General features: G+C 42.5%; 1 long non-coding RNA gene across 2 annotated transcripts; it reads right to left on the bottom strand.

The window, feature by feature from the left end:
- Window positions 1–37,905: 37,905 nt before the first annotated feature.
- On the bottom strand, window positions 37,906–56,673 carry LOC147575479 (uncharacterized). Of its 2 annotated transcripts, none has more exons than XR_015242422.1 (4): window positions 56,327–56,673; window positions 44,305–44,381; window positions 39,713–39,884; window positions 37,906–39,428 (listed from the first exon to the last, which is right to left on the bottom strand). It is a non-coding gene; the product is annotated as an uncharacterized LOC147575479 (long non-coding RNA). The 2 variants fall into 2 exon arrangements; XR_015242421.1 differs by having other exon boundaries at window positions 39,806–39,884.
- Between the last annotated feature and the right edge of the window lie 15,416 nt (window positions 56,674–72,089).

Raw genomic sequence — 72,089 nt, 5'->3', positions numbered from 1 at the left:
TGAATTCTACCAATACTTCTTAAACACTTCCAAAAAATAGAAGAGGAGGGAACTTTTCAGAACTCATTTTATGAGGCCAGCATTAATTACCCTAATACAAGGATACCACAAAAACTGGAAATACAGGTCAATATCCCTGAAGAAAATAGTTGTAAAAATCCTCAAGAAATATTAGCAAACTGAATTCAACAATACATTGAAAGGATCTTACACCCTGGATTTGTTCCAGGGATGCAAGTATGGTTCAACATCCACAAATCATTCTATGTGATACGACACATTAATGAAATTAAAGAATAAAATTCACATTATCATCTCAATAGATGCAGAAAAAGCATTTGACAAAATTCAGCATCCATTTGTGCTAAAAAAAATCTCAAGAAAGCAGGTATAGAGGGAACATACTTCAATATAATGAAGGCCTCACATGACAAGCCCACAGCTAACATCATACTCAAAAGTGAAAAGCTAAAAGCTTTTCCTCAAAGATCAGGAACAAGACAAGGATGTCCATTCTCACCACTTTTATTCAACATAGTATTGAATAGTCTATGTCTTTAACATAGACTAACATAAGTTTAACGTGGTAAGTCTTAGGAAACCATCAAAATCCTTGAGGAGAAAGCAGGCAAAAACCTCTTTGATCTTGGCCGCAGCAACTTCTTACTCAACACGTCTCTGGAGGCAAGGGAAACAAGAGCAAAAATGAACTACTGGGACCTCATCAAAATAAAAAGCTTCTGCACAATGAAGGAAACAATCAGCAAAACTAAAAGGCAACTGATGGAATGGGAGAAGATATTTGCAAATGACGTATCAGATAAAGGGTTAGTACCCAAAATCTATAAAGGACTTATCAAACTCAACATCCAAAAAACAATCCAGTGAAGAAATGGGAAAAAGACATGAATAGACACTTCCCCAAAGAAGACATCCAGATGGCCAACCGACACATGAAAAAATGCTCAACATCACTCATCATCAGGGAAATACAAATCAAAACCACAATGAGATACCACCTTACACCTGTCAGAATGGCTAACATTAACAACTCAGACAACAACAGATATTGGCGATGATGTGGAGAAAGAGGATCTCTTTTGCATTGCTGGTGGGAATGCAAACTGGTGCAGCCACTCTGGAAAACAGAATGGAAGTTCCTCAAAAGGCTAAAAATAGAACTACCCTATGACCCATCAATTGCACTATTAGGCATTTATCCATGGGATACAGGTGTGCTGTTTCGAAGGGACACATGCACCCCCATGTTTATAGCGGCACTATGAACAATAGCCAAAGTATGGAAAGAGCCCAAATGTCCATCGATGGATGAATGGATAAAGAAGATGTGGTATATGCATACAATGGAGTATTACTCAGCAATCAAAAAGAATGAAATCTTGCCATTTGCAACTATGTGGATGGAACTGGAGGGTATTATGCTAAGTGCAATTAATCAGAGAAAAACAAAAACCATATGACTTCACTCATATAAGAACTTTAAGAGACAAAAGAGATGAACATAAGGGAAGGGAAACAAAAATAATATAAAAACAGGGAGGGGGACAAAACAGAAGAGACTCATAAATATGGAGAACAAACTGAGGGTTACTGGAGGGGTTGTGAGAGGGGGGATGGGATAAATGGATAAGGGGCACTAAGGAATCTACTCCTGAAATCGTTGTTGCACTATACGCTAACTAATTTGGATGTAAATTTTAAAAAATTAAAATTAAAATTGAAAAAACAAACAAACATAGTTAAGTTTTAGCCACAGCAACAAGGCAAGAAAAAGAAACAAAAGATATCCTAATTAAAAAGGAAGAAGTAAGGGGTGCCTGGGTGGCTCAGTTGGTAAGTGTTCAACTTCAGTTCAGGTCATGATCTCACAGTTCGTGTGTTTGAGTCCTGCATCGGGCTCTGTGCTGACAGCTCAGAGCCTGGAGCCTGCTTCAGATTCTGTGTCTCCCTCTCTCTCTGCCCCTCCCCCACTCACACTCTGTCTCTCTCAAAAGTAAATAAACATTAAAAAATTTTTTAAAAAAGGAAGAAGTAAAACTTTCACTATTTTCAAATGACATGATATTATATATAGAAAACCCAAAAGACTTCATCAGAAAATTGTTTGAACTAATAAACAAGTTTGGTAAAGTTTCAGTATATGAAATCAATACACAAAAATCTGTTGCATTTCTATACACTAATACAGAACTATAATAAAGATAAATTAAGAAAACAATCCCATTTATAATGATACCAAAAATAATAAACTATCTAGGAATAAATTTAACCAAGGTCGTGAAAGCCCTGTATATTAAAACTACAAGACATTCATGAAAGAAATCCAAGAAGACACACAAAAATGGAAAGATATTCCATGCTCATGAATTAGAAGACTTAATAATGTTAAAACTTCCATAGTATCCAAAGCAATATTCAGTTTCAATGCAATTCTTGTCAAAATTCCCATGGCATTTTTTACAGAAATAGAATGAAGAGTTCTAAAATTGGTATAAAACCATGAAAGACCCCAAAGAGCCAAAGCAATCATGAGAAAAAATAATAAAAAGAAAAAATAACAAAGCTGGAGTCAGCATACACTTTGATTTCAAACTATATCATAAAGCCATAATAATTAAAACAGTGAAGTGTTGTCATAACAACAGACATACAGATAAATGAAACAGAATAGGGAGTCCAGAAACACCCATGCATATATGGTCAATAAATCTACAACAAAGGAGCCAAGAATGTATAATAGGGAAAGAACATTCTCTTCAATAAATGGTCTTGGGGAAATTAGACAGCCACATACAAAAGAACAAAACTAGGACACTATCTTCTATCATACACAAAAATTACCTCAAAATGGATTTAAGACTTGAAACCATAAATTTCCTAGAAAAAAAAAACCATAGATGGTAAATTTTTGACATAGGTCTTGGCAATGAGTTTTTGAATCTGACCCCAAATACAACAAAAGCAAAAATAGGGGCACCTGGGTGGCTTGGTCAGTTGAGCGTCAACTTTTGTTTTCAGTTCAGGTCATCATCTTGTGGTTTGTGGGTTTGAACCCTGCATTGGGCTCCTCACTGACAGTGCTTGAGATTCTCTCTCTCTCTCTCTCTCTCTCTCTCTCTCTCTCTCCCCCCCTTCTCTTTCTGCCCTTCCCAATTCACTCTCTCTCTCTCTCTCAAATAAATAAATAAAACTTAAAAAAAAGCAAAAATAAACAAGTGGCATTGCATAAACTAAAAAATTTCTGTGCAACAAAGGAAACTAACAACAAAATGAAAAGGCAACCTATTGAATGAAAGAAAATATTTGCAAATCATTTATCTGATAAAGGGCTAATTTATTTTGGATAAAATAAAGAATTCCTGCAACTCAATAGTAAACAAATATCCTGATTTAAAAAAATGGGCAGAAGATCTGAATATTTTCCAAAGAAGCATGCAGATGGCCAACAGACACATGAAAAGATGTTCTACATCACAATCATCAGGTAAACGCAAATCAAAACCACAATGAGATATCACTTCACATCTGTCAGAATTGCTAATATCAAAAAGACTTGAAATAACAAGTATCGGTGAGGATGTGAAGAAGAGAGAAACTTTGTGTAGTGTTGGTGGGAAGGTAAATTGGGACTACCACTATGGAAAAAATTATGGTAGTTCCTCAAAAAATTAAAATTAGAACTACCATAGGAGCCAGCATTCCACTTCTAGGTATTTATCCAAAGAAAATGAAAACACTAATTCAAAAAGATATATGCACCATCATGTTCATTGCAGTATTATTTACAATAGCCATAATGTGGAAACAACCTAAGTGTCCATAGATAAAGAAATTGTGCTACAAATATATGCAATGAAATATTATTTGGCAATAAGAAAGAAGGAGATCTTGCTATTTGCCACAATGCAGTTGGACCTTGAGGACTTTATGCTAAGTGAAATAAATCAGACAGATAAAGACAAAAACTGCATAGTTTCTCTTATATGTGGAATATATATATATATATATATATATATATATATATATATATACCAAGTTCATAGATACAGAAAATTGGTGGTACCAGAAGCAGGGGTTGGGAGGTGGGAGAAATAAGTGAATTATCTATGGTTTTGGGGGGGAGTTGTAGTTGAAATAAATCAACTTTTACAAAAAGATAATAACAACAACTAGTCTCCGTTGGTTGCTCACAGTAGTCCAAGATGACAGGCACTATTGTTTCTGGATGAAAAACTAAGGCTTAGAGAGTCTGATGTGTTTTCCACATCACCAAGCATCACCCTATTCTCAGCAGACCTTGATTAGTAGTCTCATAAAATTTTTTAAAGATTTTGTTTTATTATTATTTTTTAAATGTTCATTCATTTCTGAGAGAGAGCACAAATTGCGGAGGGACAGAGAGAAAGAAAGGGAGACAGAGAATCTCAAGTGGGCTCTAGGTTTTGAGTTGTCATTGCAGAGCCCAATGAGGGGCTCAAATCCACAAACTGTGAGATCATGACCTGAGTTGAAGTCAGACACTTAACTGCCTGAGCCACCCAGATGCCCCTAAAGATTTTATTTGTAAGTAGTCTTTACACCCAATGTGGGGCTTGAACTTACAACCCCAAGATCAAGAGTTGCATGCTCTACCAACTGAGCCAGTCAGGTACCCTGGCAGTCCCACAAATTTAATTCCATTCTGATGCTATCTAGCTGAAGATCACATCAGATCTCACAGGCTAACTAAGTCCCACCTAGACTGCTCTCACTTCAAATGCCAGTCATAAGTTCAGATGGTCACCTGTGCTTCTGACCAACAAACTGTAAATCAGAGGCTCCCATGATTTCCTCCTTGGGTTGAATTAATTTGCTTAGAGAAACATTTATAGGCATACCTTGGAGATATTGCAGGTTAGGTTACAGACCATCACAATAAAGTGAGTATTGCAATAATGTCAGTCAAATGAATTTTTTGGTTTCACAGTGCATATAAAAGTTATGTTTATACTATGGTCTATTGAATGTGCAATAGCATTATGTCTTAAAATTTACATAAAAATACTTGATTGCCAAAGAATGCTAACCATCATCTGAGCTTTCAGTGAGTTGTAATCACTGATCACAGATCACCATAGCAAATATAATAATAATGAAAAATTTTGAAATATTCTAAGAAATACCAAAATGTGACAGAGTCATGAAATGAGCAAATGCTGTTGGAAAAAAGGTGCTGATAGACTTGCTTGACACAGGGTTGTCACAAACCTTCAATTTGTAAAAAAACCACAATATCTGTGAAGCACAATGAAGTGTGCCTGTACTTACTTACATTTGCCAGTTTATTATAAAGGGTGTGATAAAGGATGTGGGTGAATGGCCAGATGTAGAGGTACACAGGACAAGGTCTGAAAGTGTTCTGACTGCAGTCACTTCTGTCTCTGTGAAACTGGGGTGCATCACCTTCCAGGATGTTGACCAACCCAGAAGCTCATCAAATCTCATTAAGAGTTTTCAGAGAGCTGGGGGTGCCTGGGCAGCGCAGTGGTTAAGCATCTGACTTAGGCTTAAGTCGTGATATCATGGTTGTGAATTCAAGCCCCATATCCAACTCTGCACTGACAGTGTGGAGCCTGCTTGAGATTCTCTCTCCCTCTCTCTCTCTGCCCTTCCCCTGCTCTCTCTCTCTCAAAATAAATAAGTAAACTTAAAAAAAAAAAAAGAGTTTTCATAGAGCTAAATCTCCAGTCCACTTCCCCTCTCTCATCTTTCCAGAGGTTGGTGGCTGGAGCTGTAAGTTCCAACTGTCTAATCACTCTGTCCAGGTTCAGATCTGGCCTCTGTACTTACTAGCTGTGTAACTTTGGCCAAAGTACTTGACATCTCTGTGCCTCCATTTCTCATCTATAGAAAGGAAGGAATAAAGCATCTATCTCACAGTTTGGGGTAGTTTACATGAGACAATACATGAAAAGAGCTTAGAATGGCAGGCAGCACACAGCAAGCATTTAGCAAACATTATTTCATTATCATAATCACATAGAATATTCTTTATACATGTTAGTTAGGTGTATGGATGAAAGTGAGACCCTAGTGGGGGTCAGTTGTGGGGTGGGGAGTGAGTTTAGTATTTCGTTTGGGGCTAAGTGTGAACTACAAGTAGCCCAAACAGGGGAAGACAAGTAGCAGGAGTTTGGGTGTGTAGGTTAGGAGCTCAGGAAAGAGGCTGTGGCTGGAGGTTGAGTTCTGCTGAGTTATTGTGGGGGGGAAGTGGTATGAACTCTGGGAGTAATGTTAGGTGAGAAGAGAACACAAGATGGGGCAGAGTCTCTGGTTTCAGAGAGGATTCAGGAGAAGGTCCAGAAGCAGCTTTCCAGCAGCATGGGTGGGTTCTCCAGAAAGCAGGCTCAAAGTGGGGTTTGATGTGAAGGAGGAGAAGGAAGCAGAACTGGGAAAAGGCTGAGATGCCACAGAGTCTCACTGGAGCCTCAGCCAGTCCTGTGCAGTGTACTGTGGCTTTCCTGACCCTCAGAGTTGTCCTAGGCATGAGCACAAGACCAGGCCTTTATACTGCCAAGTGAGCAGGTCATTGGATGGGGCTGTGAGGAAGGATGACCAGGGCCAAGCCCAAAGTGGCCTCTGGGTGACTATGGCTGACAGCTGTCTTTTGGTGGCACTCCCGGGAGCCTTGGCCCCTGAAGGTGGATCTGGGTGGGCACACAGTGTCCTTTACATGCCGAACTAGGACTGGAGAGCTGGGCATTCTTAAAGAGGGGTCAAAGCAGAAGGGCCATGGATGGCAGTGAGGAGCACATAGACCTAGAGGCAAATAGCCATGGGATCCAGGGACCAAAAAGTCATCAGTAAGGCCCCAGAGGTGGGAGGAAATTTCTTCTTTTGGTAATGAGGTGAGGAGGGTGGAAGTGGACCCATAGCATAAAATTAAGGGGCCCAAGGAGACACTGACCAATGGGGTAACCATTGATGAGGAGGAAGATTTGTTGTGACTCAAACATAAGGCTAATCGGGGATTAGATTTTTGTCCCAAAACTTCATGCAGCCAGAAGATGCAGTGAGGTCTGCTCGCAATGGACAGTTTCATCTCTCTGGTTAGGTACTCTGGCCCCCTTGTCATATTGGTTTCATCCTTGTCACTTAGGAGTATGGTTTGCTGTGAGAGCTGGGCTGCTAAAAGTCAGATTCCAGGCCTAAAAAGCCTCCTGTTCATTTCCAGAGTCTTCCAAGGGCCGAGTGTCAGGCCCATCAGGCATCCAGGGAAAAAAAACACTTCTGCAGAAGGTACAGCACACGCTGCCATTACAGGAGTGACAGGGAGGGCCTTCAGCACTCAAATGGAGAGACAGATGTGAAGCTATTTTCTACTCTGAAGAGATCCAAAAAGTTTTCCCTCACAACTGAGGCCTGGAGGGTCCTTCAGAGCTCTGGTGTCATATCTGAAGTCTGACCATTTCTTACTGCCTCCACAGGCCTCAGTTTCCTCCTCTGTACCCGGGGGTTGATAATAATAGAGTTATCATCTCTCTACAGATGCTGGGTGGTTAGCTGAGATAATGGGAATAAAGCAATAGCCACAGTGTACCTGGACCCCAGAGCATCTGTACACATTTGCCATCATTGCTGCTGTGGTTTTAGGTGGCTCTGCTGGCATGCAGTTCAGCTGGAATTGATCAGCAAGCCTTCCCTTCCTTGGGCAGTGAGGGCTTCCAAGGGACTGGGAGGACCTGGGGGAGGTCAGTGGAACAAAAGGCTCAGGGGACAACCTGGCCTACATCCAAATGACAAATCACCTAGAGGGGTGGCCCTGGCCTGGGGTTCTGGGGGTAGCAGCTCACGCTGTCTTCTCGGGCTCAGGTGTGTTTGCTTACCACTGCAACATGAGGACCAGCTCTGGCCACATGCATTCCTTCACTGGCTGTGAGCCAACAGCTGGCCAGGGCCAGAATGTGTGCCCAGCTGTGTCTCCAGTGACAGTCAGTGCAGAGGAGGCCAGGATAGCCAGAGGGGTCGCCACTCTTCATCTCACCAGCCAAGGAGCACAGGACCATGCAGTGCAGGGCAAGGCTGAGGACAGCTTGGGCCTGGACTTCCCTGGCACCCCTGGGGGCGTCGGCCTTGGGGGAGCCTCTTTCTTTGAAGCTGGTTGGTAAATCCAGCACCTACAGAGACTTAGGGCCGAGAGAGACCTTCTGTCCCTGGGACACTTGGGGTCCCATTCTCACCTGTCTGCCTGTACAGGCCTTGTCACACTGCCTCACAGCTCAAGTTCCAAGGTTTTCTTCCCTCCTACAGGGCAGCTCCTCAGGGTAGGGCCGTTGTTAGCTATTTCTGTGCCACCTTGCTTGGCACAGGTAGGTGGTTAATGAATCCGTGTTTAATGAAGGAGTGCAGTCCTTCTCACAGGCGAGGAAACCCAGGCCTGCAGACAGAGAGATCCAGCCTAAGCAGGGAACACACAGCACGGCCAGGGCTGGAACCAACCGCAGGGGAATTTCCTGTTGGAGGCTAGGTCTTAGTCTTAAAACTCCCCTTTGTGCACAATTGCCTAACATACCCAGCTACTCTCCAGCCATCTCGGAGGAAGTATTGGCAAACAAAGAACAAATACCCCTGCCTGAGACCTCAGTGCTTTCTCAGGGACTCACAGCCCAATGAACACATTTGAGATTCTGCCATGTTCCCAGCAGACTCAAGACACAGACTGATGAGACCAATGTCTGTCCTCAAAGCTCAAAATCCAGGCGAAGGTGTAAGGCAAATACACCTTACATTTTCATGGTGCTTTCATTTAAAAGAACATGCTCACATAAACTTTTTCACTTTAAAAATCCAGTGTTTCTGTGAGAACAATCATTATTTTTTTTAAGCTTATTTTATTTATTTTGAGAGAGAGAGAGAGAGCACACGTGAACAGGGAAGGGGCAGAAAGACAGGGAGAGACGGAATTGCAAACAGGCTTTGCACTGTCAGGGCAGAAGAGCCCAATGGGGGGCCAGATCCCATGAACAGTGAGATCATGATCTGAGCTGAAATCAAGAGTCAGACGCTTAACCGACTGAGCTACCCAGGCGCTCCAATAACAGTCCTTCTTAACTTCCACTCTGCTAACGAAGAACTTAAAACTGAGGGGTGAACGCGTCCCCAGGTCAGACAGCAAATGAGGCTCAGAAGCCACACATTTATTCTCTGGCTGCACTTCTCTGTCCTCCCCCAAACATTACAAGTGAAGGACAGAGGGCCCCGAAAATCTGCTTGCTTCAAAGCTCTACTACCTGATGCACTTAATACACCTACCAAAAGGCTCACCTTACTCCCCGAGAAAGGAGGAAGATCATGAGCCAGGTACACTCTGACAGGAAAATAATCAATTAATTCATAACTCCTGTGCTCTTTTTTTCTTGCTCAAACTGTCATGTATCCCTAATAGTTTTTTATGAAAAAATTCCATTGTAAAAATCTATTGCATATTTATTGATTAGTACTTTTCTGGCATTTTGCAGGGAGCTATGGCTCACTGTAGAGTTAACTAGAGTTAATAATTCTTATATGTGTTTTAAACAAAAGCCCATGCCATACTCTACAGGTATAAGTTCATCAAAGAAAGGGGAAAAAAAGAGATTTAATGAAATAAAGGAGCCATGCTATGTTTATACATATGCATCATTCTGTGAATTATAGATTATGTGCTTTCTTCTTTGTATTTATATTGCTTCAATAATTGCTACCTAACTTAAGGATATAAATTACATAAAAGTTGGAACCTAATTTCTAAACCTTTTCCATTCACTTCTTGTATTTAGGAGAAATGTTTGTGTGTTTTGTCACCTGGCATCATGCTGAAGTTAGCCATCTCTGCCTCGTCTGTGCTTAGAGGAGACGGTGTCCCCAGTAACCAGATCACCAGCACTGTGAGCCTCACGTGCAAGGGCCCTGGATCCAAAGCCCAGCCAGGACCTGGGAAACTGCACGTGCCATCCAGCAGGATTGGAGTGGAAAGGGCTGAGAAAATGTTTCAGGATCATTTTAGTTTCAAAATTAAGTTTCACAATTCTTTAGCTGTCAGACATTTCCCCTAAATCTGATGTCAATAGAATAATATTTTAGGTATCTATTCTAAAGGTACACAGGTGAAAATCCAAAGTAACTGAGGCATAAGGTTATTCATCATGGTATCATTTGGAACTGCAAAAAGTCCATCACGGGCCCAGCTCAGGACACTGGGGTCCACCCACACAGTGGAGAGGCCAGGGAATGTGATGTATAGATACAGAGGGATCCCTGGGGGCACGTTGTGAAGTGTGAAGACTGAGATGCAGAACAGTATATGCAGTATGCTCACTTTTGGTGAGAAAGGTAGAGAAACATGAATACATACATACGAACTTGCTCATATTTGTAAGAAAGAGGAAGATAACCCAAACACTGCAGGGGAGGGAAGGAACAGAGTGAGGAGGCCAACGATGGGGAATTGAAGCTTCTCAGAATAGAATGTGCCATATAGTTTTGACTTCAGGGTCATGTAAATACATTATATATCAACTAATGAATGGATAAAGAAGATATATATCTTATATATGTGTTATATATCAACTAATGAGTGTATAGAGAAGATGTATGTATATATACAATGGAATATTACTCAGCCATCAAAAAGAATGGAATCTTGCCATTTGCAACAACATGGATGGATCTAGAGTGTATCATGTTAAGCAAAATAAGTCCGTCAGAGAAAGACAAATACCATGTTTCATTCATTATGCAGAATTTAAGAAACAAAACATATGAGCATATGGGAGGGGGGAAATAAAAAAATGAGGGAAACAAACCATAATGACTCTTAATGACAGAGAACAAACTGAGGGTTGATGGTGAGGGGGGTGGGGGATAGGTTAGGGGTATTAGGAGCACACTTATGATGAACATTGGGTGTTGTATGTAAGTGATGAATCACTGAATTCTATTCCTGAAACCAATATTGCACTGTATGTTAGCTAACTAGAATTTAAGCAAAAATTTGAAAAGACAAAAAATATGTTATATATTGTAAAAAATCAAAAAGCAAAAATCAATCCCTGAAAATCGAAGATAAACTTAAATGAATGACCCTGTTTGGTTGGTGACATATCCATGCAGAGAAAAGTAATTATTTTAAGAGACTTTAGAACACAGTATTTACACTACACAACCTTAGTGGAAAATCTCCTAAACAGAAGTATAGCTGCAAAGACATCTTCAACCTCATTCAGTACTCCTAGGATTGCTACTTTGAAAAACATTTTATCTACATTTATTTTATACATATATAAAATATATAACATAAATGGATATTTATGTATTTCATATGTTTATTAAAATTATCTTGGGTTCCTAGGTAGCTCAGTTGGTTAAGCATCTGACTCGGCTTTGGTTTGGGTCATGGTCTCATGGTTTGTGGTTTAAACCCTGTGTCAGGCTACATTCTGACAGCACAGGGCCTGCTTGGGATTCTCTCTCCCTCTCTCCCTCTCTCAAAATAAGTAAATAAAGTTAAAAAAAATCTTAAAATGTCTAGAAATGTACATATCAAGATAGAGCAAATGAGTAGTTGGATTAAGGTTATTAGCAACCAGGGTTTTCAGTATAATATAAAAGTAGTATTATAATTCAAAGATAAATTAAGGTATTAAGTAAAGTCCCTTTGAAGTTAAATTTAAATCAGCAATATTTGCTTGCACTCATGCTTTTTTAAAAAATCCATACTTCCATCTCTGTCCACTGAAAATGCCCACAAACAATTGTAGCTCATTAGCGATAACATTCTAGAAAAAATAGATACGGGACGTAGCTATGGCTGCATAGTACTTACAATTTGAAGTATTATTTTAATTTTAATCTTGTTATATTAAACAATGTAATGAAAATAAAAACATGAAACTAATATTCAAGAATGATTATGTCATGTCTACATATAATAATTGAACTGGATAACTGTAACTGCTGTAGATTAGTCAAAGTGAATAATTCAAGCCTCAACATGCATTTTGTTTTATCATTCATATTGATTGATTCAATTAATTGCCAAATTTCAACTTCCTTTTGGTTACATGAGTACAGTCTTTTAGAAAAATACTCTCCATTGCATATTTAGAAGAGTGCAAGACAGAATAACTCCATTTGGGATGATTTAATTTATACATGTATTTGTTTATTTCTTTCCTTGAGAGTGAATAGAAATCCTACCAATTATACAAATCCCATAGTCTGCTCACAAAAAAATAATAACTTATCGACTTCTGTAGAAAAACATACAGCAGCAATTTCTAATTATTAAATAAAAATAAAGCCAGAAAATAGGTTTATTAATTGAAATAAAAGAGAAAAATCATGATGGTATAATTGACTAAATAACTGGAAAACCAATACTTTATGTCTGTCATATTCACAAGTAAATTCCAGATGGATTGAAGTTTTTAATGTAAAAAACAAAACTATAATATTAGAAGATAATTTAAGTTTAAATGGGAGAGAGCTTTCTAAGCAAGAAAGAAAACCCAGAAGCTATAAGGAAAGGTCAGATGTATTTCTTTTTATTGTAAAATATACATAAGGTAAAATTTATCATTTTACCATTTAAAAAAATATTTAAAAAAAATTTTATTTATATTTGAGAGAGAGGGGGAGACAGAACGCGAGAGGGGGAAGGGCAGGGTGAGAGGGAAACAGAATTGGAAGCAGGCTCCAGGCTCTGAACTGTCAGCACAGAGCCCGATGGGGGCTCAAATCCATGAACCGAGAGCTGAAGGGGGACAAACGACTGAGCCACCCCAGGCGCCCCACATTTTACCATTTTTAAGTGTACAGTTCAGTGGCATTAAGCATATTCGCACTGTTGTGTAACCACACCACCATTTATCTCCAGAAGTTTTCTATCTTCCCAGTGGATGTATTGTAATACATAAATTTTACATACTGAACACTGAGAAGATATAAGCAAAGAGAAGAGATGGATAGTATGTTGGGTAAAAACATTTACAACACTTGGGGCGCCTGGGTGGCGCAGTCGGTTAAGCGTCCGACTTCACCCAGGTCACGATCTCGCGGTCCGTGAGTTCGAGCCCCGCGTCAGGCTCTGGGCTGATGGCTCAGAGCCTGGAGCCTGTTTCCGATTCTGTGTCTCCCTCTCTCTCTGCCCCTCCCCTGTTCATGCTCTGTCTCTCTCTGTCCCAAAAATAAATAAACGTTGAAAAAAAAAAATTAAAAAAAAAAAATTTACAACACTTGCTGTATCTAGCACACCGAGTTCTCCTATAAATTGATAAGGAAAGACAATTACTAGAAAAGTAGATAAAAGAGCCTAGACATTTCACAGAATGAAAAACTTAGCTGGCTAGTAGACATCTGAAGATTGGTTGAGAAAATGTAAATGAAAGCAATCATGAAATAGCAGTTTTAAAAACCCATTGGAGGGGCTCCTGGGTGGCTCAGTCGGTTTGGGCATCCGACTTGGGCTCAGGTCATGATCTCGCGGTCCGTGAGTTCGAGCCCCGCGTCGGGCTCTGTGCTGACAGCTCAGAGCCTGGAGTCTGTTTCAGATTCTGTGTCTCCCTCTCTCTCTGACCCTCCCCCGTTCGTGCTCTGTCTCTCTCTGTCTCAAAAATAAATAAAAATGTTAAAAAAATAAATAAAAAATAAAAACCATTGGATTGAAAAATTAAAAAGCATCATGCATCCCTACATTACTGGTGAGTGCGAACTGCTGGAAATTGGTGTGGTAAATACAAATTCAAATCAACAAAAATTAAAAAATTAAAGTGAACCAGAACCATCTTTTCTTTGCTGGTAGGAGTGTGACCTGGTAAAACTTTTGAGGAATGTTAACCAAAAATATCTATTACAACTTAAAATCCTTTGACCCAACAATCAACTTTTGGGTGTGTATTCTATAAAAAATGAAATCACCAGGGAGTGTATGAGAAAGTTTATCCCAGCATTGTTTGTAGTGGTAAAAAACCCCAGACAATCTAATGTGCACCAACAGGGCTGTACACATTAGATAGTTTATCCAACAGAAATAAGCAACAAATAAGTTTATCCAACAGGATAAGCATAACAAAAAAAAGCATAACAAACATCAACATAAATTAATTTGGCTCAAAAAATCAATGACTTAAAACAAGAAAAGTATATTTCTTGCTCATAATGCACACCTGAGCAGGACAGTGGACATCTTTGCTTACACTGACCTCTCAGGAGCCAGGCTGAGCAACCCTCTTGGGATGTGCATATACACTTGTCACAGTGGAAGAGCAGGCCACAGGACTCACAAAGGCCAAGCAGTGTTTTAGCCTGGAAGTGAGGCCATCGGTGGTGCCAAAAATCAAGGTATGTGTGCCCAGAAGGGTATCAGGATACTGATGGACTCTAAAAATCTCTGCTACAAAGGAAATGTTTGAGTAAATTACAGTTACATCCAACATGGAGTAATTATGTAATGTTAATAAAATTAATTTAGTTCATTCTTGGAGGGATGCCCATGATCTTGTAAGAGACTAGCAAGTTGCAGGGCAAGATGCATACTATTACCCCAGTTTTCTAAAACCAACCACCAACCAGTATCTGCACTTATGAGTGTTTATGTTTGTGTATGTGTGTATGGGCAGGCAGAAATACATGGAAGGGCACATTGGTTCCATCAGGGAAGGGGAAATCCAATGAGTGAGGAGAAATTTTATTATCTTCAAAATATATATCATTGGGTAGTTTTGCTTGTGATTTTACTAATTTCAAAGTTAAGAAACAAAGTTAATATTAAAACAGAAAAAAACCTTGGTATTTCTAATTGAGGATCTTTTGATCCTAAGACATTGCAAGTTAACAAAGAGCAAACATTATTTCCAGTGTGGCTTAATTAGATTTTCTAAAGTTGGCTGCAACCATATCTTTTATTTCCCATGCTTTCTGTGATGTGAGCTTCCACTCCCTCACCAAGAGTGGGATCTATTCCTTCACCCCGTTGACTGGCTCTATGATTGCATTGACTGATAGAACATGGCAGAAATGATATTGGCCAGATCCGGGCACAGCCCTTGACTAAACTGATGGCTTCTGTTTTGTTCTTCTTGAAGCTGGCATCATGTAAGAAATGGAAAAAATCCTGAAAACGCCTTGCTTTGAGAGGCCTTAGATAAGGATAAGACACCATAGAGGGAGAGAAGTCAAGGGGTCTCAGGTGCCAACAGATGAGCAAAATAACCGTCTTGGAACCAGCTCCTTCCTGGCTGTCATCCTGGCTGATGCCCCCCAGGTTAGAGACCACCTGCCCACCAGCTCAGCTGCCCGAATTCCTGACACACACAGATGTGCACAAAATAAAGTGGTTACTTTAAACCACCAAGTTTTAGGGTACTTTGTTGTATAGCAATCAAGAGTAATATTGATACTTATAATACTAAATTGATAGTTATAATAATAAATGATAAGCATACAACAACAATCTTGGTTTCTATAAGGAAAAAAGTCTTATTCTGCTATTTCCTTACATAATTTATTTCTTTTTTATATAACACATTAATGTACTTTTTTACCTTTTCTTTTAAACTTTATTTATTTTGACAGAGAGAAGAGAAAGCAGAGCAGAGAGAGAATCCCAACCCGGCTGCATGCTGTCAGCACAGAGCCCAACGTGGAGCTCAATCTCACGAACCGTGAAATCATGACCTGAGCTGAAATCAAGAGTCAGAAGCCTAACTGCGGAACTGATTGAGACACCCAAGCGCCCCCCTTTTGTTTTTTTTTTTTTTTTTACCAAAGATCTATCTCCATTCACTAATTGAGTCATAGAACTAAGGGAAAAGAGTTATTAAGCTTTATGTAAAAGGTATTATAGTATTAATATAGCAGTCCTTCCTTATCTGTGGTTTTGCTTTCTATCAGAAAAGCTGGTCAGAAGGTCAGCAGCAGCCTAACACTACATCACAACACCTACATCATTCATCTAACTTCATGTCATCACGTAGGCATTTTATCATCCCACATCACCACAAGAAGGGCGAGTACAGTAAGATATTTCAAGGCAGACCACATTCACAGAACTTTTATCACAATATATTGTTGTATTTTATTATTAGTCATTTTTGTTAATCTCTTACTGTGCCTAATTTGTAAGTTAAACTTCATAGGTATATATGTACAGGAAAAAGCATAATATGTATGGAGATCAGTACAATCTGCAGTTACAGGCATCCCTGGGGGTCTTGGAACATATTCCCAGCAGACAAGGAGAGGGGGACAACTTATATTTTTGAAAAAACCCTCCATAACTAGAGCAGCAATCTTCTTTTTGCAAAATATGCTTCATTGCCTTTTAATTTTTGTAGGCAGTATGTCACAATTGCTTTGTTGTTATTATCTTTTTACATGTTTTAAAACTTAGCCAGCAAACCTTACTAATACTGCTAAAGAGACATTTTTCCTGCTTATTTGGCAAAGTTTCTCTTTGAAATTTTTTTTAAAAGTGAAAGTTGTGTTCATTCTCTTTCTCTCTCCTTCCTCCTTTCTCTTTATCCCTATTCCTCCTTCTTTCTCTTTTCCTTCTACCCTCTTCTGCTTTTTTTTTTTCCTCAAGTAAGCAATATGCCCAATGCGGGCTTAAACTTATGACCTGGAGGTCAATAGTCACATGCTCTACTGCCTGGGTTAGCCAGGTGGCCCTCTTCTGCTTTTTCCTATAATATATCAATCTTCTTATTTACCCACAACAGGATTTGACTGTATCTCTCTTAGCACAAAGGAAACGTACTGGCACATGTTCTCAATGGCAGAATAAGAAGTAGGCTTGAACACTGAGGACCAGCACTGAGAGCTTCTGGAGTTGTGAGCACAGAGAGACTTAGCTGGGGACACACAGCAGGCCTAACCTGGTTTGGGCATCCCTTTTGTGATGAATTTGACTTCCAGTAGCTCCCACTTCCTTAAAAAAACCACTCACTTAAGCCCTTGAGCACCTAATTGACCTTGTCTAGGCTACATGTTGCCCCCATGTTAAATGGGGTCAGAGAGGAAGATCTCCAGCAGGAGGCATGCATAATGTAAGATTATCCAAAAAGGAGATGGGATTGCTGGTAGGAGGGATTTGATTGCTGCACACAAATGGCCGCTAAAATTTAATTTCAGCAAGACTCTACTAGAAAAGAAGGAACTGAAAATTGAAGATGAACATACTTTATCATAGTATACATATGACCTTTTCTCACTTGTTGCATTATTTAAATTTATTCAAGTTGATACATGTAGTTTTAGTTCATTTATTTTAACCAGTAATGGTATTTCACTATGTGATTATATCACAATGTACTTATCCATTTTCCTGTTGATGACATTAAAGAGTTTCCAGGGTTGCCTGATGGGTTCAGTCAGTAGGCATCAGACTTTGGCTCATGTCATGATCTCACATTGGGCTCTGTGCTGACAGCTCAGAGCCTGGAGCCTGCTTTGGGTTCTCTGTCTCCCTCTCTCTGCTCCTCCACCACTCGTGTTCTCTCTCTCTCTCTCTGTCTCTTAAGGATAAATAAACATCAAAAAAAATTTTTTTTTAAAGTTTCCAATTTTTCCACTCTTACTCCATTATTGCAATGAATATCCTTGTACATGTCTCTTTGCACACAGCTGTGAGAGTTTTTTCTTACTGTCATTTTTTTTTAATGTTTATTTATTTTTGAAGGAGAGAGAGACAGAGTGTGACTGGGGTTGGGGGGGCTGGTGCAGAGAGAGAGGGAGACACAGAATCTGAAGCAGGCTCCAGGCTCTGAACTGTCAGCACAGAGCCAGAGGCGGGGCTGGAACCCACAAATTGCGAGATCATGACTTGAGCCGAAGTCGGACGCTCAACTGACTGAGCCACCCAGGCGCCCCTTCTTACTGTCATGTTTAAAGTAAAAAACAAACAAACAGACAAACAAAAAACGTATGTTCTTTCTTTCTGTATCTTTCTCCGTTGATCTCCTTTTCTCTCTCATTTTTGTTTCCTTTATGAATTCCTTCCCATGTTGTCTGTCTCCTTTAGCCATAATAAGGAAGTGAAGATATTACTTTATTTGTTACTCTTAGGGATTTATATTCATTTTATTGATTAAAACAAATAAATGAATAGATTCTTTTACTTTTAATATTAAGTAAACGTGGAAAAAAATAACCCAATAAGTGTGCTATTGGCCCTTGGTTGATTTTTTTTTTTTCTTTCTGTTAATATGTGGCTTGAAGTCAGTGGAAAACTGTGAACCTTACCTGAGGAATAAAAAAGTTAAACATTGCTCTGGGATGTTTCACTTTTTTATTGTACATTTAACTTTTAAAATTTAAGATATTTCAGACATACCAAGAAATATAGAAGAATATAATAAACATCCATACAAGAATGTTGCTATATTTGTTCAGAGCTTTTTCTTGAGAAATTAAATGTTACAGCCCTCTTTTGACCCTTCTCTTACTCTATTTTCATTCCTACCTTCCTGGACATAACCCTGAAGGTATCTGTCAAGAACTATGAAGAAACTGAAATTACCCCACTTGTGAACTAATAAATTAGCCTGTAAGAGGAAAAACTTGGTTCTCCACCTCCTGTGTAGGGTAAAGTCCAGATCTTCCTTATGTTGTGTTTCTTCCCTGTGAGTCTAACTTTAGTACGCAAAACACTTCACTTCTGACACTTACAGTCACCAAATGTGTGGAGCTTTTTCCCCCACACCAAGCAATTCTCTGTAATATCTGCTGGGTATCCTACAATTTAACTCACTCTAACACTGTCTACCTGGAGATAGAATCAGCTCTCACAGGTTAAGGGCTCAGTCCCATAAGACTGCCTCCACCCCAATTTAGATGCCAATCCCAGGTTACCCACACAGCTTCTGTCCAATCAGCTACAAATTGGAGATACCCATGACCTTCTCTTCAGGTTAAATTAGTTTGCTAGTGTGGCTCAAAGACCTCAGGGAAACACTTACTTATGTTTACCAGTTTATTAAAGGAAATGATAAAGGATACAGGTGAGCAGCCAGATGAAGAGATACTTATTGTAAGGTCTGGGAGGGTGCTGAGTCCAGGAGCTTCTGTCCCCATGGAGATGGGATCACCCTGCTTATGTGGATGTGTTTGCCAACCTAGAAGTTCTCCAAACCCCATACTATTGGGATTTTTATTATGGATCCATCACACTGGCATGATCTATCATTAACTCCATTTTCAGCCCTCCTCCCTTCTCGAGAGAATGGGGATCAGGGATGAAATGTTTCGAGTTTCTAATTATGGTTTGGTCTTTCTGGTGATCAGAAAAGGAGCCATCCAAGAGCCATCCAGAAGCCTACCCAGAGTCACCTCACTGGAACAATGACACTCCTATCACCCAGGAAATTATAAGGGTTTCAGAAGCCTTGTGTCAGGAACCAGGGTCAAAGACCAAGTATTAGAACAAAAGATGCTTCTGGTGCATGTCATCCAGAAAATTACAAAGATTTCAAGAACCCTATGTCAGGAACTGGTAGCAGAGACTGATATATATTTTTCTGTTATCTCTTAGCTATTACTGTCTCTTGGGGGTTGGCAGAAGACATGAGACTCCAAGGTCAGAGACAAAGAACAATTTATTACTCACGACAATAACAGTATCAGCCTATTTGCACTAATATTCTGAGCCCCAGTTCTCACAGAGCAATGCAAAGAGGGACAGATGACAATTACATAGACAGTGGGTTGCATTACAGGAAAGAAGCCTTGAGTTTAGGGACTTGAGTCTTTTATACTGGCCAATAAACATGGCTGGCTTTGCCCTCAAAGGAGACACTATCTCTGTCTTCCAAGTTTTTTGACTGTGCAAACATCCTTCAAAAGACAGTCTAAAACAAAAGTCAGTCAGTGACTCACTTGCATGAGTGACATATTAACATATAAAAGACCAGAATTAATATGTTCCTACTACCTGTGTTGTTATACTAATGCATATATCATATTCCTTAACCATATATACGTGTTTCTAAACTTTATATAAATGATATCATAGTGTAGCTAGACTTTTCATTGCCTTTTTAAAAATTAAGCTTTTTATTTTATTTTTTTTTAATTTTTTTTCAACGTTTATTTATTTTTGGGACAGAGAGAGACAGAGCATGAACGGGGGAGGGTCAGAGAGAGAGGGAGACACAGAATCGGAAACAGGCTCCAGGCTCTGAGCCATCAGCCCAGAGCCCGACGCGGGGCTCGAACTCACGGACCGCGAGATTGTGACCTGGCTGAAGTCGGGCGCTTAACCGACTGCGCCACCCAGGCGCCCCTAAGCTTTTTATTTTAAATTCGACAGTTAACATACAGTGTTATATTAGTTTCGGGTGTACAATATAATGATTCGACAATTCTATACATTACTCAGTGCTTATCATAATAAGTGTACTCTTAATCCCCATGTTGTTGAAAACCAACCTCTGTGCTTCAAAGCCAAAATATAACTAAAAGACAGAGTTTGGATAAAGAGAAACAATAATTTTATTGCTTTGCTGGATAAAGGAGTCTATAGCAGGGGATGCCTGGGTGGCTCAGTCAGTTGGGCATCCAACTTCAGCTCAGGTCATGATCTTATGGCTTATGGGTTCAAGCCCCGTGTTGGGGTCTGTGCTGACAGCTCAGAGCCTGGAGCCTGCTTCGGAGTCTGTCTCCCTCTCTCTCTGCTCCTCCCCTATTTGTGCTCTGTCTCTCTCAAAAATGAATAAATATTAAAAAAATTTTTTTTAAAAAGGAGGCTACAGCAGGCTATTGCCTTCAAATAAACTGTAAGCCTGCCTAGAGGAAGTGGCCGGGGAGTTTTTGAGGGAAATACAGGATCTAGCTGGTTTTGACAGAAATTATGTACCTGTTGCTGGCCTCCTTTGTCATATGATGTCTTAAGGGGGTAGGGGTTCCTGAAACAAAAGACTAAGAAGGGAGGAGTGGGGGGTTGAGAAAGAGAAGAAAAAGGCTACTCTAAAATTGAGCTTCCCTAGGACAAGAACCACATGATCCTCTCAATAGATTCAGAGAAACATTTGACAAAATACAACATCTTTTCTTGATAAAAAACCCTCAAGAAAGTAAGGATAGAAGGATCATACCTTGAGATCATAAAAGCCATATATGAAAGACCCAACACTAATATCATCCTCAATGGGGAAAAACTGAGAGATTTCCCCCTAAGGTCCGGAACAAGACAGGGATGTCCACTCTCACTACTGTTAGTCAACATAGTATTGGAAGTCTTAGCCTCAGCAATCAGACAACACAAAGAAATAAAAGGCATCCAAATAGGCCAGGAGGAGGTCAAACTTTCACTCTTCACAGATGACATGATACTCTATATGGAAAACTCAAAAGATTCCACCAAAAAACTGCTAGAACTGATCCATGAGTTCAGCCAAGTTGCAGGATATAAAATCAATGCACAGAAATAGGTTGCATTCGTATACACCAACAATGAAGCAACAGAAAGAGAAATCAAGGAATCGATCCCATTTACAATTGCACCAAAAACCATAAAATACCTAGGGATAAATCTAACCAAAGTGGTTAAAAATCTATACACTGAAAACTATAGGAAGTTTATGAAAGAAATTGAAGAAGACACAAAAAAATGGAAAAATATTTCATGCTCCTGGATAGGAAGAACAAATATTGTTGAAATGTCAGTACTACCCAAAGCAATCTACATATTCAATGCAATCCCTATCAAAATAACACCAGCATTCTTCACAGAGCTAGAACAAACAAGCCTAAAATTTGTATGGAACCAGAAAAGACCCCAAATAGTCAAAGCAACCTTGAAAAAGAAAACCAAGGGAGGAGGCATCATAATCCTGGACTTCAAGGTGTATTACAAAGCTTCAATCATCAAGACAGTACAGTACAAAAACAGACACTCATCAAGACAGTACAGTACAAAAACAATCATCAAGACAGTACAGTACAAAAACAGACACTCAGATCAATGGAACAGAATAGAGAACCCAGAAATAGACCCACAAACGTTTGGCCAACTAATCTTTGACAAAGAAGGAAAGAACATCCAATGGAAAAAAGACAGTCTCTTCAGCAAGTGGTGTTGGGAAAACTGGATAGGAACATGTAGAAAAGTGAACCTGGACCACTTTCTTATGCCATACACAAAAACAAACTCAAGATGGATGAAATACCTAAATGTAAGACAGGAAGCCATCAAAATCCTCAAGGAGAAAGCAGGTAAAAACCTCTTTGACCTTGGCCACAGCAGCTTCTTACTCAACACGTCTTTAGATGCAAGGGAAACAAAAGCAGAAATGAACTATTGGGACCTGATCAAAATAAAAAGCTTCTGCACAATGAAGGAAACAATCAGCAAAACTAAAAGGCAACTGACGGAATGGGAGAAGATATTTGCAAATGACATATCAGATAAAGGGTTAGTACCCAAAATCTATAAAGGACTTATCAAACTCAACGCCCAAAAAAACAAATAATCCAGTGAAGAAATGGGCAAAAGACATGAATTGACACTTCTCCAAAGAAGACATCCAGATGGTGGACAGACACATGAACAAATGCTCAACATCACTCATTGTCAGAGAAATACAAATCAAAATCACAATGAGGTATCACCTCACACGTGTCAGAATGGCTAACATTAACAACTCAGGCAACAATAGATGTTGGCGAGGATGTGGAGAAAGAGGATCTCTTTTGCACTGCTGGTGGGAATACAAACTGGTGCAGCCGCTCTGGAAAACAGTATGGAGGTTCCTCAAAAAATTAAAAATAGAACTACCCTATGATCCAGCAATTGCACTACTAGGTATTTATCCAAGGGATACAGGTATGCTGTTTCAAAGGGACACATGCACCCCAATGTTTATAGCAGCAGTATCAACAATAGCCAAAGTATGGAAAGAGCCCAAATGTCCATCAATGGATGAATGGATAAAGAAGATGTGGTATATATATACAATGGAGTATTACTCGGCAATCAAAAAGAATGAAATCTTGCCATTTGCAACTATGTGGATGGAACTGGAGGGTATTATGCTAAGTGCAATTAGTCAGAGAAAGACAAAAATCTTACGACTTCACTCATATGAGGACTTTAAGAGACAAAACAGATGAACATAAAGGAAGGGAAACAAAAATAATATAAAAATAGGGAGCGGGACAAAACAGAAGAGACTCATAAATATGGAGAACAAACTGAGGGTTATTGGAGGGGTTTTGGGAGGGGGGATGGGCTAAATGGGTGAGGGGCATTAAGGAATCTACTCCTGAAATAATTGTTGGCACTAAATGCCAACTAACTTGCATGTAAATTTAAAAAATAAATAAATAAAATTGAGCTTCCCTGAAGCATTAGTACAGCCATTTTGATTTGTGTTCAACTTTACGCTTTTTTTTTTTTTAAATTTTTTTTTCAACGTTTATTTATTTTTGGGACAGAGAGAGACAGAGCATGAACGGGCGAGGGGCAGAGAGAGAGGGAGACACAGAATCGGAAACAGACTCCAGGCTCTGAGCCATCAGCCCAGAGCCCGACGCGGGGCTCGAACTCACGGACCGCGAGATCGTGACCTGGCTGAAGTCGGACGCTTAACCGACTGCGCCACCCAGGCGCCCCTCAACTTTACGCTTTTAAGTGATTTCACTCATCACTTATTTAACCCATCCCCCCACCCTCCTCTCCTCTGGTAACCATTAGTTTGTTTTCTATAGTTAAGAGTCTGGTTCTTGGTTTGTGTCTCTCTCCCTCTTTTTTTTTTTTTTTTTCCTGTGCTCATGTGTTTTGTTCCTTAAATTCCACATATGAATGAAATCGAATGGTATTTGTCTTTCTCTGACTAACTAATTTTGCTTAACATTATACTCTTTAGCTTTATCCATGTTCTTGAAAATGGCAAGATTTCATTCTTTCTTATGGCTGAATAATACCTCATTGTATATATATTCCACATCTTCTTTATCCATTCATCAGTCAGTAAACATAGTTTGGCTATTATAAATAATGCTGCAATAAACATAGGGGTGCCTGTATCCCTTTGAATTCGTGTTTTTGAACTTTTTGGGTAAATACCCAGTCATGTGATGACTGGATTGTAGGATGGCTCTAACAACATAGGTATTTTTAAAGAGATAAAAGGAAAATATATGCTGACCTGAGAGCTACACAACATTCAGATACTCAGAGAATCACACTTGTTTCCTGATACCTCTTTCTCTGGTCTTTGGAGTACAGCAGTGCCTGAGTTTTCTGCTTCTCTCTCTGCTCTTTCCTAGGTCTTGCCAGATCCTCCTTCTCTAGTTAACCTTTACAGTTTAAGTTCCTCAGGGATTTTGGTAGGGGTGCCCCATCTTATTTTCCCCCAAATATCAATATGAATATTTTTCCTTTGTGTGTTTTTTCCTTACATTAAATGATTTTTAAATTATGGTGAAATATACATAACACAAAAACTACCGTCTTAACTATTTTTAAGTGTATAGTTCTATAGCATTAACTACATTCACACTATTGCTATTGTGCAACCATTACTACCTTCCATCCCCAGAACTATTATCATCTTGAAAAACTCAAGCTCTGTACCCATTAAACACTAACTCCTCATTCCTCACACCCCCAACTGTTGGCAGCTACCATTCTACTGTCTACTGCTAGGGACCTCGTATGAATGAGATCACACAGTATTTTTTGTGTGTGTGATTAACTTATTTCATGTAGCATAATATCCTCCATGTTCATCCATGTTGTAGCATGTCAGAATTTCCTCCCTTTTAAAGGCTGAATACTATTCTGCATATACTACATTTTGTTTATCCATCCATCTGTTGATGGGCACTTGGGTTGCTTTTACCTTTTGGCTATTGTAAATAATGCCGCTATGACCATAGGTGTACCAATGTCTCTTTGAGACTCTGTTTTCAGTTCTTTTGGTTATATACCCAGAAGTGGAATTGCTGGATCATAAGGTAATTAATTATATATTTAAATACGTTTTACTATTTTCCACAACAGCCGCACAATTTTAAATCCCCACCAACAGTGCACAAGGTTCCAATTTATCTTCTCTAATACTTATTTTCCTTTTTTTTTTAAATAGTAGCCATCCAAATGGGTGTGAGATACTCTCATTGTTGCTTTGCATTTCCCTAGTGATTAGTGATAGTAAGCATCTTTCCATGTGCTTATTGGTCGTTAGCATATCTTCTTTACAGAAATGTCTATTCAAATCCTATGCCCATTTTTAAAACTAGGTTGTTTTTTTGTCACTGTTGTCATTGAATTGTAGTTTTCTGTAAATTCTGGATATGAATCCCTTGTCAGATATATGATTGCACATATTTTCTTCCATTCTGTAGGTTGCCTTTTCACTCTGTTGATTATGTTCTTTGATGTCCAGAAGATTTTAATTTTGATATAGTCCAGTTTATCTATTTTTTCTTTTTTTGCCTATGCTTTTAGTGTCCCATTCAAAAAATCATTCCAAAGTTAGTGCTATAAAGTTTACCCCTATGTTTTCTTCTAATAATTTTTATACTTTTACCTCTTACATTTAGGTCTTTGATCCATTTTGAGTTAACTTTTTTATATGGTGTTAGTCAAGAGTCCAACTTCATTCTTTTGCATGTGGATATCCAGTTTCCCCAAAACCATTTGCTGAAAAGGCTATCTTTTTGATATTGGATGGTCTTGGCACCCTGGTCAAAAATCAACTGACCATATATGTAGGACTTATTTCTGGTCTTTTTATTCTATTCCAGTGGTCTATGCTTGACTTTATGCCAGTACTATACTGTTTTGATTACTATAGCTTTGTAGTAGGTTTTGATGTTTCTTATATTGATGTGTTTATGCTAATACAATTTGAGATGAGGATTAAATTTTTTTTTTTTTTGGTCAAATCATATTGATAGCTGGGAATAGTCATAATGCTAGAACCTACCTTCAGAAATCACTATAAATCAGGGCTTTTCTTTGCACCCCAGATCTTGTTGTTAAATATTTACCAATGCACCACTGTTTCAGTATCTACATTTTTAATTGCTTTTGAACTTTACTAACAATAACTTATACTACATATTTCTTCTTGAGTATTTGGCTTTCCAATGTAGTGTATATTCATAATACACATGTATATAGTACATATTATATATTCCAATAATTCAAGAAATATTTTTGAGAAATATATTTGCTGAGACCTTGTATGATATATGAATGACTATTTGGCTGGATAAAAATTTGGCTCTTCAAATTTCTGTACCTACTATGCTATTTCTCCTGAAACTTAATGCTATGGAGAAGTCTACTTTGACTCTTACTCCTTTGTAGGTAACTCATGTTTTTCTGATTGGATTCCTGTAGAATTTTTCACTTTATCCTTAAATATAAAAATGTTATCACTTAAGTATGGATCTTTTTTTTATTAATTTTATCTGAAATATGCTAAGTACTCTTAATCCATGAACCAAGTCTTGTTTCAACTCTGGAAAGCTTTATACTTTTTTTAAATTGGATTTTTCTTATTGGGCCTGATAATGCCTATGTTTTATTCTTTCTTGCTTACTATTTGCTGTTGTTGTTGTTGACTTTTATTTATTTTTGAGAGAGAGAGAGCAGGGGAGGGGCGGAGAGAGAGGGAAAGAGAGAGAATCCCAAGTAGGTTCCACACTGTCAATGCAGAGCCTGATGTGGGGCTTGAACTCATGAACCATGAGACCATGATCTGGGCCAAAATCAAAAGTCAGAAACTTAACTGACTGAGCCACCCAAGCGCCCCTTTCTTTTTTTTTTTTTTTTTTTTAATTTTTTTTTAACATTTATTTATTTTTGAGACAGAGAGAGACAGAGCATGAACGGGGGAGGGTCAGAGAGAGGGAGACACAGAATCTGAAACAGGCTCCAGGCTCTGAGCTGTCAGCACAGAGCCCGACGCGGGGCTCGAACTCACGGACTGCGAGATCATGACCTGAGCCGAAGTTGGCCGCTTAACCGACTGAGCCACCCAGGCGCCCCCAAGCGCCCCTTTCTTGAGTACTCTTGAGGAAACCTGTAATATATAGATTGGATCTCCTTTCTTTCTCCCTCTATATTATTATTATTATTATTATTATTATTATTACTATTATTATTTAGTAATCTCTACAACCAATGTGGGGCTTGAGCTCATGACCTCAAGCTTAAGAGTCATATGCTTTTCCAGCTAAGCCAGCCAGGTGCCCCCCCATATTATTTTTCATTTCTTCATGTTCATTTCTTTGTATTTTTGTCTCTACTTTCTTTTTAAAATTTTTGATTCAAATTTTTTTATTGAGATGAAATTTGCATAACATAAAACCATTTTAATGTTTGTTTGGGTTTTTTGAGAGAGCACAAGCAGGAAAGGGGCAGAGAGAGAGGGAGACAGAAGATCCAAAGCAGGCTCTGTCCTGACATGCTTCTAGCAGCAAGCCCGATGTGGGGCTCAAACTCACAAACTGTGAGATCATGACCTGAGCTGAAGTTGGATATTCAAGGTACCGAGCCACCCAGGTGCCACAAAAGTAACCATTTTAAAGTGAATGATTTAGTGGCATTTAGTACATATGCAATGTTGTGCAACTACCTCCTCTAATTCCAAAACATTTTCATCATTCCAAAAGAAAACCCTGTACTTGCTAAGCAGTTACCCACCATTTTCCCCTTCCCCTCAGCTCTTAGCAACCAACAATATGCTTTCTGTTTCTATAGATTTACTGGCTCTGGATATGTCATACAAATGTCATCATATAGACTTCTTTCACTTAATGTAATATTTTTGAGATTCATCCACATTGTGGATTTGAATTACTGTTTGGGGTCCTTTGTTTTTAGTCTGAATTTTTTTCTTTATTATTTCTTAGAAAGTAAGTTAGCTAGCAATAAATTCTCTCAGTTTTTGTTTATCTGGGAATGTCTTTATTTCATCTTCACTTTTGAAAGACAGCTTTGCTGTCTACAAGATACTTGGCTGACAGTTTTTTTCCTTTGAGCACGTTGACTGTTACTTCACTGCCTCCTGGACTCCACTGTTTCTGCTGGTTAAGTCAGCTGATGTTCTCACTGGGGCTCCCTTGTAAGTGATGAGTTGTGTTCCTCTTGGTGCTTTCAAGATTTTCCCCTTGGGGAACCTGGGTGGCTCAGCTGGTTAAGCGTCTTTCTCTTGATTTTGACTCAAGTCATTATCTCACGGTTTTTGAATTTGAGTCCTGAGTTGGGCTCTGCACTGATGGTGAGAAGCCTGCTTGGGATTCTCTCACTCCCTCTCTCTCTGCCCCTCCCCTTCTCTCTCTCTCTCTCTCTCTCAAAATAAATAAATAAACTTAAAAAATTTTCCTCCTTGTCTTTGACTTTCATCATTTTTACCACAAAGTGTTTATGGATCTCGTTGAGCTTATCCTACTTGGAGTCTAGGAATGTCAATAAATTTGGAAGTTTCCAGCCATTATTACTTTACATATTTTTCTGCTCCTTTCTCTTTCTCCTCTCCTGATACTTCCATTATGCATATGTGTTGTGCTTGATGGTGCCCCACTCTTCTCTGAGGTTCTGTTCATTTTTTCTCATAAGTTTTCTCCCAGTTCTTCAAATTACATCATCTGTAATCTCTATCAACCTGTCTTCTAGAGTGTTAATTCTTTCTTCTGTCAGCTCAAGCATACTTCTGAGCCCCCTCAAAGAAACTTCATTTCACTTCTTGTACTTGTGGCTTCCAGAATTTCTGTTTGGTTGTTTTTAATATTTCTCTTTATTGATGGTCTCTCTGTGATATGACAATGGCATCATACTCTTCTTTACTTCTTTAAGCATGGTTTCCTTAGTTTTTTTTTTTAAAGAGAAGTTTCTGTTCCCTGCTTGTTTGTGGTGTGTGTGTGTGTGTGTGTGTGTGTGTGTGTGTGTGTGTGTGTGAATACAGGTCATGCTTTCTTGTTTCTTGGCACATTTCATAACTTTAGAAACCGGACATTTTATTTTATTTTATTTTTTATTTTTAGAGGGAGAGAGAGTGTGTGCATGTGTGATTGAGAGAGAGAGAGAGAGAGAGAGAGAGAGAGAGAGAGAGAGAGAATCTTAAGCAGGCTCCATGCTTAACACAGAGCCTGATGTGGGGCTCAATCCCATGACCCTGGGATCATGACCTGAGTTAAAATCAAGAGCTGGTTGCTCAATCATCTGAGCTACCCAGGCACCCCAGAAACTGGAGACTTTAGATAAAATATTTTAGCACCTCTGGGTAGTGGTCCCCCACCTCCACCCTGGGGTTTGTTGTTATTTGTTTGTGTCTGTGTTCAGCAACTGGCTGGATTAATTTAGTGAACTTATTCCCTCTGTGGTGTTAAGCCTCTGATGTTGGCTCCTCGGGGAGGCACAGATTTGGATATGCTCATGGTCACCCTTCTTCCTCTCTTACCCACTACCCTCTTTATTCTACTTAGCAGCTGAAATAATTCCTTAAAGGTAAGTTAAATAATTTTACTCCTCTCTGCTATACCCTTGGGTGTTCCCTGCATCACTCAGAATAAAAGCCACTGTCCTGACTAGAGCCTAGAAGGGCCTGACCCATCTGGCCCCCATTGCTTCTGTAACTCCATCTCATCATCCTATACTCTTACCTTCACACTTCCACATCAACCATACCATCTAGCTTTCTACACTCCAGGTGTGCTAGTTAACTGTTTTGGCTGTAACAAGTTACCTCAAATTTGGTGGCTTAAGACAACACAGATCTACTCTCTTATAGTTTTGGAGGTCAGAAGTCCAAAATGCATCAGCAGGGCTCATTCTTTCTGGACTCTGGGCAGAATCTGTTTCCTTGCCCTTTCCAGCTTCAAGAAGCTGCTTGTGTGCCATGGCTCATGACCCTTCCTCCATATTCATAACCAGCAGTGTAGCATCTTTAAATCTCTCTCTCTCTCTCTCTCTCTCTCTCTCTCCACTTCTTCTTCTCTATTTCCCTCACTTAGGTGTCTTCCCATTATCACATCTCCTTCTCTGACTCTGACCCTCCTACTTCCCTCTGATAAGGATCCTTGTGATCCTTATCTGGGGTCACCCAGATAATCCAGGATAATCTTCTCATCTCAAAGCCCTTAACTTAATTGTATCTGCAAATCCCTTTGCCACATAACATGTCCACAGGTTCCAGGGATTAAGACGTAAACATCTTTGGGGGCCAATACTCATGATACACACCAAGCATGCACATATCCTATGATTTACTTATAGTTGTCTGCTTTAGAGAGACTTTCCCATACTTACACAAGATTATATGGATAAGAATGTTTAGTGTAGCAACCTGAATAATAGTGAAACATAGGAAATAACTTCTTTTTTCCAGAACGGTGGTTAAGAAGGTAAGTCCAAAGCCAAACTGCTTTGATTCAAATTTCAGCTCAGCCATTTACTAGCTGAGTGACCTTGAGCCATTTTCTTAATTTCTCTATAGCTGTTTTTCTCATCTCTAAAAGGGTTGTCACAATAGTTATTGTATTTTAGGGTCATTTTGTGGACTAAGCCACTTAATACAAATAAAGTGCTTAGTGCCTGGAAAATTTCAAGTGCTGGATGAGTGGTTGGTGTAGTGGTGGTTTGTTCATTTAATACCACTCTCTCCAACAGTTAAAATGAATAAGCTATTTCTCATATCAGTGGAAAAATCTCAAATATATTCACATTGAGTGAATAAATCAAGTTACAAAAGATATATACTGTATGATATCATGTAATTTTAAAAACACAAAGCAATAGTTCAGATTGTTACAGATATAATAATAATTAATAAAAGTGCAAAAGGGTATAATGCCCATTAACTTCACAGTAATGTTTATCTGTAGGGAAGGAAAGAGAACTTCACCTATATTTATAATATTTTTCTTTTTTATTAGTTCACCCATTCATTTTTCTTTTTTTTTTTTTTTAATTTTTTTTCAACGTTTATTTATTTTTGGGACAGAGACAGAGCATGAACGGGGGAGGGGCAGAGAGAGAGAGGGAGACACAGAATCAGAAACAGGCTCCAGGCTCTGAGCCATCAGCCATCAGCCCAGAGCCTGACGCGGGGCTCGAACTCCCGGACCGCGAGATCGTGACCTGGTTGAAGTCGGACGCTTAACCGACTGCACCACCCAGGCGCCCCCCATTCATTTTTCAAAATAGAAAGATATGAAACAAGTAAAGCAATGTGTCAGTTTCTATCTTGCCAGTGATATTAGGTATCATTATTATTCTTGTATTTATACATTTGAATTATTTTATATTTGAAAATTTGGGGCACCTGTGTGGCTCAGTTGGTTAAGCATCCGACTCTTGAATTCGCTCAGGTCATGATCTCCCAGTTCGTGGGTTTGAGCCCCACATCGGGTTCTGTGCTGACAATGCAGAACCTGCTTGGGATTCTCTCCTTCTTTCTCTCTGCCTGCCTCTCCTCCTCTCTCTCTCTGTCTCAAAATAAATACGTAATTTAAAAAAAAAGTTAGAAAATTAAGAAAAAATGGGAACTGGAAGCTCTGTGTGTACATGTGGGGGGATCTTTTTGTCCAGTGTCCTGGGGGACAGCTTTGGCGTATGACCAGGGCTCTAGCACCTTTCAGCATCAGACCCGGTGCTGGTAGGTAGAGTTTTTCTCGGAGGCTATTTGTTGGCACCAAAAGAGATCTTCTTCCCTCCTACTGGTATGCTAGTGGTAATGGGAATCTGGTATTGGTGCTCTGTGATAGCCCCTGACAGGTCTGGCCACCTCCACCATCTTCCCTTCATCTGTTTTCCACACAGCATCTAGAGTTATTTAAAATGGACTGCAGATATGTTCAGATTCTTCCAGTGATTTCTCAGTCTCTCTTAGGATCCATCTTATATTCTCATCATCTTGAACCTCTATAGGATCTCTCCCACCTCATCCACTGCATGTCAAGCACCCACTGGCCTCCTTAGTGTACATGGAGCAAGCCATGCATGCGTCTGTCTCATGGCCTTTGTACTTGGTGCCTGGAACTCTTATCTCAACTCTCTGGTGGGGCCTTCATTGCATTCAAGTCTCTGCTTCTGTGTCACATCCTCTGACATCCTCTTCTGACTACCCTTCAAAAGCAGAGTCCTGCCCAGAGTCTGTCCCATTATTCTATTACAGTTTTCATCAAGTATTACTTGTACTTTTAATATACATTTCTTTCCATAATTTGGCTATTGTTGAAAGTGCTGCTATAAACACTGGGGTACATGTACCCCTATGAATCAGCATCTCTGTATCCTTTGGATAAATTCCTAGTAGTGCTATTGCTGGGTCGTAGGGTAATTCTATTTTCAATTTTTTGAGGAACCTCCACAGTGTTTTCCAGAGTGGCTACCCAGTTTGTATTCCCACTAACAGTGCAAGAGGGTTCTTGTTTCTCCACATCCTCACCAGCATCTGTAGTTTCCTGAGTTGTTTATTTTAGCCACTCTGACTGGTATGAGGTGGTTATCTCAGTGTGGTTTTGATTTGTATTTCCCTGATGATGAGTGATGTTGAGCATCTTATCATGTGTCTGTTAGCCATCTGGATGTCTTCTTTGGAAAAATGTCTATTCATGTGTTCTGCTCATTTCTTCACTTGATTATTTGTTTTCTGGGTGTTGAGTTTGGTAAGTTCTTTATGGATTTTGGATACTAACCCTTTATCCAATATGTCATTTGAAAATATCTTCTCCCATTCTGTCAGCTGCCTTTCACTTTTGGTTCAGTTTTTAGAGCCCAAATGTCCATCAACTGATGAATGGATAAAGAAGATGTGGTTTATATATACAATGGAATACTACTTGGCAATGAGAAAGAATGAAATCCTGCCATTTGCAACAACATGGATGGAACTGGAGGGTATTATGCTAAGTGAAATAAGTCAGTCAGAGAAAGACAGCTATCATATGTTTTCACTCATATGTGGAACTTGAGAAACTTAACAGAAGACCATGGGGGAATGAAGGGGGAAAATAGTTTCGAACAGAAACAAAGGCAAACCATAACAGACTCTTAAATTCAGAGAACAAACTGAGGGTTGATGGCGGGGGGGGGGGGCAAAGGAGAGGGGAAAATGGATGATGGGCATTGAGGAGAGCACTCATTGGGATAGGCACTGGGTATTGTATGCAAGTGATGAATCATGGGAATCTACCCCCAAAGCCAAGAGCACACTGTATATGCTATATGTTAGCTAACTTGACAATAAATTGTATTAAAAATAATAATAATAGGGGCACCTGGGTGGCTTAGTTGGTTAAGCATCCAACTTCGACTCAGGTCATGATCTCACGATTTGTGAGTTTGAGCCCCGTGTTGGGCTCTGTGCTGTCAGCTTGGAGCCTAGAGCCCACTTTGGATTCTATGTCTCCCTCTCTCTCTGCCCCTCCCCCACTCATGCTTTCCCTCTCTCTCTCTCTCTCTCAAAAATGAATAAAAACATTAAAAAATTTTCAAAAAATAAAAATAAATACTTTTTTTTTGATATATTTTTTATTGCCTGTCTGCCCTATCAGAATGCCAGCTCCATGGGATCAGGAACTTGCCTGTTTGGTTCACTGTTGAATCCCCTAAAACAGTATCTGGCACAAAGTTGCACTGAATAAATATTTGTTGAATCAGTGATTGAGAACAGGTCAGAAAGAAGTGTCAGGGGCCACACAGTTGGGCACTTCATCTCTCTACTTTTATCATCATGCTTCCTTGTTTCACTTATTGCCTCTAGTCTAGTGCCCACACATGGGGTATGACGTCTCTGGAGAATAACGCTTGGCCTTTAAGGAGGGAGTTGAAGGAGGAAGGTCTCTTGGCTACTCAGGGTGGGAAAGGGGACTCAGAAGTTAAATCACTCTCTATACATGCTCCTGTTCCCAGTCTCACAGCTACCCATTCACTGTCCCCTGCCATTACTCACAGGTTTTTGCAACAAATTGACTCACCGAATGATCTACCCATCTCTGAGGTGTTTTTCTAAGCTTCATCTCCTTTCTATTCTCCAAAAATCCACTGAGATGCACTGAGCTGGTCTCTTTTCCCATTGTTTCACACCTTGTAGGTTTGCACTTTTTCTAATCTTTTATTATCACTTCAGCAGGACTTTCGAAGGGGGAGCAATAAAAGCACAAGGCTAATCTACTATGCTTAACTGGAAGCCCAAATCCCTTGTCCTAGTTTTTTAGGACAAGGGATTTTAAAAAACTAGTTTTTAAAGTATATGTACTACTAACTTTGTAACAGGTTGAATTTTATAATTGAATCAACAAATATGGCAATATAATTAATGAGCCAAACATAAAATAACTATTAAGAATGTTGATTTTGTTGGACACGTACCTGGGTTTAGCTTAGAGATTGCTTTGATGACCATCTTTTGAGTCTATTGCACCTGTGATGCATAGATAAACCTTTGTTGTTGAACCAATCTTAATTTCTAGTGTGTGTAGTAATAAAGATATTGGCTTATTCTCCTATTGGAGACTCCATTTTATGAAGTGGGTAGGCAAGAAACTAGCAGTTTTACTTTGACTAATAAACTTCAGTTTTTGGGCAGTTTTGGATTTACAGAAAAATTGAGTGGAAAGTATAGTGGATTCTCATATATTTTCTCACCTTCTTTCCTCCATTTCTTTTATTATTGACATTTTGTGTTATTATCATACAGTATTGTTTCTTTCTTTGAAGCTTTTTAAAAAATGTTGGGGCACTTGGGTGGCTCAGTCGGTTAAGTGTCTGACTTCAGCTCAGGTCATGATCTCGCAGTTCGTGAGTGTGAGCCCTGTGTCAGGCTCTGTGCTGACAGCTCAGAGCCTGGAGCCTGCTTCAGATTCTGTGTCTCCTTCTCTCTCTGCCCCTTCCCTGCTCCTTGTGCTCAGTCTCTCTCTCTCTCAAAAATAAATAAACATTTAAAAAAACCTTTAAAAATGTTTATTTATTTTTGAGAGAGAGAGAGAAAGAGAAAGAGAGAGAGAGAGAGAGAGAGAGAGAGAGAGAGAATGAGTGGGGGAGGGGCAGAAAGAGAGAAGGAGAGAATGAATCCTAAGCAGGCTCCATGCTGTCAGGGCAGAGCCCAACTTGGGGCTTGATGTCACGGTTTGGTTCGTGAGATCATGACCTGACCTGAAATCAAGAGTCAGATGCCCAACTGACTGAGCCACCTACATGCCCTGATACAATATTGATGAGTCAATACTGATACTTTCTTATTAACTAAGGTCCATAATTTACATTAAGGTTCACTCTTGGTGTGAAAGGGCAGGCCTACGCCAGCCAACTCCATCTTGTTCTGTGTCCTTCACCTCGACCACGCCTCCTCCCCTTGAGTAACCTCCCGCTCACCTGTTCAGACTTCCCCATCAAAACACGCCCGGCGACCTGCGTAACAGGACTCCGACCCTTCCCCAGCCAATCGGCTGAGGCCACGGCCATTACCTCACCAATAAACTGCCCCTAGACCCCAATAAAACCTTTGTGCTTTTGAAACTCGCTCTCTCTCCCCAGTATCTCACCGCTGCGTCGGTGCAGGTAGGGGATTGAGCTCAAGCTAGCTCGAATAAAGGCTCTTTGCTTTTGCATCAGACTCGGCTCCCTGGTGGTCTTTGGGGATCACGAATTCTGGGCATAACAGGTGTTGTACAGTCTGTGGGCTTTTACAAATGTATAATGACATGTATCAACCATTACAATGTCTATTCACATAGAATAGTTTCACTGCCCTAAAAATCCCCCATACTCTACCTATTCATCCCTCTCTCCCCTGAGCTACTGGCAACCACTGATTTTTTTTACTTTTTTTGCTTTTTCCAGAATGTCAGATAGTTGGAATCATATCGTATGTAGCCTTTTCAGATTTGCTTCTTTTAGTTAACAATATGCATTTGGGGTTCTTCCATGTCTTTTCATGACTTGATAGGTCTTTTTATTAATTATTAAATAATGTTCCATTGTTTGGATGTACCATAGTTCATTTATTTATTCACCTACTGAGGGACATCTTGGTTTCTTGCAAGTTTGGGCACTTATAAATAAAGCTGCTATAAATATGTATGTGTACTGGGTAAATACCAAAGAGCATGATTACTAGAGTTCAGTTTTCAAAATTGTTTATAAAAGTTTCATTTAGATACCGTTTTGTACACTTGTGCTTGCCTTCGTTTTTGGATAACTGCATCCCTACATTGCCAACATATAATTAATTCACTTTACCTTAAGATTAAGAAAGGACATAAACAATGGTTATTTTTTAAGTTTACTGTAATCATACCTTTATATTCTTTAAAATATTTTTTAAGCTTGGGGCGCCTGGGTGGCGCAGTCGGTTAAGCGTCCGACTTCAGCCAGGTCACGATCTCGCGGTCCGTGAGTTCGAGCCCCGCATCAGGCTCTGGGCTGATGGCTCAGAGCCTGGAGCCTGTTTCCGATTCTGTGTCTCCCTCTCTCTCTGCTCCTCCCCCGTTCATGCTCTGTCTCTCTCTGTCCCAAAAATAAATAAACGTTGAAAAAAAATTTTAAAAATAAAAAAATAAAATATTTTTTAAGCTTATTTATTTACTTTGAGAGAGAGAGAGAGAGAGTGATCAAGGGAGGGGCAGAGAGAGAGAGGGAGAGAGAGAATTGCAAGCAGGCTCCACAACAGCATGAAGCCCGAGGTGGGGCTCAAACTCATGAACTGCGAGATCATGACCTGAGCTGAAACCAAGAATCAGATGCTTAACCAACTGAGCCACCCATGCGCCCTATATTCTTTCTTAAAAAAGTAATCTGTACCCCCAACATGGGGCTTGAATCCATGACCCTGAGATCAAGGGTTGCATGCTCTATGGACTGAGCCGGCCAGGTGCCCCTATATTCTTGAATATGATTTAAGATTGTCAACTTAGGTGATCAGAACTTGAGTATATAACTCACACAAATCTCATGGCTTTTCACAGCCTTAACATGCTTCAGTTAACTATAATGGGTACTTTCTTTTTGAAAAAGCAATGCAGTATGGTCAGTGTGAGTTCTTTGTTTTATTTAGTAATATCTCAAAACAGTTTAGAAAACATTCTCTGGCAAGTGTCTTGGGCCCATCTTGATTTTTGCCATCCTTAACACAAATTTAATGATCTTTCAAGGATTTTTGAGCCCTATTTGTGGGGAAGGTAATACAGACAAAGACGTAGGCCTTGGGGCTCATAGGCTGTAAACTGAGATTACGCCCTGGGGGGTGGGGTTGCCCAGTTACACTGTTAGTGATAGAATTAGAATCCCTTTAAAATACATGAGTTCATGCTGATGTTTCCCATTCAACTCTAACTTTCCCAAGCCAGTCTTTATTTTGTTCTAATGTTAAGATATTTTTAAATTAAATTTTGTCTTTTTCAAACATACGCAGATTTTTTTTAATTGCCTCCACCAAAATAAATTTAGAGGAGCTTCGTGTCAGTTAAATATCTTTTATCACCTCTTAGAAGGTGGCTTTTTCCAAGCTAGCATCCATTTCCAAGACCTTCACCCCTCAAAGTCAATTTTTAAAGCTCAATTAATTACAACACATTTACACAAATCACACAGCTTTAAGTCACAGCTCATTGGCAGAAAGTACTCTTGTCTGAAAAAGCAGAGGTTTTAAGTCACACATACTAAAACAGAATTACTCATAGTCAATAGTGATAATATTCAAACAGAGTGCCCATTAAAATGAAATTTTCCTGTAATTGGTCTCCCTTTTGTGGTCTATGGGAAGGATTTAATCTCTGAAAATATGAAGCTTTTTTCTTCTTCTCTTTCTCTCTCCTCCTCCTTAATTGAGGAGGACTCTCTCAGTTATTTTATACTGTAAACAAGTCCCTAGTTACCAGAATCCTGGCTTCACCGGTGGTGGTGGTGGTGGGGGGAGGTAATTTGCCTGTACCTGTGGCGCCTTCTGTGTTTAATCTTTCATGGTAGCCATGTGTCTGGACTCTAGCCGTTTACTTCACTCCCAAGCCTGCTTTGTGAGCCAATGCTTTACTTTCATTTTTAATCTCTTTCTACATCTAGGGCAACAAATCCTCAGGATTGTGTGAAAGAATATCCTTCTAGTTCCACTGTGTTAAATTTTCTAGAAGGCCCTAGAATTCCCAGGCAGCCAGATATCAATGTCTCCATTAGGCTGTCCTGACAGCTGGGAGGCTTCATTCTCCCTGCTTTTATACCACTTTCCAAATCCCATAATGCTGCCCCTGCCATTAAGCTGCAGTGGCCATATAAAGGTTTTGAACTAATTTCTGTCAAAAAAAAGTGATGCCCTCAGATTTTAAAGAAAGCAAGTCTTCACTTTATTAAAGGACACAGTTGTATCGATGAGTCAGTCAGTTGCTTCTTGGAGCCCTCTTGTCCTACCCTGAGTTCAACAGCCTGTAGGTAGTAGGGTTACTAGGTGTGGAGAGTCCCTTTGGTTAGTGTTCCTCATCTTTTGCTGCCAGGTGCTGCTTGATACAGAAAAAAGAGGCTACCAGCCCAAATCCAGAGCATCTAACTCCTCTGTTAGCAATGGATTCTCATGTCCTTTGTATTAAACAGATAGATCTCAGAGAACTGTAGAAAGTCCATCTTCTGGCATCTTTATATCTTGTACTTCCCACACAATGTCCGATGTCTAAACGCAAATTCACAGCCTTCCCTCCAGCCTGATAGCTCCTGGTGACTCTTCTGGATGAATGCAACCGTCTTCCATTTGGCTGTCCAAATCAGAGGACTGGAGGGCATTCTGAGGCCCATTACCACGGTTGTCCTGGAGAGCTTCCAGATAGTGCTTCTTGTTCCATGTCCACCACACTACCTTGGCCACATCCCTATGATCTTGCCTTTAGCCTCACAAGACAGCCCTGCTGTGGACCATTTCTCAGCCACTGTCTCCACAGCAGTTGCTGTGCACACCCATGTGCTGTGTCTGTGTTGGGTTCTGTGGCACAGCAGAGACTCTTAGTGGAGATTTTGCCAAGGGCAGAGACTGATATCAAACAGACGTTCTGTTAGTTAGTAATGTGTGAAGAATGAAACAGAACAGAGAGGTGGAGCAACGGTGAAGGACAGGAGTGATATGGGATCCTGTTCAATCTCAGTTGGCAGGGGAATGAAGCAACAGAAGCAGACAGCCAGGGTTGGGAAGTTGTCGGGCAGCTGAACTCTAGGACAAGAAGATAGCAAGACTGGAACAGTGCATGCAAAGGTGAATGGTAGGAGGAGAGCATTTGGCTTGCTGGAAAGCTACAGGGAGGCCAGAATGTGCCAGGAGCACAGGAGAAGGTGACAGGTGAGGCCAGAGAGGTGAGCAGAGGCTATGTAGACTCTGGGAAAGACTTTGGGTTGGATTCCAAGTTAGATGGGAGCCATTGGAGGTTTTGAGTACATTCTCATCAGGTACCATTCAGGTTGCCTGTGAGAAGAGACCACAGAACAGGGAAGTTAGGGGGCTGTTATAATTGTCTAGGTGGGAGAGATTGGTGGCTTATACTAAGAAGGTGGTGGAGTGCTGAGAAGCAATCAGATTCTGGGTGCAACCACCTGAGTGTCTATCCAAACTAAGTCCATCATCCAGCCAGGGTAAACTTTTTAAAATTGAATCATGCCATATCACTCCCCCTTCAAATCTGAGCAGGAGAGTGAGTGAGGACGCCTGCCCACACCACCCACAAGATACTGCTGTCAATTCCAGGTTACCTGGTGGGGATGCAGGGCTGAAGAGCTAGGCCTTCTCATTTTCCAGGATAGGCAGAAATGTAAATTTTTTGTGTGAAATCTTCCAAATCATACCTTTTAAAGTAATGAAGTTCAAATGAGACATGTCATTGAAGTTTTGACTTCAGTTCATAGGAGGTAGTTGCCAAGTTTGCTGGATGGAAAAAGTGATAGAATGAGTGGGCATTAAAAATATGAAACATTTATACAGTTTAGGCACTTTTTAAAAATGTTTATTTATTTTTGAGGCGGTGGGGGGGGGGGGGCAGAGAGAAGGGGACAGAGGATCCGAAGCAGGCTCTGTGCTGACAGTAGTGAGTCAGGTGTGGGGCTTGAATTCATGAACCGTGAGATCATGACCTGAGCCAAAGTCAGACCTTAACCAACTGAGCCACCCAAGTGCCCCAAGTTTAGATATTTTTTTTTACTTAAAAAAACATTTTTAAAAAATCTTTATCCATTTTTGAGAGAGAGACAGTGTGAGCAGGGGAGGAGCAGAGAGAGAGGGAGACACAGAATCCAAAGCAGGCTCCAGGCCCCGAGCTGTCAGCACAAAGCCCGATGCGGGGGCCCAAACTCACCGTGAGATCATGACCTGAGCCGAAGTCGGGCGCTCAACCGACTGAGCCACCCAGGCGCCCCCAAGTGTAGGTATTTTTTTTTAATTTTTTTTTTAACATTTATTTATTTTTGAGACAGAGAGAGACAGAGCATGAACAGGGGAGGGTCAGAGAGAGGGAGACACAGAATCTGAAACAGGCTCCAGGCTCTGAGCTGTCAGCACAGAGCCCAACGCAGGGCTCGAACTCACGGACTGTGAGATCATGACCTGAGCCGAAGTCGGACGCTTAACCGACCGAGCCACCCAGGCGCCCCAAGTGTAGGTATTTTTAATATTACTGTTGGTCTTCAAACTTTACCCCTGACACAGCTGAGGAAAAGTGTGAAACAGTGGTAGTGATTGTGACAGGAGGGGGGTAAGGGGAAGAAGGTGGAGGGCAAGCCTCCAGGGAAAGTAGGATATGTCAGGCTCTCTGAAAGGGGTGGGATTGAAGGGAGCCTAATGACAGCAACGTTGTCACATGGTTATGATCACCAGGCACTGTCCATGTCCACCACTAGGTATAAGGACAAAGACAGGGAGGGCAAATAACTCTAAAAGAGGACTGGATTTGCAGCCTTAACTTCACATGATGTTGTTCAGAGGAAGATGCTCTTGTTGCCATCAATGATCAATAGTTAGACACTTTACTCATTATGAATGACCAATATTAAAGCATCTATAGTGGTTTCATTATAATTTCACTATAGTGGCTTCATTAATTTAAAGCAATTTTATTAGCTTCAACTATTTTTTTCATTTAATAACATTATACTACATTAGTAGGAGGACATGTGTGTCCTCATGTGATATTTTAATGTTAGAGAGGCCAGGACAGGTAGCCACTGTGGGCAGCCAATTTCAAGATGTGGAGATGTGGCAGGAAGATGTGGGCCTGGGATTCAGATGCCAGATGCAGCGGTTGTATGATGTGTGCACATCATTTAATATACATGAGACCGAAGGTTTGCTTTTAAGGATGAAATAAATATGTAACTTCTTAGCATGGTGCCTGTGTGCTCATATGTGCTCAATAAACAGTAACTGGCACAGAATTATTTTAACATAATTGGTCTATTTCTTCCTCTGGTACAACAATGATTATTATCAGAATTTCCAATGCTTACTTTAATGTCCTGTTGATACTTTGATATACTATACATAATACACTGTTGGGCGTTGACACATCACCCACTCAGCCTACAATTCACTGGGTCCTTGAGCATATATAAGACTAAGATGAGTTTTTTTTTTAATTTTTTTCTTAACATTTATTTGTTATTGAGAGACAGAGAGAGATAGAGCATGAGCAGGGGAGGGGCAGAGAGAGGAGGAGACACAGAATCCAAAGCAGGCTTCAGGCTCCGAGCTGTCAGCACAGAGCCCAACGCGGGGCTCGAACTCACAAACCGCGAGATCATGACCTTAGCCTAAGTCGGATGCCCAAACGACTGAGCCACCCAGGCACCCCCAGGACTAAGATGAGTTTTAAGACTGGTTTGGAAAGGCAGCTGCTTACTCTGTGTGATTACAGGGACATAAGGAGGTTTATCCAAGAATATTTCCAATCAGCTTACTGATGTCTGAAAGGTCATAATGAGGAATTAATTTATTTAACTTCATTTCATGTTAATTAATCTCCCTGGATTAAACCTTACAGCCATTTAGTGTGAATGATGTTGTTAGTGTTTTTTCTAGAAAGGGCATGGATGGGGAAATGGGTGAGGCATGTAGGGAGGGTGACACAGGGGACAAGACTGTGATGCTGGGGTGGCTGATGCAAACTTTGCCAACTACAAGAAATCCCTGAGAAATTCAAGAAATCCCCAGCTCATGGTCCCCCAGATTTAATCTGGACATGGCTAGCCACTTTCTTCAGGCATATAATTTACAGAAAGTTTCAGTCTCTGAGCTAGCCAAGACCTTATTTATACATTGTGGTTTGTTTTCAGATTAAAGTTACCACTTACCACTGTCCCCATACGTGTATATAAATTGGTATAATCTTTCTGGAAAACAATTTGGTAATATGCATCAAGAATAACTTTGAAATACTCTTTGACACATTTATTCAACTTCTAAGAACACCTTCTAGAGAAATAATCAGGAATTATGAAAAAAGGTGTAAAAAAGGTTCATATTGGTGTATATTACTTATAGGCACACACACACAAAGAAAGAAAGAAACATGATTCTCTAACAATAGAGGAATAGTTAGACAAATTATGGTACATCCATGAAATAGTAACCATGTCTTAAAATATGTCATAAAGAAGTCTTAATAACTTGAGGAAATGCTTACACTATAATGTTAAGTGAAACAAAGAAGGTTACAAAGCAGCATGCAGTATCACCTATGTTGAGAGGGCTGTTACTGCTCTGCACAGGCACTGAGCTTGGTGCTGATTCCAGGCCTGGGACAGGTGCGGGGTGGGGGGCAAGATTTGAATATGGCTGACATGGCTAGAGTGAACGTTTACTGGCTTTTTTTGAGAGAGAGAGAGAGACAGAGTGCATGAGCAAGTGGGGAAGGGGCAGAGAGAGAGGGAGAGAGAATCCTAAGCAGGCTCCACGCCCAGCACAGAGCCCAACTTGGGGCTTGATCTCACAGACAGTGAGAACATGACCTGAGCCAATAACAAGAGTCACTTAACCTACTGAGCCACCCAGGCTATTTATTGTTCTTGACTAAGCAGTGCTCCTTCTGCCTTCATTTGGTCTTAGAAACACTCTTTTCTCTGTGGAGCCCTTTACACAAGGGTGAATACAAAACTTAGCCCTGACCAATTAGTGCACCCCATTTTCCTGCTTTGGTAATTTGATCTTGGGTGAACATGTGGTCAGCCAGGCTAGAGTTCTCCTAGGACCTTGGGATAGATGTAGTTTTTCACTGGGGCTGTGAAACTGCTGATAGGATGGTATGCTGCAGCAACTGGGGGCCACTGCTACACTATGGGGAGGCTTTGACTGAGAATCAGACCCAACTGAAGCAGTAGAGAGGGAGTGTGGTATGGAGAGAGACAGACGGAATCATGACATTTTCCTTGAAGACCTGGCTTCAGACCTGCCTAAAACTTCATCTGACACTTGAAATTCACAGATAAAGTGAGCCCAAAATTCCATTTTCAGTGTCACTTCCCTTTTTCAAATGTCTTATCATTTGCCATCAAAAGAACCCTGTTGAAAAAGAACTTTGAGGTTTTAGATGCTTAGTTGTAGGCTATTTGCAATTGGTGGCTAAAATGAATTCACAGATATCAGTTTGCACTAACCAGACTACCATATCCAGGAAGGTGACCAATCTGACCTAAGTGGTGAAAGCCAGACATGACATTGGGCTGGGTTTTGGGCACCAGACTGCAGCAGGGAGCTGATCAGCCAGGAATGTCTGGAGAAGAGTGGCCAGGGTGATGAGGAAACCCAAGGCCACAGCACACAAGAGATGATTGGAAGAACCACTGCTGCCTGGAGAAGGAAAGCATGGCAGGCAGGAAAGAGAGGATGTCCTCTTGCTTGGGCACAAAGAGCCAGGGAAATGGGAAGAAGCCTTCTTGGACTCTGGTCTCAGCTCAATGCAAGACCCAGCTTTCCAAAGCTCAGCATGGGCCACAGGGTTGCCCAAGAAAGCAGTGAGTTTGAGGACAGTTTGAAAACCACTTGGCAAGAACGTAGTTGAGAGATTTCTGAGACTGGTTTACCTTCAGGGCACTTCCCCAGGGATTTTAACATTTTATAAAAATGTCAAGCTATTGGCTCCTTCTTTAATTGAGATTAGTTGGCAGCTAGCTGAGAACAAGTTGCCTGCTTAACATTTTTGGCCTAATCAAGGGTTGGCCTTGATTCTAAATGTTTTTTAATCACTCCTTCAGTGGCCAAGTGAACTGAAGGGAGGTTCTTGCCCAAAACAGCTGAAACAGAATGAGTTGAGTTTCTACCATTCCTCACAGTCCTTGCTCTTCCAAATCACACTTACCCATTTTGGCTTTCCAGTGTTTTTGGTGGATGAAGCCACCCTGGCCGTGGTGGGGTGGGCCTGACCTGAGATTTCACCTGGAAAAGGCAGGATGAAGATAGTGAGAGCTGGAACAGCCTAAAACACCCAGGTTTTTTTGTTTTGTTTTGTTTTGTTTTAAATAGGAGCCCTCTTTTTCCTGAGCTGTCAAATACTCCTATGGGAAATTTGAGTCCAGTGAATAGACTTCAATTCATAGCTGCAGTCCCAGTGCCTGGCTCAGGGCCTGGCACATAGGAGGACCTCAACCAATATTTGTTGAATGAAAGTGTGAAAGGTCTTAAGGGACCTCTGAGATCATCTAGTCTGAGTCTCTCATTTTCTAAAAGAAGCATTGTAGCTTAGAGAGGTAAAGTAACTTGCTCACATCTGCACAGCTAGCCAATGGCAGAGCTGGGTTTCCTGATGATGTTTTCTCCTTTTTATAAGGGTCTTAAATGGAATGATGAGATTTTTTTTTCTTTTTTAATTTACATCCAGTTAGTTAGCATATAGTGCAACAATGATTTCAGGAGTAGATTCCTTAATGCCTCTTACCCATTTGGCTCATCCCCCCTCCCACAATCCCTCCAGTAACCCTCTGTTTGTTCTTCATATTTAAGAGTCTCTTATGTTTTGTCCCCCTCCCCGTTTTTATATTATTTTTACTTCCCTTCCCTTATGTTCTCTGTTTTGTCTTTTAAGTCCTCATATGAGTGAAGTCATATGATACTTGTCTTTCTCTGACTGACTAATTTCACTTAGCATAATACCCTGTAGTTCCATCCACGTAGTTGCAAATGGCAAGATTTCATTCTTTTTGATTCTGAGTAATACTCCATTGTATATATATATACCACATCTTCTTTTCCATTCATCCATTGATGGACATTTGGGCTCTTTCCATACTTTGGCTATAGTTGATAGTGCTGCTATAAACGTTGGGGTGCATGTGTCCCTTTAAAACAGCATACCTGTATCCCTTGGATAAATACCTAGTAGTGCAATTGCTGGGTCAGAGGGTAGTTCTATTTTAGTTTTTTGAGGAACCTTCATACTGTTTTCCAGAGTGGCTGCACCAGTTTGCATGGAATGATGATATTTTTATTTATTTTTCATTTCTTCTAACATTTTAAAAATAATGTTTATTTAATTATTTAGGGGGGTGGCGGTGAGGGGCAGAGAGCAATGGAGAGAGAGAGAATTCCAAGCAGGCTCTGCTGCACTGTCAGTGCAGAGCCCAACTTGGTGCTCAATCTCATGAACCACAAGATCATGACCTGAGCCGAAATCAAAAGTCGGTCACTTAACTGACTGAACCACCCCTGTGCCCCCATTTTTGTTTTATTTAAGTAAGCTCTATGCCCAATGTAGGGCTTGAACTTATGACCCTGAGATCAAGAGTCCAATGCTCTACCAACAGAGCCAGCCAGGTACCCCTGAAATGGTGAGATTTTATTTTATTCATATATTTATTATTAAAATTTTTTTCTGTTTATTTATTTTTGAGAGAGAGCAAGAGACAGAGCATGAGTGGGGAGGGGCAGAGAGAGAGGGAGACACAGAATCCGAAGCAGGCTCCAGGCTCCAAGCTGTTGGCACAGAGCCCGATGTGGGACTCAAACTCCTGAACTGTGAGTTCATTACCTGAGCCGAAGTCGGACACTTAACTGACTGAGCTATCCAGGTGCCCTGAAATGGTGAGATTTTAAAATATTACTTTCTGCATCAGTCCTCGGCTTGTCCTTACATCTGAATCTGGCTCTGATTTCTGACCCAGAAATGTACTGGGTCTCTGGGAGTTAGCCAGAGCTGTTCCAGAAGCTTGTTTAGTGTCCATAAGAGCTTGGTGTCTGGTAGGCTACATACTCAGCCCCTTCAACCATCCTTCTTTTCCGTTTGAGAAATGATTGTTAACAGGGGGCAGGACCAGGCAGAACAAAACACATTTGGTTGGACAATGTTTTTGTATTTTATTAAGTTGCCAAGTAACAAATTAACCACAAATTTAGTGACTTAAAACAATACCCACTGATAAGCTTGCGGGTCAGAATTCCACACCCGGTGCAGCTGGTTTTCCACTCAGGGTCTCATCTGAGGCAATTAAGGTATTAGCTGGGTGGGGTTCTTGTCTGAGACTTGAGAACCTCTTCCACGCTCACATGATTAAGGCAGAATTCCCTTCCTGTGGCTGTAGGATCCATATCCTGGCTGGCTATCAGCAGGGGCTTCACTCAGTTCCCAGAGGTCTCCCACACCCCTTACCATGTGGCCCCCCCCCCCCATCTTCAAAGGTGGCACTGGAGATGCTTCTCACTTGGAATAGCTTGCAATGGTTTTTTTTTTTTTTTTGAATGTTTATTTATTTTGAGAGAGAGAGAGAGAGAGAGAGAGTACGCACACATGAATGGGCGAGAGGCAGAGGGAGAGGGAGAGAGAGAATCCCAAGCAGGCTCTGTGCTGCAAGTGCAGAGTTTGATGTGGGGCTCCATCCCATGAATACTGAGATCATGACTGGAGCCCAAGTCAAGAGTTGGCTGCTTAAGCACTTGAGCCATCCAGGCGAGCCATGGAATAGCTCTCAATGCTTTGAATCTCTGCCTTCCTTTTCTGCCTCCAGCCAGAGGAAGCTGTTTTTCAAGGGCTCGTGTGATTAGGTTGGGTACCCCTGGACAACTTCCCTATCTGAAAGTATAAAGTAACCCAATACCAAAGGCATCACATCTTCCTATTCACAGGTTCCACCAAGGCACAGAGAAACATTGTGTGTGTGGGGGGGGAGGGTTGTTCTGTCCCCCACACCTTTAATAAACACGTTGCCCTATTTTCTTCTTTCCTTTCTCCTCCATTCAAGCAAGTAACTTGCCTTGTACTTCAATGGATTAGCAAGACAGGTGGTAGGTTGAAAACGGAATAGCCTGGGTTTTCCTGGCTTCTGATTTTCAAAAATCCTAGGCTTCTAGTAGAGCTCAGGGGATGCCTAGGGAGGTAAAAAGGAGAAGGACTTGTGGATGAAGACAAAGTGCTTCTAGGATCAAATCAAAGAACTTCTAGAAGCAAATGGAATTGTAGGCAGGAGCAAGAAAGATGTCTGTGTCCAAGGGACAGGAGTGGTAAGCTGCTGCATCTCAGGTGGCCACACAAATGGCAACAATGGATGGCACAATGGAAATATTTGTGCCCCCTGCCCCCAGTCCCACCATTCCCAAATACCCAAGCGTGGTGCCAAAATTCGGAGAGAGGGCGGCTCCAAGGACTGGGGTTAAGTTTCCCACCAGCTCTGTAGAATGGAATCTTAGGGTCAGAAATTATATGGAGTAGTAGAAAATAAAATTACATTGTTGTACATCTGGGTTTGTGGACTGGGATTCATACTTCCTACATAAGAAAAAAGATGGGATGGCACTTCAGGAAAAATGTGCTAAAGAGAGTATATAGACGTGTAGATTCAGAATGTGTGTATGTATGTGTGTTATGGATATGGATGCAATAATAGCAATATTTATATACACATGCACATATATCAGAATGTAAATGCACATATATACCAGCTGTGTTGACATATATCCACATATATATATATTTTATGTAGCACTTTATTTTTTTTACTTTTAATATTTCATGAAATCATTGCTATGTAACGGACAGCCAATTTATGATTTGAGCTGAAATTAAATGGAATGCCTAGTTCTTGGATCTGATGGATTGAATTGGTTGGAGCAGAGAACCCCCTGAGAATGGGGTCCATAATCCAGACCTCAAGTCCCATGATAGGTAGAACAGGTTATAAAAGAACATTATAGAAGCTTCCATGGGGCATTGCCTTATTGATGGAAACATGCTATCAGATACAGGCTCTTGCCTTCATGCCCATGTTAACATGTCTTATGGGTGAATGAGCCTCATGTTTTCTTCAGCACCAGCTAGACATCAGTCCGGAGAAATGAGTCGAGACCTTCTGTATGGCAGGGGGAAGGTCTGTGAGGTGTTTGTGGGGATAGTAGAGTGGGTATAGTTCTTCTCTGATGCTCCCCCTGTCTGAGAAAGGTGGTCTTGCTACTGAGTCACCCACCTGACAAAAGGCCTCCTACATCCAATAAATCCCCCCTTTTCAAAACTTTCCATTATAGTGCATAACACATATATAAAATACACTGATTTTAACTGCACAGCTAATGAATTTTTATACATGCATACACCCTTGCAACCATACCCAGATCTACCCCTTACCCTCCAGAGGGTTCTATTTTGGATCTTCCCACTTAATACCACCCACAGGTAACCACTATCCTAACTTCTATCACTGTCATTTAGCTTCTCCTGTTTGGGAACTTCACATAAATAAAATCATACATTAGCATTCTTTTGTACTTACCTGCTGTCACTCAAATAAGTTTCTGTGACACTCATCCATGTTGTGTGCCAGCAGTTTTAAATTTTTGAAACTGCTGTGTGATCTCCCATTATATGAGCATACCACAATTCATTTATTCTTTATACACTGATGGACATTTGGATTGTTTCGAGTTCTTTTCTTTTTAATATTAATGAATAAACTGGTATGAACATTCTTGTATTTACCTTTTGGTGGACATCCACACACATTTTTGCTGTGCTCTCCAGCAATTGTGGAATTGTGGGGTATGCAAGCGAGTTCTAGTTGTGCCACGTCCTTGTGAACTTTTAAAATTGTCAATCTTTTAAATTTTTGCCATTCCAGTGGGTGTGCTATTTCATTATGGTTTTAATTAACATTTCCCTAATGAGTTGAGTACATCGTTACAGGTTTATTGGTTATTTAGTATCTTTTTTGATAAAATATCTTCTCAAGTGGTTTGCCTGTTTTGGGGGGGGACATCTTTCCTTAAAAAAAGCTAGATAGAGGGGCGCCTGGGTGGCGCAGTCGGTTAAGCGTCCGACTTCAGCCAGGTCACGATCTCGCGGTCCGTGAGTTCGAGCCCCGCGTCGGGCTCTGGGCTGATGGCTCAGAGCCTGGAGCCTGTTTCCGATTCTGTGTCTCCCTCTCTCTCTGCCCCTCCCCCGTTCATGCTCTGTCTCTCTCTGTCCCAAAAATAAATAAACGTTGAAAAAAAAAAATTAAAAAAAAAAAAAAAGCTAGATAGAGGAGGTTACGTTCTTTGCAAACAACTGAATACTAGCTAAGATAGGGAGATACATAGTTGTCTGATTCTTAGTCAGGTTAGATCATAAGACTCTTTGTAAGTGATACAGAATCAGGGCTTCCATGAGAAGCCCATGGAAGGCCATTGAATCTGGGGCTGGCAGGCCCAGCAGGTAAGCAGGAAAGCCGACCATGAAGTGGGCAAGAGGAACTGACTGGAACATACAGGGACAACCTGAAGCCCATGAAGGCGAACAAATCATGTCTGTCTTTTGTCCCTTCAACTTCAACATCACAGGCAACCTGTAGAAGAGGCTACCAAAGGGCTATGCACACTGCCATCTGACACAGGACCAGGGTAAGGGGACAAAGAGAGAGCAGGTCAGGGATATGAATGGGCTTCACAGTGCTTTATGCCCCACGCTACCCTGCACGGGTACCAGCCACTGCTTCACTTCCTCTGACAGCATCCCTAGCCTGTATTTTAAAAAAAGATAAAAGAAGACAATCTAGGTGGTACAAATAAACTTCAACATTTCATGAAATGGACAGTTTCCTTTTGAAGAACTGCAAAATGGGGCAAAGGCAAGAAGCTTTTATAGGATTAAGTATAAAGAAAAAAGAAGAGACAAATGGGAAATACTTGATGGGCTTGTTTGGGATGAGAAGGCCCAGTGTTGGCTTGGCATTTGGGGACTGGCTGACTGGACACACTGCATTTTGGATCAAATGCTGCATTTACAGGGACACGAAAGTTATTTAAGCTTTTCGTTTGCTGATGAGGCACCCAAAGCAGGAGTGGCTCCATCTTGGGCCTGGAAATTTATTTCAACACCTAGAACCCCATAGGAGGGGAATTCTGGGAAGCATGGTTCCAGCATGGCTAAATTGTCAGGGTATAAAGTCACCAGAGAGCCTGTCTTTGCTGGCAAGAAAAAGGACTAAAGGAAGCTAATATTTATGGAGTACATTTTGGGCCAGGTACTGTGCTAAGCGTTGAACTTGACAATGAAGACCCTGGTAGAGAGCTGCCTGGACCATGTGTCAGGAAAGCAATGGAATAGGGTGGGGCCACAGTGGCCACTTTACACCCAGCTTTTGATCATACATCACATCCTGAAGGCTGTTGAGATACCCTGCCCTGGTGTGGGTTACTTGAGACAACCTGGGCGCCAGAAGAGGCAGAAGCTGTGAACTGCTATAGCCTTTTCATACTAAGGAGATTTTACTATACTTTAATCATTGTAAGTGGTTTGAAAATACACATGTCATTGCCCAGGAATTGCTCCATCATTTTTTAAAAAAAGATTTTATTTTATTTTTTTAAGTACTCTCTACATGCAGTGTTGGGCTCGAATTTAACAACTCCAAGATCAAGAGTCACATACTCCACTGACTGAGCCAACCAGGTGCCCCATTTTCCCATTATTTTTGTTAACTGATGTATAGATACCATACATGAACATGTCTGGATGGAGCATCTGTGAAATAATCAGTTACATTTTTTTTCCTTGCTGTATTTTTCCTTTTCCTCTACCTACCCCCCTCTCTTCAAGGAGAAAGGACAGATACTGTTTTTGTTTTTCCCAGGAAGAGTATTGCAGCAAGGCTGAAAGCAGAAGTTGTCTGCAAAACGTTTTCCTTTCTCTTTTGTGATTTTAAACAGAAGGGGAGTAGAATATACTACCCCAAGATATGCTTCTTTGGCATAAAGGATTATTTTAGACTGATTATTTTTTTTTTTAAGGCAACAGACAAGAGAGAGGCTCTGAAAACCAGGCAGTTACCCTTTTGTAAGAGACATTTTCATGTATAAGGCAAAACTCTATTTGTAAGGGTGTCTCCTCTCTGTACTAGGAAGAGAAGGGTGACTCTAAATCTCTAGAAACTGTTCTCAATGGAGATGGCAAGGACTTAAATATACATAACAATCCTACCTTTGTTTACTCTGCTTTTCCAAGTCTCATCCCATAACTGGTCTCCCCCTACCAACATCTTTTGTCTTTAGCTGGAGATGTTATTTAAGGTCGGGGCTTGGGCTCTTTTAGAGAGTTACTCAGTTTTCCTGGGTCTCTCCCATGTATGGGGTCGGGGCAGGGGGTTTGGTATGTTACTAAATTTTTTTTTCCTCCGGTTAATCGGTCTTTTTATTACAGAAGTGTCTTAGCCAAGAGCCTAGAAGGGTAGAGGGAAAATAGTTTTTCTTCCTCCATAAAACCTCCACCCATAGAAGAGTAATATTTGTAGGTCCTGAAGCAGTGGGGACATTTGTAGTTCTCTGAAGCAGAGAATAATATGTATGTACATAGGGATGTAGCCAACCTCACAACAGACCCTGTGAGGTAGAACTTACTATCTCTGGTTTACAGACTGAACTCTGACACAGTTCGATGGCGCAGAGTAGTAACATGATGAAACGTGCCTATGCCATCATTGAGAAGTATGGGACTAATCCTTGTCTCCTGGAGCTGAGCTCATCCACGGATTTTGGGTCTAAGTATTTAGCTAGACTGGGACTCTCACTTCCCTAGAAGAACCTGCAATGCAAGCTTCTCTTTCTCACTTCCTCCTCTCCATTTCTTATTTAAATTAAAAAGTACAAAGAGAAGGAAGGATCATTTTGAATAGTTTAAGTTTCATCTAAATGTTATGCATGAGATCCAAATAACAGAATTATATTCTCTGATTCATATGTATTTTGTGGTCAGTTGGGGCCCTCAGAATCTCTTTTTTCAACATTTGCTCATTGTGGTGTCTAAATGTGGTGTCTCTCCTGATCTGATGGGGTCCCTGGTTGGGTGGAAAGAATTCACCTGAGGCAAAACAAAGCAGATAGAAATTTATTGAATACACTGCAAGGGAAGGAGTGTGGGGGAACTGGACTGCAGAGGAGAGGCTGTCTGCAAGGAGGCGGTGGGTGGAGGGTTGTTTTAAAAGGGGGAAGATGAGGAGGTATGGCGATGTATGGAATTTTCCCTTTTTTGGTAACTGTGCCTGGTTGTAAGCACCCCATTGGTTAGTTAGGGCTTATGAATATTTTGCGGTGGGTCCCTGATGGACCTGTCTGTATGCAGTCAGGTGGTCGGTGTGGGCCCTTTCTATATCCCATGGCTCTTTGCCTAAAAGTGTCCTCTACACTCATGTTTGCCCTTTCTATCTTTGTCTCCTTAGATAATTGACCTTCTATGGAATAGATATTGTTGGTATATAATCGACACCAGGTAAACTGTAGTGGATTTATACTGAGAAAGAATTTTTCTCACACCCCATTACTTGAAACCAATTTCAGTTGATTTCTGTCCAATTTAGTGATATTTTACTTCAATATTATTTACTTGTTTATCCCAATACTAGGCTCCATTCATTCCCCAAATAGCTCTTGAATCCTTAGTGAGGGTCAGGCATAGTTCTGTGTGTTGGGAATACACATAATCCACTATTTTGAGCAAAACAAAGTCCTGGTCTCCTGTGCTTCAGTCTGGGTCCTTGGAGGGAATGTGATGGATTATTAATGGGTAGGGTAAAGCTAATATATAATTGTGTTGAGTTTTACAGAGAGCAAACATATATCTAAAGGCCTCTAACTCTCTCATTGCCATAATGTGTGTGTGTGTGTGTGTGTGTGTGTGTGTGTGTGTGCGCGTGCGCGAATGTGTGTATGTGTGTAGGGGTATGAGAAGGAACAGCTGAAATGGAAAACAAATACAGGGAGGACTGAGTGGAAAATGCAGGGAGAGTTTCCTGTCATGGCTATTTTCTAGAAATAGAAATAGAGCCCTGCAGTTTCTAGTTATAAATTAAAGAAGACAAGAAAAGGCAATGCAAGATGAGCTAAGATTCATCATAAATGATAAAACTGAGGTTAAGATTTTAAAACTCAGCTCTCAATTTAAAAAGGTTAAATTATACACAAGGAAATCATGCACAAGTGAAATAGAAGAACAAATTGTTCATGGTCTTAGAAAAAACATTTTCTTCTTCATTGTCCCTGGGCAGTTTCTCATTTAGAAGGGAAAAGTTATTTTTCTTTCTACCCCAGGAGGGCAAGAACAGTTTCTCCAACACCACAGCCTCTGAGCTGCTATGAGTGTGGTATGCATTCATGTACATGAAATATAAACTAATAAGTATATACTTGCCAGATTCAGATAACCTGTATTAAATATTTAGTTCACTGCTCATTTAATGAAAGTTTACCCTAGCAGCCAGATTTAAAGTTGTCCTTGTAGTCTAAATGCTCCTCTGTCAGCCTAGGACCTGGGCATTCTCTACAGGCGCCAGCACAGTTCCTGGCCTAGAACAGATCCTGTCCCTTGTGGCTGGGCTGAGCTTAAATGAACTGGATGTCAAAGCTACTGTAGGTAGGTGGCAGTATGGTTCAACTCCAGGCTTTTTGTGTAACCAGCCAGTTAGGAATTTTAAACCCATCTCTGTGGTCCAGGAACAAGTTACCGAAATCTTTTATAGCCTCAACTTTCTTGTCTGCAAAATGGGAAAGTATTGGCTGTCTCAGTTATTGTGAATACTAAATAAGACAATCTACTTAGTGTGGGACTTGGCACAATTAATGGTAGCTACTATATTACATATGAGGAATGACCAAATTCTACATAGCAATTACCGTAAGTTGAGGAGAGCAGAGGGCTCTTTAAAGAAAGCTGAATTAAGCCAATGCTTCACTAACCAAAATATTACTGACAAATTATTCATAGTTTTCAAAAGATTCTCTTCTCTGACATTACAGGAAATTGAAAATTAATTTAATTAGCTGCACCTCTATTAGATCCTGCCTGAAATCCCAGGTTAGTATATTTTGGTATGTCTGCAGGGGTTTAATTTGGGCAGAGGGGAATTATCTAATTTTGGCGACTCTAATAAAATTGGGTTAAAATGCCCTATGCTAAGGCAGTACCCAAACTGCTTGGGTGTCAATTCTACTACTGCTGGAGGACAAAATACATTTTGTCTGCACTCAGGTAGAGTTCAAGTCCTGAACGGCTTTCAGAGGAGGAGAGCTGTAGGTCCTTTAAGGAGAAAGGGTTCGTAGCAGGAAGAATCCGGATGACCTTCCTTTTGGAGCCATTGCCCTTTATAAAGGGTGGAGAATCCTTAAGGGGGTGACTACGTGGGGTCAGGAGGAGCCCGGGCCGGGCTGGCTCAGCTAGGATTCATCGGTTCCACTACGTGTCCTGCAGCCCTACTGTATGTCTAGGGACTGGTGTCCAAAGACCCGCAGCCCATTGGGCGCTGATAGCCCGCGAGGTAACTGGCGCAGGGAACAAGTCGGCCTGCTCTCCCCAGACCGTCCTTAGCCCGCCCCGGCGAGCCGGCTCCTCCTGGTGAGCCAGCCAGCCTTCTCTCTGCACTTGGAGTTCCCCGTCCGGCCGGCGGTGGGCGCGCGCCCCACGAGGCCCAAGCCCGCTGTCGTGTGTTCTGCCTGCCGGCCCGGCTGAGCCTTGGGGTCCCGCGGCCTCGGCGCCCACACGCCCCCAGCTCCTTGCACGCAGCCTGCAGAGGTTGGTGCGGCCCGTGAGCGCGGGGTCGAGGCCGGCCCACCAGCCGCCAGCACCGCGGCCCCCGCCACCCCCGCGGCCTGGCCGCACGCCGGGTCCCCGCCGCGGAGGGGGATGGGGAGGGAGGAGAGACTGGAGGAGTTGGAGACAGACACAGCCTCGGCGAGCACAGTTACGGCTGGAGACAGACGGCGGCGGGAGGCGGAACACTTTCCCCCCTCCGGCGACGGGAAGCGGGACACCTCCCTCTGCGGCCGCAGCACGGTCTCCCCCTCCTCCCCCCTCCCAGAGGCTGCGGGCCAGGCCCGGCGGGACAGGCAGGCGAGTGCGGCTGGCCCTGCCTGCCCCGCGCGCCGCCGCAGCCGGCCGGGGATCCCCTGCGAGTCGGGGAGGAGCCGCCGCCGCAGCCGCCGCCAGACAGGCTGCGAGTCCCTGGGAAAGTGAAAGGGGGGCGGGGAGCGCGGGGGAGGCCCGGGGGTAAGGTCCCTGGCTCTTAAAGAGACCCGGCGCACCGCGCCGCGCTCCCCGCCGGCCGGCTGCGCGCCCCCCGCCGCGGCGGCCCCGCATCCCGCGCCCCTCCCCCGCGGCCCGCAGGGCCGGTGGCCGGGCGAGCCGCACTGCAGGCGGTCCCCCGCCACGGCTCCGGAGGGGCGGCCGCAGGTGAGTGCAGACCCGAGGTGGCTGTTGTGGTCTCGGCGTCTGGCCCAAGTTCAGCGCGGCGCGGAGGCGGGGTGGTGGTGGCATTGGTTGGGGAGGGCAGGGGGCGGAGGACGCGGGGACAGGACGCTCAGGGAACGGGACGTCCGCGAGCCTGCGCCGTCGGCGGGGGCCAGAGGGAGCTGCCCAGCCCCGCGGGTCCTCCCCACCCGGACCAGTCCCACAGAGACGAGTGCGCGAGGTCTGAGGCAGTGTAGCCGGTGGGCACGGCGGCGTCCCGGCGCGCTCGCCCGGGCCGGGTGTGGGGAGGGCAACCCCGCACTCCCGAGCGGAGGCCCGGCCGCCTCTGCTTGTGTGCTCCGTTGGAGGAACGTTGCCGACCTAAATCTCAGTGCCCGGCGCGGGATGTCCTGCGGTTGCAGGATTTAATTCTGCACCCCCGGGAGGCTGGGGTCAGCGCCGAGGTAACTGCCCAAACTAGGGTCTCGGTTCCCTTGGGCCTGTCAGCGAACCACTGCAGGCGGGGGGACTGGAGGTCGGCGGGAAGCGGGAAGATTGTGCAGGACCTTCCTGGGGAGTTTGCGGGAAGAAAAAGGGGCGGGAGCGGGCCTTACCCTGAACCCTGCATCCCGCTGCCGGACACCCCGCAGCCCGCGGCTCCGAGCCCCAGCACCCCGCATCTTGCGCCCCGCGCCCCTGGGGCCCGCCTCACCCGGCGTCTGCTCGGGTCCCCCCGCGCACGTTGACGTCGGTCGCGGGGCCGCCCGGAGCTCCCGGCATTGGCTGGGAAGTCGATTGTCTGGGGCGGCTGCTATTACACTTAGGCTGGGTCTCCGAGCCCCGGAGGAAGCAGGCGTGTGTTGAATTTCTCTTTGACCCTCACGGTGGAATAAACAGGAAGCGACGAGCACCCAGCCCGGGCTCGGCACTTGCCTTTGTTGTGGGGTCCGCTTTGCTCAGTCGCTAGGAGGCTTCCCCGCGACCCCTACCGGGTGCGCCGCCCGGGGTGGCGTTGGGGGCGCGCCCCGTAAGTACGCGACTGGAAGACAGTGGGTTCTGTTCAGGTTAATTCAGTGTGGTGACGGAGAGGGCATTTGCTTGTTTCAAAACTTTTTTTTTTTTTTTTAAACTGGAGAAGGAAGAGGCTTCCCTTTGAGGCAGAGATTTTCGGGAGGACGACGTGGACGCGTGGTGGGTGGGTGGCACCTGGAGAAGGCGCGCCAGTGCCCTGGTTCTGGGTTTAGCTGGCGGGGCACCGTGTCGCCGGTCAGAACAGCGAGGAACTCTTTAAAGTAAGCAGGGCTTCCTTGCTCCTAACCGGGCATAGGAATGATTGCTGAGTGGCATTGGCCACGTAAGCTAGCTTAATTTTTGTTTTCCCCAGAGTCTTTTAATTAGCTAGAACTGGATAATTTTGATTTGCTTCTTTTCTCTTTCTCTATGTCCCAACTATTCTCTTGCCTTTCTCGCTTTGCAATTACTTTGGCAACTTATCCCCAGACCCCACTTATGATTCAGTGCTGCTTTCTAAATGTTAATTAAGATTGTGGTAGGTATTCATTGATGACCTACTATGTGCTAGGCATTGTGAGCTGTGAGGTGAGATGAGCTGTTACAGAATGTTGATTCCGAGAGCTACTATTAGTAAGTTTCTTGCAGTGGAGGTGGGTAGAGATGATGAACAGCCTTGGTCCTTAAAAATATGTGGGTCCTGTGGCTGGTGTGGAGGTTGTGGCTAGTACTAGGAAACTTCCCTTTAAAATGGCCCTTTCCCCTTGTTTGGCTAGCCAAGAAAGCTTTTCTTCCATTTGTATGTCTCCTAGAGCTTCTGGATTGAGCTCGGAATTAACAGGGAAGGTTCTGTAGAGTGTGCTCTGAGAAACTGCCATTGCATCAAGATATGTTCTGCATTTTGTATAAAACTAGTCCTTTCTAATATTTATATTAAGTTTATGGTCATCTGTACATCTGCCTTTGTACTCTACACAGTTTTCTCTTGCAACATATTCTTTATGTTCAGTGAAGAATCATAATGTCAAACTTGAGTCATTACAGAGACAAATGAGATCTGAATATTACCCATGCACATATATTCAGTTATAATATTTGGTTTCCTATCGACCTTGGAATGCCATTTGATGGCCCTTGCACAGCAGTGCTTTTTAAAACATAGGGGTAAATTCCTCATGATCTTTGGAAGCTTAATTCTTTTAAGAGCTTCATTTTGCTGTTGACATTGAACACACTGTTAGGAATTAGGGCCAAGACTGTAAATGCTGGTAAGGATTTGCTGTAATGGAGTTAGTTGTAGCTACCTTCCTCCCTTGTTTTAAAAGACCCTTCTAATTTCTTAATGTTCTTTTATTGCCCCGGGAAGAGTTTGTTGTCACTGGCCATGGTTCTAGTTCATGTAGGTTTGTATTTACTATGGAGAACACTTTTCCCAGCAGGGTTTTAGGGCTGTCTCTTGGATCTTTCTGGTTTGCATGACCACGGTCCTGCAGAGGAACCCAGCCAGTGCCACCTGCTTATTAAGGGATTTTGTGCCAATTTGTTGGCACATAATTTGAGAATCAAAGTCCCTCCCCCGCCTTGTCCCCCGCCAGAGTATATACATACATAGACAGATATTTCCCCCTAACTGCTGACGGTGTTCTAAGAATAGTTTTCTTGCCTGGCGTGCTGAGAGCAAGGACCCATCTGCAGAGGTGTTTACAATTTGGGACTGTGCTGTAGTCTTGGTTGACTTAGCAGCCTGGCAGAACAGCCTTGTAGCTCATGGGACACTGCCTGTTTTTCATCTGGGCTGCTGGAGGGGCAATTCCCAGCTGGACAGGGGAACATAGGTGAGAATGACTTTTGCTCTATGAGGGTAGTTTCTGTCCTGATGTCAAGTGGAGACCCCTAGGCTCCGTCTAGATCCCTTCACTGTAGCCTAGCTAGCAGTCACCCTGTGGTCTAGGCTTGAGATGACTGCTCTATGTCATCATGTGAAACCCAAGTACTCTCAGGGCTGGGGCAGTGACACATGCTGTTGTGGCTGGTCAGATCTTTCTGGTAGTCCTTGCCATATTTCTTGTCACCTTTCATCATCTAGGCTTGTGGAGTTTCTATGATGTGTCTGTCCTTTTGGGTAAGAGTTAGTAGAGAAGAAAGAAAACTCAAGGAGCAATAGTTGTAAGAAAGATCATTTCATATTAACCTGGAAAGTTTTTAGAAACATTAAACATATTTGATGTAGACACATGGGTATTAAATATAAACAGAAGCAAAATCTCTATGTAGTCCCATCTTGCCCTTTTCTCCCTTCTTCCTTCTCCCCTTCTTCCTCATTCTATCCTTGCTCCCTTCTTTCCTTCCTTCCTTCCTGTCTCAGAAAACTCTTCTGGAAGCCATTATTTTTTGGTGTCAAAGTGACTTTCTGCCTACATGGGATTTGTTAGTCTAGAATTACACCTTGACCTATATTATGGGTGTTCATGGAACGTAAATCTTAAGTTTTAAAATAGGAATGTAAAGCTTCTTCCTACTATTTGGAAATTTAGGCCACAAGACCTGCCTACATTTTAGGGAGATTTTTTTGTGTGTGGCATTATTCACTTTACTGTTACGCAACTAAAGCAAACAGTCCCAAGCACCTGTACTATTAATTGCTACAGAAATATTGGATTCATATTCCCAGCGACTATTGTTTTTTTCCCTCTATCATAGGAGGAATTGAAAATAGTGTTTGTGTTGTCTCTTATCCATGTGATTTAAGTATGGATTGTTTTTCTCTGAATTTCCACTAAAAATGGCACTTTGGCCTTTTAAGCTGTTTTTGTGAGGACTTTTCTTTCCACCAGGCTTGTTTTCCAGATAGGTCTTGGAAATTACGAAGAACATAGCTATAATTTCTCTCTTGATTGGCAGCTGAGAGCTTTCCCGGACAAAAATAAGGCTACACTGTGCCAAATGGTTGACTTTTCTAGAATAAAAACTCTAAAGGGTATGCAAAAAGTCCTCTGGTTAATATATTGGCATTCCCAGAACCCACTAAAACTCCGGCAGCCTTCCAGACACCACTTAATGAGGATGCAGAATGTCTGGCTCAAATCCCCATGAGCAGAAGGGGGTGGGGAGCTGATGTCCACACCCTTTATTAATTTTTAATGACTGTACTTTTGTTTTGCAGATTTTGCTCCGTACCCCCCTCATGACTGACCCCCACCATGCCACCCCCCTCCCCCATCCATTTATTTACTCATTTACTTGGCATTGGAAAAATGTTGAGACTTTCAAGGTTAAGAATCCTGCTGAGGGATCATTTCTGTTTGCATAGGTTCTTTTGTTGTTGCTTTTCTTTTTCTCCCCTCCTCCCTCTTTTTTAGAAGAGGAAGAGAGAAAAGGAACAGAAAAAGAGATGACAACTTTTTTTTTTTTTATGATGCTTTATTGTCTGCTGGAGGAGAACCATTTACGAAACTTTAAGTTTGTCAGACAGTTTATATGACAGTGCAAGTTGGTGCTTGCCAAGCTCCAGACAGATTGCTAATGTTACATGACAGGGATAAATAAATTACCGCTGTCTGCAACACGCTTGCACTGCAAACGCACTCTGCAGCCGGCGGTCGGGCGCTGCGCACCCAGGGAGCCTGTTGGATGTGCAGCTGGGAGGAAGGCCTCTGCCTATTGCCTAGAATTCTGTGACTTGGTTCGGAAATGAAAAGGGTGTGTCTCTCGCTTTTATTTTTGGCAGTGCTGCAGGGCAGCAGAATGCACGTAGCAGCTGTGTGTCCTTCGTTTTGCTAGGCAGCTCTGCCCCCTCGCCTTGCCCTTCCCCTTCCTCCTCTCACCCCAGCACATTCTTCCCTGTGCACCACGGGGCATGGCACCTAGTCTTCCTCCCAGGGACCTGCTGTGGAAGTAACTAAACTTTGTTCTCAGCTGCTTAGGCCCTATGTTTTCTCAAAGCCAAGTTTCAAGCTGTTTACGGTTGCGTTCTTTCTGCAGGTGCAGACATTGAGAACAAATTGTCTGAGATAAGTGTATGTGTGCTGCCCTGGGAGGGGGCTGGGTGGCACTCCTTGGGCATAATGTACTTTCATCTCTGGCAATTTGGATAGTCAGCTGGCAGAGTGACAGGTGTAATGAACTTAATGGTCTTACTCTAGTTGTTAGCGGACACACTGCTCATATTACAAAGCCACCTCCTAAGTTGGGCCCCTGCCAAATGACTTACTCTTCCCTTTGCAGACAAGATTCAGGGCTTGGACTACTCCAGTGACGTTAAGGTCAGGAATTGGGTAGGTGTGAGCAACATCTGTGTGTCCTCATCCACATGGTCCCTTTCTCTGCAAAGTAGAGCCATTGCATCCATTTTGCAAAAAGAATCCATCCCATCTGCCCCTGGCTAGTCATCCCTCCTTGAGAGGTGTGGCAAGCATCCTCTGTGTAGGTGTGTGGACTTCTTGCCCCTGGCATTCACAGAATGGCAGGTTTCCTGCTGTGCCTAGTCAGTTCCTGTGCACAGCCACCATTCTGCAGAAGTGGGCTTGGGCCTATGGCTGGTGGAGGCTCAACCAGGCATTGTTTTCATTGTCTGTGGCCCCACAGGCCTGCAACGTCTGCATAGAATTGGGGAGGGGATTTCCATAGTAAAATCTCACTGCTTCCGGAAGGAAGGCAAGAGTGGAGAGCCCACAGCAGGAGGCCAGGCTGCTTTTGGAAGGGCTCCTGGACCTCTGGCGGGCCCTCCTCCACCAGGGTACTTGGTCACAGAATAGTAGCAGCAGTTCCAAACACTTGCATAGCACTGACTATGTGCCAAGCTGCTCTTAGTGTTGCACACATATGAACTAATTTAGTCCTTAGTGCAGCCCTCCTGTGACATCTGTACTGCTACCATCCCCAGCTTTCAGGAAGGCAATAGGAAGCCCGGAAATTGCCCAGTCACACCTCTTGTAAATAAAGGGTGGAGTCAGTAGGAGGAAGCCCTTGCATTCTCTCTTTTGGGGTCTGGGCTTTGACTCCAGGCTGCCTGAAGCTGGGCCCAAGTCAGAAGTTCATCAGAGATCATTCGTTTACCAGCTGGGAGGGGGAGGATAGTACCCTTTCTGTCCCTTTCTTCTTCCTTCCTGCCTTCATCTGTAACTGATTATACCCCCCCTCACCTCCAGTCCCCATTCTTATTTCTAGCTTCTGCTTTCTGTGCCTGTCTTGCTGGTGACAAGAGCCTGAGTTTTGAGAATTAGGCCATTGGTGGCTTTGTTTTGTCCACATTGAACCTTGAGTCCCTTGAAAGACAGATGAAATAAAATCAGCAGCAGTTTTATTGCCTGAGGTATTCTGTGCCATTCCTTAAAAACCTCTTCTGTTTGTCTTGTCTGGGTATAGATTGTGGGAGCATTAGGACCTATTTTCTTGAGGGTGAACTGAGGCCATTGGAGGAGAAGCCCTCTGTCTGCTGTGAGTCTGGGGATGAGGCTGGATGAGGTCCTACTTAGTCGTTTGTTCACTCAGAAGGATCCAGCTCACCCCAGTTTGTGGAATGCTACGGTTTTAGTTTTGTTCCCCAAATGTGCTTACCACATTTGGGGGAAAAATGAAAAAATAGTCATATCTTTAAGATTTTCTATTTTGCTCCATGAGGGCATAGATTAATCATCCATGCACATCACTGTGTACTTTTCATGAAATATAGTCCGTCTTGGACAAACCTAACTGTTTGAGATTATGAAACCTAAAGTGAGTTCAGTTTGCAGGAGATCCAGATTTACTTGGGTCTGACAGGATAGTTCTTCAGGTGTTTGCAAACCTTCCCATGGCAGTGGGGCAGGGAATGGAACCCATCACAGCCCCTGAATTAAGCCAGGTGACTGGGGTGGTGCTGTCCCCTATATGATATGGTGCCCACACAATGTGTGGTACTTGATCCCAGCAGTCACCTGGCTGGGCTTGGACAAGTGCTGTTCTCCTTGGGGTTGAGGCAGGGCAGGCCTCTGGAAGTTCCTTTTCTGGTCTGTGCTCTGTCCCCCCCATCTCCACAGCGTTGAGCAGCCATGTTTTCATGTGGTGTGTCCCAGAGTGCATCATAGTCATCAACCTCCAGGATGCGCCCGTCACTGCCTGTGTGGCAGGTGTGAGCACCACCTGTCAAGGACAGACGTGGAGGCCGGGTACCCTGGCCACCAGTCCAGCTCTGCCCACTCTAGTTGAACCTAGACTTTTTATTCTGCAGAGTCTTTTAGGCTTGCTGAACCCATCGTCATAGATCTAGGCTCTGAAATTCTTTTTTTCCTGATTATATTCTCACTGAAGATAGTTTGGAAAATGAAACGAAGAAAAAAGAAACAAAGAAGAAAATAAAAATGACTAAAATTACCTTTGATTCTACTACCTTTAGAAGACCACTGTTAATAGTTTAGTAGATTCTTTCTAGGCTTATTTACTGATTAAGTATAAAATCATGTATGGAATTTGTATATGTTTTCAGACTTAGCATTTAATCCTGAACATTTTTTCATGTAATTTAAATATTCTCCAACAGTACCACTGCTGATAACTATAACATTCTACTCTATGGTCATATTATTATTTTTTAAAAATTTGTTTTGGGACGCTATTACCAGTTTTCTCTATTATAAATGATACTGCGTTGAACGTTTTGATTACATCCTTTGGATAGATTCCTAAAAGGGAAGTTCATGGGTACAAGAACTTTTAGAGGGTCCTCCAAAAGTTATCACCAGCTTGCTTTTCAGAAAGCATGAGGCATTTTGCATTCCCACAGATATGAGGGTGGCTCACCCTTGCCAGTATCAAATATTATTACAAAACTGTGCAAATTTGGCAGTAAATGTTATGATGTTTAAATTTTCCTTTCCATCTTTTTGTTACAAGAATCTAGGTCTATATCATCTGGATCACAAGTGAAGAGAGTTCTGCTGTTTGCCAGAGTTTTGTTATGGGCAAGTACGGTGATGTCTGTGGATGATCTCCTCAGGGACGGAGAAGACCTTTGTGCTAGTTTACTTTTATTTTTTATTTTTTTTAAGTTTATTTATTTATTTTGAGAGAGAGTATGTGTGTCAACACACATAGACACACTTATGCACAAGTGGGGGAGGGGCAGAGAGAGGGAGAGAGAAAGAATATTAGCAGGGTCCACGCCCAGTTCAGAGCCCGAGGTGGGGCTCAATCCTAAGAACTGTGAGATCATGACCTGAGCAGAAACCAAGAGTTGGCTGCTCAACCAGCTGAGCTGCCCGGGCGCCCCAGCCTTTGTGCTATTTTAAATTGGAGATACATTCTACTTAGGCAGGTTAAGGACACTAAACAATCTACTATATTTTAAAATAAAATTAGAGGATTTTATGGCCAAGAACTGCACCTGGTTTTCCCACCATCTTCACCCTACCCGCTGAGGGTAACTTGGACTCGCAGGGGAGAAGTGGGGACCAGGAGAGAAAGTGGATTCAGTAGCTGGAAGATGGTGTGCCATCTTGTTCAGTCACTTCTCTCTGTTTGAATGACTACTTTCTGAGACCACACTCTTCCCTAGCTTTGTCCCCTAGGATGCTGACATAAAATTCTCTTAGGTTTTACCTGATGGCTGATGCTCAACACTTGACGTGGGTGCCTCTGCAGAGGGCACTCACTTCCTCCCTTCCATAGATCTGGCAGAGTCTTCTGCTTCCAGCAGAGGCCTGCGCCCTTTCAGAGTCACATGCTACTATTAACAGTGTCTGGCCTCCTAAGCTGATTGCTCCTGAAGCTTGAGAGAAAAGAAAAATCATTTTAGGAGGTTTTTGATTAACTAAAGGCAAATCAGTTTTGTATTCTTTGAAAGGCAGCCTTTTCAGCTGAGAGGCTGGGCTGGCTGGAGGGGAGCCCATTCACAGGGCTGGTTGGAGGAAGCAAGATGTAATACCCGCATCTTGGGGGCTAGTCCCATTTTGCTTGTTATGTTCACATGCACCTTCATGCATCCATTTGTTCAGCAGCTGTGAGGGCTTACTGTGCTCTGGGGTGTATGCTGGGAGTGTGCCTCATCTGTGGCATGGCCTAGTGAGCAGTGTGCGAGATCCACGGGGCCCAGGTGGGCACCGTCCTCTCCTCTGTGCCGAGGTGAGTTGATCCCTGGCACCACAGGCATGGATGGTGCCAGGCTCTGCGTGGGCATTTGTCTCTTGGCCTGCATCACTCCCTTGCTGGCCATGCCGTCAACCCCATGCTGCATTCTAGGTACAAACCCACTCTTGCCATGGCTAGCAGTGTGGATGGTGCCAAGACCTTGGAGATGGAGTATGCAGAAAACTGCCAGTGGGTGGCAGGGCTGGTTGGTGGCCACACAGGTGGTCTGACCATAAGGGGTCAGGCAGTATCTTCAGGGGAGCAGCTTGTGCTGGTCCCTTTCTGCAATTGGGAGGGAGGCTCCCAGACAGTTGCGTGCTAGTGATGTTATTGAATAGTTTGCTGGAACATTTACTCAGGGCATTTTGGGTGACTGAAAAATACACCTTGTGTACTTTCCCCCTGTTTGCTGTTGGCTGGTGTGTGCGGGTCTGACAGACTTTTGTTTAATTTGACCTTCCTGCATTTGGCTTGTTCCTTCAGCAGAATGAGAAAATGCCAGACTGTTTTTTCTAGGAGGGATAGAGGGCCTTTTTGGACATAATGCATGCGTTATTTTAAAGGTAGAGGTAATGTTTACAGTTGGATGGCTTGGGTGAATGTTTGTTTTTCTGCTACTTCAGCTATTAAGATAAATATTGTACCCTTACAGAACTTAGCTTTCATCCTATTCATATTTAAATGTGAGATTCAGAATCTTTATTTCTAAACTAGAGGTAGATCCTGGGACTTAATTTTTTTTTAATCTGAAGAATAATGTAAAAATAATAAATATTATATATATACACACACATATATATACAGTCATAACTACATAATTATTAGTAAATTTAATCCAGAAAAATCATATTTGTTTTCTGATAAATACAGTGGGACATTAAATGGAGTTGGAATTATTTAATGGAACTCTTAGTGCATTACTTTGCAATGTGAATGCATCCTTTTATTGTTATAACATGGTTTATATATTGGGTTTTAAAAATTGGGGCACATTTGTGTGCCTAAGGGGATGGCTCCCACTCTGGCATCTGCCATGTAGCAGGCCTTCCACTTGGCCCACCTGAGGAAGCAATGTCAGGGCAAAAACGTGGGCCTGAGCACACTGTCTGCTGCACTCTGCTGTCCACACTCTGCTGTCCAGTGTGTGTGGAAGTATCTGAGTAGACATGTTATGAGGGGGGTGCTGTATCTTCTGAGCTCTCGTCTGACTGAACCCTTGGGAGGCTGCATGACCTTGGGAAGATCAGTTTGCTCTTCTCTAAAACAACTATTTGCCCACCTCTTAGGTTTTGAAAAGGATTAAGTAAGATAATGCTTATGCAAACCAGTTGGGAGAGGCTCAGTGAACTACCATGGTGAGTGCCCAGTAAATGGCAGCTGTCATTAAGTCAGCTAAGGATTTGTGAGGCATCTGCCCAGCCTGGTATGGAGACCCAGCTCCTGCCTCTGTAGACTATGTGTACAGGAAGCAGCCAGCAAATAAGAGCAGGCAGTTTATAATCAGGTCTCAAGTTAAGAGTTGGGAAGCCCCAGGGGTGCTTGGGTAACTCAGTTGGTTAAGTGTCCGCCTTCTGCTCAGGTTGTGATCTCACAGTTCGTGGGCTCAAGTCCTGCATTGGGCTCTGTGCTGACAGCTCAGAGCCTGGAGCTTACTTCAGATTCTGTGTCTCCATCGCTCTCTGCCCTTATCCCACTTGCGATCTGTCTCTCTCTGTCTCTCAAAAATGAATAAACATTAAAAAAAAAAAAAAAAGAATTGGGAAACCCCATTTAAGCCCCAAGTCAGTTAAGTCTTTGTACATGGAGAGAGTGAGATGGCTGGGTATGAAGGGCAGTAAACTCTGCCAGCTTGCTTCTGTTACCCCTTGCTCTGCTCTACATTCTTGTGGAGCACTGTGATGCCCAGGCACTGGCTCTATCCCCATACTGCTGGAAGGCAGGTACCCAAATGGTTACTGCACCGGGTGGTGGCCTTGCCAGGGTACTGGCAGCACGAGGAGGTATAAAGATCCCAGAGGAGCAAGGAGGACATCTAGGTCTACTCTGGTCAGTCAAGGAGGACTTCAGGAAGAAGCTGACTTTGGGCTGAGACTTGGTGAAAGAACACAGTTTTCCCAGGTGGACAAGCAGGAAGAGAGTGTTCACTGTCAGTGGCTTTGAGAAAGCTATGTGCACTGGGGTCTGGAAGGCAAATACCAGAGCTTCAAACGTCGGTGTATAAGTGTGTGTGTCAATTTATAGATAAATATACATGACCCATGTGTGTGCTCGTACATTTTTGCTCATAGGAGTATGTTCTTAAAATTGGGGGACTGGGGCACCTGGATGGCTTAGTCGGTGGAACATGTGACTCTTGATCTTGGGGTTGTAAGTTCAAGCCCCATGTTGGGTGTAGAGCTTACTTAAAAATAAAAAATCTTTTAAGAAAATTGGGGGACCACTGGTGAGCAGTGGGAACAAGTGTGCAGAACAGGGATGAGAGAGAGTAGCTGTAAGGGTAAGCAAGGGGCTGGTTATTTCACAGGTTAATAGTGATGCATATAGCTCTTGAAATTTAGAACTCTAACTGCACTTACCCCATGAAGGGGTGAGCCTGGTGAAGAAAATCCTAAATTATTTGTTAGTGTTTAAGTGCCACCAGCTTAAAATCCATGTGCCATATTTTGCCACTTTGCTGCCCTCACTTTTGCAGGCACCTTTTCTTGAGTTTATGACTATTGGAGTATGGCGAGGGGTGGGGGTTTTGTGCTCCGGTTTAGGTAATATGAAATGCTAATATAAATGCTTTGTTGACCCAGAGAAATAATTGTCAAGAAATTGAGATTGTTTATTCATGCTCTGAGTGGGGGTAACAGTTTTAGAGGCCATGTGCATCTATGAAAATGGTCAAGTTCAATTAATATGTCAAGGGGGCTGTGGGGGCTGCAAGGGATAAGTAAAGACTGGTTCTTTTCCTGCCTGCCTTCAGAGACTGTACATCATGGCCAGAGTTTTGTGTGTCAGACACACGTTGGTGTTAGTCGGTGAGGCAGCATGCAGGTAGGAGGGAACTCCATGCTGATGGTGTTGGTGGAAGAGGCTCTCGTCGGGGACGGGTGGAAGGGCAAAAGGGCTCAGGACAGATTTTGTGGGGAAAAAAATGGCAGTTGATATGTGCCTCTGAGATGGGCAATGACAGGAAGAAAACAGCTTGCTGGAAGGGTGTGGATCAACGCAGGGGAACACAGAGGGGTATTTGGTGAACACCAGTTTGTTGGAAGCTCTGTCCTTATTGGATCTGATAAACGTTAGCTGTTGTCATCATCATTTTTGTTCTTGTTGTGTCAAGGCGCTGGATTAAGGTAGGCAAGACCAGTTCTGCTGTGGAGTGTTTCATCCCATCTTTGCTGAACACTGAGTCAACAGCCAGTAACGGTGAAGAAAAAACAAGCCTGTTGGGAGACCTACTTTCTATTTATTTCCTTAATCTGTTTGTTTGCACTGGATACTCTGTCTTGACTGTAGTTCTGTAGTACTCAATATTTGTTCACATTTCACAGAATGCTTACTTTTCATCCTCCATGCAGTTCACACCAGGAAGCCAGGTTTATTCCTTTCATATGGTAATTACAATGCCTTCTATTTGCAAAACATTTGTAACTTTTTAAAGCTTTTCATAGACAATATCTAATTTCAGGTTCCTTGGCTTTAAGGAACAAATAATTAATGAAATGTACATAGAAGTGTAATTAATGGATTCGTTCCTTACTCTTCTCTAATGTGGCCATTAGCTGAATGTGGAATTCAGATTGGAGTTTATTTTAACGTGCAAAACCTAACGGGAAAGAGATGTCCTGTCGTTGTCCAAGCCACATAACGAGGTATTTCTGAAGTTGCTGGGACCAAGGCTTTTGCCCCTTGCTTCCTGGGCAGGCACTCAGTCGACATAATTTTAAAGCACTCAAGTGCTCAAGAGTGGGGTAAAGCACTCAAAATCCAATTCAAAAGTACAGCCGAACACCCAAGCAATCCTTCCTCAGGTGGACTGTGCAGACCAGAGACCTCACTGAATTGAAGTGTATGGGCAGCCTGGGGGATGTGGAAGCCTCCTCTCATCTCTTGTCCTTTGTTAAAGGGAGGCTTACCGGTGAGCTCCTTGTGGCACTTAAAAAGCTGTAGAAGGTTCTGGCAAATCTAAAGTGTCCAGCCATTTTTAACAGCGGAGCAGGTGCACACCCTCTTGTGTGCTGTGGGTCCAGGGCACTTGGGATCTCTGTCCTCAGCCTGCGCTCCTTTTTTTCAAGGTGGTTTTGGCTTCTGTCATGGTATCAGTTTGTTCAGCTGTGCAGGCAAGTCGCTGTCAGTTCTGTCTCTCTCCTTTTAGCAAAAGAGTTTTCATTCCGAGTTGGGGCCCTTTGTCCGGGTTACATAAGACTGTTCTGTGGCCTCAGCCCTTGGCCAGCACCTGGCCACCTCCGCCCAACCCTTGCCTCTCTCTACCTCTAGCGGCCCCTTTTCTCCACTCAGCTATTTTCTGTTGTGTGTGGCTCTGCTTCTTCCTCTATGGTTGCCAAGTATTCTGATCCCCTTCTTGTATTCCAAGTGGAAGTCATTCACACCGCCGTTCACACTTGCTTTGCAGTTTTCTGCTCTCTCTCCTCCACAGACCTCAGAAGTGCTGTGTCTAACTCTCGCTCCCTGAGGCCGTGTGTGGAGACTGCCTACCTAGTCCAAGCACTCAAAGCCTGCTTCAGCAGTCCTAGGCCTGTAATAGAGACACAGGCTGGAGTGTCTGCTGGCTTTTCCTAATTTGGACACCCCCTGACAGTGGTGTAGATATGGTTCAATGGTTTTGGTGGCAAATGAAGTGCTTTCTGGTCTCCTTGGGTATTTAGTTTGTGTGATCAATAAGGACTGAGGCTCAGTTGGTAGCTGCACATGGTGAGTTATGTGGACAGGTTGTAATGAAATAGCCCTACCTCTGCAGAAAATGGGTGCCCTGAAGGGTGGTACTGATGGGATATGCTCTTTCCGTTGCTTAGAAAGTGAACTTGTCTCCTATACCATTTGAATATATTCTCTGCTGTTGGAAAATAGAGTGGTTACGTGATTCATTGGCTTGTTCACTGATTGAGAGAGGATGGCAAGATGTCAGTGGGCTCTCCTGGCTTGCTCTCAGAGTTGAGAGGAGTATGGCAGGCAGAACCCAGCAAAGAATAGAAGAGCTGCTCTTAGAAGCTGGCCGAAGAACTGAGTGCCCTCTTGTTTGATATACACCTTTCTGTCACTTATTTGCCACTCTCTGGTGCTGTTTTATTGACAGCCTTCTCCAAATGTGTCTGAGCGCCTGGTCACCCTACCTCTATGATGAGGCCTGCCAAGCAAAGCTGCTGAGGACAGTCGTTCTCAGAGGTGTTCATTGGTGTCTCTCCCTCATCTGTCAATGGAGGTTTCCAAACCTGGAACCTTATACCCACATCTGGGAAGCTTAGAGGCAGAATTCTTTTGCCTGTATTGAAATTCATTATGCAGTTTGAACAACATGGGCTTGACCTGCACAGGTCCACTTACACGTGTTTATTTATTTATTTTTATAAATACCATACAGTACTATAAATTAAATATATTTTCTTTGTGATGTTCTTTTTTTTTAAAAAAAACATATTTGTTTATTTAAGTAATCTCTGCACCCAATGTGAGACTCAAACTCATGACCCCAAGATTGAGAGTCCCACGTTCTACTGACTGAGCCAGCCAGGCGCCCCCTTGTGATTTTCTTTCTTTCTTTTTCTTTTTTTTTTTTAAAGTTTATTTATTTATTTGGAGAGAGAGAGAGAGAAAGAGAGAGAGAGAGAGCGTGCACGTGCATGCAGGGGAGGGGCAGAGAGAGAGAAAATCCCAAGCAGACTCTGCACTGTCAGCACAGAGCTTCATGAGGGGCTTGAACTCATGAACTGTGAGATCATGACCTGATCCAAAATCAAGAGTCAGATGCCAACTGACTGAGCCACCCACGTGCCCCCCCATTGTGATTTTCTTAATAACATTTTCTTTTCTCTAGCTTAAGTTATTTTAGTAATACAGTGTATTGTACATATGACATACAGAATATGTGTTAATCAGTGGTTTATGTTGGTCAGGCTTCTGGTCACCAGTAGGCTTCTGGTGAACAGTAGTTAAGTTTTGAGGAGTCAACTTACAGGTGGATTTTTGACTGTGCAGGGTTAAGTACCCCTCCCCACTGCCTTGTTCAAGGGTCAACTATATATAGAGGATCTCACCCCTAAACTCTGAAGTGCAAACTCATATCTGTCAGATGTCTCTATTGTCCGATGGGCATCTCTAAAGCCCATGTCTAACAATGATGTCCTGATTCCCAGCACACCCATCCACCTTGTCCCTTTGGTTTCCCCCATCTGCCCTTCACTGTCCCATCTCAGTGACAGTATATTCCAGTCTGCCTAGTGATTCAGGTCACACATCTTGGAGTCCTCCTTGACTTTTTTTTTTTTTTTTCCATAGCTCACCTCAATCCATCAATAGATCGTGTTTGTTCTGTCTTCTAATTCTGCCTCAAACCTGCTCACTTGTCAGCAGCATGGCTGCTAGCAGCTCAGTGTGCCCCTTCCCCACTCAGGTTAGAGTCTCCTGACTGCAACCCCTCCAACTTTGGAGTCTAGTCTCAGCCTAGCAGACTGTGAGCCAGGGCCCAGCAGTTGAGTAGCTCCTCTGCTGGGGGCTCTGGGGTCTGGCAGCCTTCCCTTTGCGGTGCCTCCTCACAGGCCTTTGTGGTTGCTCTGCTGAAACTCCCCCTTGGTGGCCATGCATCTGTCCCTCGCTTCATTCAGGCCTCAGTCTGGTGACCCTCGTCAGGAGGCTGTGCCTTACCTTGGGCCCTGCCCGGACGCTGTTCCAGTTTTCTCCGTCTGTTCACTGGTGCTGGTTGTTACCCCCCACACTGGAAAGTAAGTGCGGGAGGGCGGGTGTGTTGCCTTGCTCCTTGTTCTGGGAGGTGCCCGACAGCAGCCCCGGGACTGCAGTGCATGACCGCAGGTGAACTCAGGCAGGGCACAGGCCAGCAGGGGGACACAGTGCCGTCGGGCGAGTTGTCCACTCCCTCCTGGGTGGGGCAACTTGTGGGTGCTGGGTGTCTCCCCTCAGTTACCATGGGTCAGGTCAGACCTCAGTGCAAACAGAAAGTTCTGCCAGAAGGGCTGAAGTACAGCTGCAGGAGTGAAAGGGGTGCACATGAGGCTGGCACATCCCAGGTGACATCATTGTGGTCACCCCTTCCACCCCTTGTCTCCTATGGTTTTTCTACTCACCTGCATTAACACTTTGTTTTGCTATTTCTCCCTGAAGTCAACTACCTGCTGGAGGCA

This window comes from Puma concolor, chromosome D3 (assembly GCF_028749965.1).
Source record: "Puma concolor isolate L17-30 chromosome D3, mPumCon1.1.hap2, whole genome shotgun sequence".
In the NCBI taxonomy this organism is placed as follows: domain Eukaryota; kingdom Metazoa; phylum Chordata; class Mammalia; order Carnivora; family Felidae; genus Puma; species Puma concolor.
Note: the sequence above shows the minus strand (reverse complement) of the source record. Positions and strands in the feature narration are given on the sequence as shown.